Consider the following 72,089-nt stretch of genomic DNA (forward strand, 5'->3'; position numbering starts at 1 on the left):
GGTAATGATTTATGTATCTGATAATAGTCAGAAAAACGATCGAAATAAATAATATATTTTATTATATTAACCAAATGCATTTTTTATTCGGATGAACGAGAACCATACACAAGGGGTTTTCTTAAGGGTGGCGTGTTATCATATCTCAGCAACGAATATTATAGAAACTTGAAGGCACAAAATCAGTTATAAAAAATGTCTTTTAGCCTTCCTTCAAATAAAATTATCACGGTTATATCCGAAGATCTATATGGCCAACTAGGTACAATAAGTATTTTCTTTTAACCAATAGTGCATATTATGTCAGTTAAGTTTACTACAACTAGTTAAACTTGCTTCATCATTCCGCAAAAGCAAACTGGCTATTTTTAATTTCTTTTAGTCAACAATAATAATCAGACCGGCTGCCAAGATCAGTATCTGAAAAAGTCTGGTGTAAGAATAAATGATAGATTCAGCTTAAAATCTCTTTGCAGAAATTCCCCTAAATTACGAAACTCTATACTACAACTTACACCTAAGTCTTAAGCAATCATTCTTCCAAAATTCATAATAATTTTATCTTAATATCTTAAGCAAACATATTTTTATTAGCAATGCAATAGTAAAATGCGACTCACCGACAGTTACCGCCATGCCCAGGGTATCTAAGATTATTGTGGTATCTAAATGCTGATTGAATACTATTTACACCTAATCTGAAAATATTCATTGATGACTAAAATAACAAAATTAATTAAAATAAAAATCAGTTACAGAGATTAAATTAACATTTAATATAATATCGGCTGATTTATACAACTTTACAATCATTATTATATTGCGAAATATTTGCCGTATTCCTTTTTTATGTAGCGATTTTTAATACCAATACCACAAGTATCCAAGTTACAGTTCCAAATAATCGATTCTCTTTAAGAAATTTGCGTGAGCTGTAGCAGAGCAGCAGATAGAGAGCAGTTTAGGACACACGTTTATAGGAAAAAAATGGATTTTCTTGTCCATTTTTATTAGCCAATTTTTTAACTTCGAAAATATATTAACTTCTATCTGGATTGCTCAAATAATGGAACGCACGTTACACAATTTGCATACTTACAGATGATAATTTAAAGATTTATATATTAGCTTTTCATATAACCATGAGTACTTTTGATAATACACCTAAATATTTCAAATTTGGTATTTTTGGCATATTTCATTTAACGCTGACGACAATACTGATGATAGGTCTATTCATTTTCTCTATTACTCCCAGTATTATAAATAAGGCGCAATTGTGTCTTATTTTTAGAACGTCATAAAGCTTATGATTTTTCCATTCCTAAACCCATTAATTTTCGTTTTGTAAGGGAAAATAAATATCGACTGCTAAACGTCTAGTGCTGGTGCGAGAATTAATTACCCGGGAGATTAGAGCCTTAAAAAGCCAGAATATACAGGTTTATAAAAGACTTAAACAAAAACGCTCGCACCCGTCGATTTTTGATTTTAGAAAAATTATTTTTTGTTTAAATTTTTAACCCTACAACTCCTTAGCGCGAGCGATATTCACCCTTATCAAAGTATATAGATTTCAACTGTTAGACTGTGCCCTTATTTTTAAAATTAGAAGGGGTGTGTTTTTGTTGTGAAGAATATCGGGTGTTATTTGTTAGCATTCATGAATGATGCGGCTCCGTAAGTCTTCTAAGGACTCAAGTTCGATGTCATAAATTTTCGATTTCAAATGTCCCCACAAAAAGAAATCAAGAGAAGATAAATCTAAGGATCTTGCGGATCATTCGATAGCACCCCTTCTCCTAATCCATCTACTAGAAAACATTTCATCCAAAAACTGCCGTACTGATAATGCATAATGAGAAGGAGTCCCGTCTTGCTGAAATATCGCATATTCTTCATGGTAGCGTTGGTCGTTTTCCATAATTTTAACCAATGCTGGGTTAACGGCATTCTTAATTCGACAATTATGACGATGGATAGTGCCATTGAGAAAAAATATTCATATAACATTCGTCTAAGAAGCAAACATTTAAAAGATAGTTGGGATTATTTGAATTTAGTTCGGACATTATTTCACAAAAACTGTAAACGGTAGTAAGTCGTTATCAGCTTCATTTAATTAATTAAGAAGTTGAATTTTATATGGGTACGATTTATTATTTTTAGAATTCTCTGTGCAGTGGTCCACGAGACTCTTGTTACATAAGAAAGTTTTCTGGTACTTAATCTAGGGTTCATACAAACTTCATTGAGAACATCGACTTCTACTGCCTCATTTCTCACAGGATTTTTAAAATTCTGTTTTTTATTTGCCACCGAACCAGTTTCCCGAAATTTTGCCACTAACTCTAGGATATAACCATGAGTACGTGTTTATCTACATGTCTCTCAGTAAACAAAGTTACCGTTGGTCATGAGCATTAATTGTTTTTAAAGTATAATTCAATAATTTCCACTCTCTCCGCAATAGAATAAACCATTTTTATCGAATTGAAAGAAGAGCACAAAAATAACTAATTCACATCAACTTGTTAACTGAAGATAAAGTCGGATTGTTGACTGATCTTTGATAGTTTAAAAACAATTTTTTACTCACATACCAAAAATATCAAGTAAAATGTTTAAGAATGCCATTGCTTGGCGACGTGCTATTATAAAAAAAATTGAATGCCCTTTCAAAAGATGTATCACAACATACCCCTTCCAACAAAATCGACGGGTTCGAGCATTTTTTAATTTTTTTTAAGAAAGTGTTTATTAATATATACACTCTTTATATTAATATAACATGTTATAATAATGTAAAAAACATCTTTAGCTATTAAATGTTGTATATGTGTTTAAACGTTAAAATTTTGTATGAAACCCTTTTTGTTAAAACAAATTTAAAACTTTTAAACAGCTATTTGTATTGTAATGATATTAAGGCAAGGCCGCAAACATCAGCTGTGCTTCGTCATTCCGGAATTATCGCTATTACACAAGCGAGCACACAATACGACACCGGTTTCTGGAGACGCGTGGAAGGTTAGCAAATCTTCCGGAACCAGGGTCTGCCGAGTATATAAGGAGCTCTCGCCGCCGGGAGACAAGTTCAAGTCAGAATATCGTCGCGATAAAAATTGATATAAATAGTAGTAAATAAATACAGAGTAAATAAACATTTATCGAAGGTTTAAGTGATGGTGTTTAATAGTATAAATATATACATAAATTAATTGACTATTTTTATACATGAGTATTTTAATTCACACCTACCGAACGGGTGACAACAATATATTGGTGTCAGGTGTGGGATGTGAATTGGGCGACAGCCAGCTGAACATTAGTGAAAAATTATTAATAGTGAACTGAAATAAATTGTGTAAAAATGCCAAAGCTAGTAGATTTAAAAGTTGCTGAGCTGTAAAGGGAGCTGGAGCAAGTAGAGGTGGGCGATTCAAATCTTATTGAGATTCAAATCATACGAATCGTAATAACTTAAAGATTCGTATTATTCGTACTAAACTTAAACCATAGATATATACGCTGTGACATACGTATTGTATAATTGTACAATATGCCTTCACGTACGGAATATTGTACAACATTTGTATAAGTAAATATATTTATATAATATGATGCTAATATTACGAATACGATTAATACGATACATACAAATTGCGATTTCCGATATAAACTAAACGCAATCAGTAGAACTAGGGCTGTTCGGTGCGATACGAATTTATACAAATTCGAAACGGTTTTTACGATTCGTATGAGCCGACAGTACAGTCAGATTCATATCATTGGTATGAATAATACGAATACGACCTATCTCTAGGAGGAAGGGGACTGCAATGGAAAGTAAAGCGGACTTGTGGCAGCGGCTTACTAACGCATTACTTGAGCATGTGACAGAATGACCCGGACAATTTTCTTTTTGCTGATGTAAGCGATATCGGCCAAATGTTGCAAGGTCTAGAAGATAAATTGCTAGAAAATTCTCCAACCTGAAAGTGAAGTTGTAAAAAAATTCTGCCAACTTAGAAAGCGAGAAGAAAATTCTGCCAAACTAGAAAAAAAATCTCTGCGATATTAACTAATTTAAAAAGTAAACTTGGGGAAAAGCTAAGAAAAAATTATGCAAGGTTGGAAGAAAAGATTTTGAAAAATAATGTCAATTAAAAAGTGAGCTTGGGGAGAGGCTATAAGAAAATTCTGTCAGAAAAAATAAAAAAAAAAAACAACAAGGAATAAAAAGAAGAAATGTTTTAATGGAGGATAGAATCCAAGAAGTTCAAAACAAAATCGCATAATTAGACATCAACACTTTCGATGAGCTGCTCTGTAAACCTTTAGCTGTGGATTATAGGAACAAGTTTAAGGCAATATGGAACCTGTTCTGCATCTGTATGGAATCTGCTGACTAATGTTTCATATTTTGTCTCAATTTGATAGTACTAAATTATGGAATATTTATCAGCATCAGTTTGAAGCGGCTGCAAAAGCAAACGGTTAGTCATAGAGGAGAAGGCGACTGCCCTTATGTTGGCCTTGAGAGGAGATGCTATAGCTATCTTACAAGGAATGTCCCCTGAATATCAAGGATCTACGATAACCTGATGAGACATTTAGAGATGCGTTATGGCTAGTCCCACTTGAAATATGTCTACCACACGCAGTTGAAAAATACAGTTGAAGAAGCCAACTTGGGAGGAAGTTGCTATCTATTCTCCTAGTGTCAAGCCTTGTTTCAGAATATTTATAAGACTTGGAATCAAGAAAACGTGGACTACTGCCTTACACCAGCAGTCAGATTGCATGAGGGAATAAATAAATAGAACCCATAATTAGAATTTGGCTAAAGTAATCTCTAGCCAGCAAGAGACTGAGATAGATTTCTTGATTTGTTCCTATTGGTCGATCGATCGGCCATCCATGACATCACAGGAGTGTCTCCGGCTCGAATAGTAATGGACTGACAACTTTGTCTTCTATGCAATCTAAAGTTTGGTCACCCAGTGCCAGGGAGGACTACGTCAGTGAGAGGCGTATGATAATTGATTCCATTCAAATGTAATTCAAAGTACGCATTGCCTTTCAAGATGCTAGCGATCGGATGAAGAACGTATATGATATCAATGAGACCAGAGGTACAACAACGGTGACTTAGTTTGGCTTTATCACCCTAAGAAACGCAAGGGTCTGTTATCAAAACTTCCAACGTCTTAATCTCAGATGGTCTATACAAAGTGCTGGAAGCCATCAACATATTCTCCACCGAAGGGTGAAACTCGAGTCATTCATTTTAACCGACTGGCTTCTTATTACGGAAATCACGAAGACGCTGAGCTGCGCCAAATACAACCTGAGTCGAATTTGATACTCGATGAAATTATGGACTGTTATTTCAATGGACGAATAAGTCGATACGAGGTGATCTGTAAAGTGCAGCAAAAGCAGTTTACTGCTCCAGCTGAGTATACTCTGGCACATTATGTGGCCAAGGATTTACAAATGTCTACAGGGATAACTGAGGTTTTCCGCAAAAAACTCAATATACCTGATGAAAAAAAAGGTAGAAAGATTTTGGAATCATGAGGGTAGTAGTAACCATATTGGCAACGCTACAAACAGCAGCTGTGCATTGACATTCCGGAATTATCACGATGACACAAGCGAGCAAACTGCACGATATCTCTGGATACGCGTGGAAGGTTAGTGAATCCTTTAAAACGATGGTGTTCCGAGTATATAAGTAGCCCGCGCCGCCAGGAAACAATTTTAAGTAAGAATATTGGCGCGATCTTGAAATCCACATAAAAAGTACTAAATAAATACAGTGTAAATAAACATTTCTAGTAGTTTGAAGTGATCGTGTTGAGTAGTATGAGTGCGTAAATAAATCAGTTGACTATTTTTGTGTACCGAAAGTTTTAATTCACACCTAAACTAACACTTGACACACACACAATGAGTAAAAACGCGACAGTATTACTCTTCTTTATAATGCCACGGGGTGACCTTAAATTTAATGGTTATTTGTTTTGAATGTTAAGCTTATCAGTAAAGCTTCTAAATATTTTTTTCACTACTTCAATAGGCTGAAAGGTTTTCTTGTAACCTACGTAAAAAAATATGCATCCCGCTATATGCATTTTAAATATTTGCATAGGTATTAATATATATTTGGCTTAGATCGCAGAGGGTGGCGCAATGTTCACTTAGGACAAGGCCATATGACGATTGCTCTCAGGATATGTAAGAACATACCAATTCTGACATCCAGATGCACTACAGAAAGTGGCAAACTAAGGTTAAAGAAGGGGTTTTAAGTCCAAATCCCGACAAGGGAAGAATGGTCGGCGAACCCAATTAAAGAGCCAAGTGGTTTCCAGGCCTGGTACATAGATGGATCATGGATGAAAAGCACCAATTCAGCCGAAGCCGAAGTGTACAGGATGGAAACGAACACAGGGGAATCCTTCTCGCTAGGGAAACACACCACAGTTTCCCAAGCGAAGATGTTTGCTATACTCGAAGTAGCGAACAAACGAGAGGCATTGGAAGGTGACGGGGGGATTTGCATCTACTCCGATAGTCAAGCTGCCCTCAAGGCGATTCAGAAACCCACGGCCAGCTTAGCGCTAGTCCAGGATTGCAGAGACGCATTGGAAAGGCTTGCAGCACACAAGGAAGTGAAACTGAGGTGGGTCCTAGGACACCAAGGTGTTGAACTGGCAAGACAAGGTTCCGTTAACCCCTTCGTAGGCCTCGAACCTTGTCTCGGTCTTAGCAAAAAACAAATCTCCCAAGCACTCAATAATTGGGCCTGGGAAAAAACAAGGAAGAATTGGAGAAGGACAGAAGCATGTAGACAGGCCAAGGAAATTATACCAGACCATGACGGCTCTAAAGCAAGGCGACTGCTAACAAAAACCCGACAAAGTATCAAAGACTTGGTGGGAATCCCGACCGGGCACAACAGTCTAAACAGGCATCTACACCTTCTTGGTATAAGAGAAAGCCCACTCTGTCCGAATTGCGGTACAGGGATTTCAGGAAACTTCATACCACATACTAGGTATCTGTCATAGGTGGAGTCGCCTGAGAAGGAAAATTTCTGAAGCAACGACACTACAGCGGGAAGATCTTAGAGATCTGGACTGGGACAACGTGCTAGCCTTTATCAAAAGGACTCAGTGGAGACCGCATATTGGAAGTGGAGGCGTAGGGGTGGGTGATTCTGGGGTTGGCGAAAAGGGACTTACTTGCCGAGCTTTAGCTCCCCCACCCTTACTACTACTACTAATTTGATGGCTTATTGATTATTCATGTTATGATATAATATTTATAATGTTTTGGTTAATTATTTTTGCATGCTGTCTACTAACGGAGCCAGAGTAGTGGCTCGCAGTAAAAACGCAGTCAATTGCGTTATTCTCTCAGCCTATGGCATTGATATCGTCTACTTGTCTACTTGACAAATGGGAATTATATCGATCATTTACTGGAAAATACTAATAATTTTTATTTTTAACTTAACTTTTGTAGTTTATTATTTTAGGGTTATTCGTAGCGAGATTTTTGGAGTATACCTTTTTTAAGCAAAACTGTTTACATAATGCATATTTTAAATAAGAAATTAAATTATCCTAAACCCAAAAAAGTTAATTAAAAAAAATAACGAAATGTTACTGGTGACGCATAATTTAAAAAACGGTTAATTTTATTATTTGCCATAAAAAATTTTAAAATATTCTAAATTTTGTTAAAAACGAAAATTTATGGCCAAAATTAAAAAAAAAAATTACATCAAGTTTATCGTCTTAGTTGTCTTGAACTTTCGGACTAGGAAAATTTAACTTAACCTCATTTTTTTAAAAAAATCTACTGGTTATTTGCCATTATTTATGGGAGACTGCATATAGCTATATTAGAAAGCTAGATAGTATTGTGCAAGCCAAAACCTTAAAAAGAAACTTTAAGTTATAATTAAATTGGCGTATAACACAATATAATTTGGTTAGTACTGTTAATTTTTAGGCCCTGATAACAATCAAGCCAAATTACTACTTTTTTAGATCATTCATAAATAAATTATATGAAAAAAATAAATTATGCTACTTTGCCAAGGTAAAACGATCTTGTATCTTTTACTTTTGAATATGCTAATATATATCAAGCAAACTACTGGCCAAATGTATTAAAGAACTTTAAAAAATATCTTCTATCAGTGAATGAAACTGTTAACAACTCTGTTCTGGTAATTTGTTCATGTAAGAAAAGTTAATTCAGATTATCAGTAGAAGGGAAAGGTTAATCGTGAAATGGCGTGCTTTTTGTTGTCCCGATATCGGCTACTAAAAATTCAGCATATTAGTCAAGATAAAGATTTACCCTTTAAAGGAAAAGGCAAATAAGCCTTTTATATCGCTCCGGTAAATCTGCTTCATAATAGTTCGGTAATTATAAAAATATTAATAATAATTTACGATGATAATGTTTCTTAAGATTTTCTTCTTCAATAATGTTTAGACACAAAAAAACATTTTTTATAATATTGTTAGTCCTTTGACATTTTTTATAAGGTCGCACTTGGTAATTTTTTTTTACTTATATATTTATTTTAAATATTTTATTAATATATTTTAAATATATTTGCGTCTACCACAATTGAATCTACAACCTGTGAAAAAAAAAAAACAAATAAATTAGATATTTATTTCAGTTAATAGTTCCAATTTTAATTAAACCTTGAAAACAACACATTGTGGTAACAAGTAAACTCAAAGTAAAGCTATATTATTAGCTCAAGAGACTGATACTAATGAGCTTAGGGGTAAGACTAAGAGAGAACTGCAGTAACTTTGGTTAACAGAACTTTGAAATAACGTTGTGGTAAAAGCAAAACTGCTTTTAAGAACCAGGGTTAATTCCCGTAAAGACTTGTAAAGGGTGTTATTTTTCATATATTACACATTAGGTATACGTTCTTTCATTCTTTGAAATATTTCATAAATGTGTGTCTGTTTTTAACAATATAAGATTTTTTAAGAATACAAGATTTAAATAATGAAATAAATGAAAATGCGTCATCTGGTTAAAGAGTATTAAAAAAATATGTTTGCGAAGTAAATAACTAAAGTTTATTTACCGTTTAAGTATGTATTACTTTTGCCAGGCTTTATTTTTATTTATATTATTTTTAATTTCTGTATCATCTTTGGGTACATTTTCTAGAGATTTCTTCCTTACTCTTACCCGTGTAATTAACCTACTAATCAGTTTCGATTCTTTAAGGCATACATATTCTTTATTCGTAATTTTCATCGTGCTAAATTTAGCAATAATTTGCATTTAAAAATATTTTAAAACTCTTGTGAATATAATATATGAGTATCATATAAAATATACTGTATATGTCTGGTATATATAAAAGGTAAAATAGCTCTAGATCTCACTAGACGCATCAAAGAATTTACTTAACAAAGTATAAAATTCTTAAGTTTTATATATATATAACAAAAGAAAATAAAGTATATAAGTATTTTATTGAGAAAGACTCATTAGGTACAATATTAATTATCGATAACTATAGGCTCCCAATTCTCCTACAATAATGCATTAAAAAATCTACATAAATCATATTAAAATTCATATATTCATATTCATGTATACGTGAACGGTCTCGCAGTGTTCGTCATAATTCTAAGACTGATTTCCCGAGGTAGTGTTTGTGAAAACTGTAAGAATGTTTACCCTGCAATGCGAGTAGGATTAAGATAAGGAATTGGAAGTCAGTTGAATACGGCATAACGAGAGGATAATAAGAGGACAGTTTACATTTTCTGTATTTTATTTATGGCAACTACCCCACGGAGAAAGTAAGTAGATGTTTAGTGAAGAAAGGGCAAATTATATGGGTATTATAATAGCAGACATGGCTACATCTGCATATCTTAGGCTTTTTGCCCAGTCCGCTGTGCCCTAGTTGTAACATGGTGGGGGAACTTGGATAGAATTTTATAGGAAAGTCGAAAGATGGGCTAGGATAGGGAGAGAAACTATGGGTTCTCCCTTCCTGCCTCGAGGGGTACTAAAGGACCTTAACTTGGAAGGCCTGCTCTCCTTCATTAGGGGGACGAGTCGCCACGGACATATTTATGCAAAAATTTCATCAGTATAACTTCAACCGCTTAGCGGGTGCAGCATAGTTTTTCAAATGGGAAGAAGAATTTATTGTAAGTTATTTTTTGAAAGGATATTTAATTTTCTTAAAAATATATTTTTCTTTTTCCAAGTTATTTGCTATTTCCCTTCATACAATAGTAAAGCAACTGTTTAAATGTATTTTGATGGCATTAATTACTAATGCGATTCCGTAAATCTTCAGACTACTAACTATTCAGACTACTTCCAATTCTTATTTTACTTTAACTTAACATAATTTAATATGATTATGCTGCTAATTTTAGGTATTTATTGCTACTTCTAATTCTTCTTTCGAATTGCCTTCAAATTAACTTCATCAGTATTAAAGACCAAAAATATGGAAATAATCTCAACATTATATGACCAGATTGTTCACCAATTTTGTATTGGATCTTTTCTGTATTTTCTACATTATATCTTTTATCAATAATGGACAGGATAAACATTCGGAGTAAAGTCTGAACTTTCACTGAACTTTCACTCTTAAGTGCACTTCAGCCTAAAGACTGTCCTGCACTCACCTGTACCAGTCTTTTGCGGCTTATTTGATTCCTTTTGATCTAGTGTGTCATTCCCTTATATAGGCTTCTATGATACAGTGCCTTATAAGTTCAAATTATCTATTGTCCAGTTTTTAATTTTTTTTTGCGAAGCGATAGGGCAGGTCTCCATTGTACAAACCAATTTTCCTTAATTGATGTTTTCTTTAGAAACCCTATAATTATTCTCAGTTTATCATTTGGATGTTAAAATAATTGTGACAATTTAATTGTTTATTGATGAATTCATAAACATGTCCCTGTTCAACGGTCTTATTTCTCTTAAGTGGATTTGGTGTGAGCCCTGGTCGAATAAAGGGTCGAGCAAATCCTCTTCTAGCAAGTTCATCCGCTTTCTCATTTCTTTGTACCCCGCTGTATCCTAGTACCTACACTAGTTTTACATTGTTACGGTTTTTAAAGTCCTTCCAAAGTTCCAGTAGGCAGTTCCATCCAGCTTCGATGTAACCTTTGAGTTGGTAAGCGCTTTCAAGGTTGCCTGGCTGTCAAATAGAATTGGGATTTTCACATAACATTTAGGGTTGATTGTAGTCGGTCCCTTACTGTTGTAAGATATTTGCTTTAGGCTATCATTTATACATCATCACTATCATCAGCTTATTTATTATTAAGTATCTGGTCCTTGTTGCATCATTGCTGTCATAATGCTGACAGAGCTAGCAGATTTGTAAGACTCAAAGGTTTTTATCGCTTATTTTATTTTTTCAAATTTTGGTTATATCCTAGTTTTTGTAGTGGCCTCTGTGGCAGGGTTATTTCAAGATGGCTTTGTTGAGAGGTTTTTGGTCTATTAAAATGTTCCCATGAAAGGAAACCCGAAACAATTATCATACGTTGGGATAATTCCTCACAGTACTTTCCCCAGGAAGCTCTTTTCACTAAGAGTTTTTTAAATATTTGTCACCTAGCAGATTTTTTTACCTCATTTAAATTAATACCTGACTGTCTTTCTTATCCTTTTAAGTCACTTGCCTAAATGAGTTTCTTGTAATTTCGACACGATTATTTTCATTAAACTCGATTATATTATAGTAAATTGATTGTATTAGTTATTGTTTCCCGGCTATTACTTTTAATGTTCAAACAGATGTATCTACGCTTTAAACAAATGTCCTCCATAGATACATTGCAATTTTTATTACAGCTTGATATAAAGATTCGATGCTGAGCATTCGCATCACATACTGGAATTAGCTCAGTCCCTGAGTTCCTAGTTTTACTATAGTGGCTCCTTACTAGTTAAAGTACACTATTGTTAGTGGCTACTGCTTGGGTGATCCGCAGGTTATCTTGCCCTCCACCTTGAGCCCTCCGCAGTGTCTTTTCTATTTGGTTGTTCTATATGGTTTACGAAGTACCCACGAGTAGGGAACAAGGGTTAGTCCATAGTCGCAGTGCTTCCTTATGGACTTAAGGCTGTATATTCCAGAGTTTCACCATTTCTCTAAAGGCTCCGTAAAAGACCTATTAGTTATCAGCATAACACATTGAGTTTCTTTTTTTTTTTACTATACATGGATAAATTCAATAAAATTTAATTAAAAAAAAAATATTAAAGGATTAATTCAATAAAAAGGGATGTATTTTTTTTAAATCCTCAAATACGTCGTTTTTATTTTTTAATTATGCATATTCTGACATCTGAATGATTTCTTATGGAGACCCATATTTATTTAATTTAACAGTATATAACTCCTAGATAATTATACCTTGACCTCCCCGCTTACCAGATTTAAGCCTTTTGGACTATTACTTGCCCCTAACCTCGCGAAAATCCCTTTATAAAGAGAACATTGCATATAATCCAAAAAACATCCTAATAAAATAATACACTTAACTTATTAAACATTATTAAAGTTCAAGTTTTCTTTAACTTTGCTCGCCAAATTCTAAAATCAAATTGATAAATATTTCAAAAGCAGAGATGGAAAAATCATTTTCAAACGTTATAAATCAATTCTCCAAATATAATATCGAATATCCGAAGCAGGGCTTCGCAGTAGACATCAAAACTACATATTACTGAGCTCGGATTCGGAAATATATTTGTTTTACTCAGCTTTTCTGATAACTTAAATGAAATATGATGTTTTCTTCCGCCTCTGGTGGTTTAAAAATAGGTTTAAATCAGCGATGGGATGCCGAAATTGATGGAATACACTTGATGTAGCTCTGTCGTGGATAACCAATAAATTGCACGGCATTTTCGAGATTGAAAAACACTATGCTTATGAATGACATTTATGTATTTGATACAATTTTTGGATGTTGCTTTCTTAAAACCTCAGTTCAATATACTTTACCAATAAAACATAATTGGGAAGCTTATTAGTGGAATGTAAAATATTAATTCATAAAATATTAGGGTTTATTTTTTTGCATTCGTAAAAAGTGACACGATCTTAAAAGAACATTTATAACTGTCGGAATAATAAAATTTACCTACACCTGCATCCAACTGTATAAATATCACTTAGGCTTGACGGGTCTTTCAACTGAACGTAGTTTACTCAAGCTCATTTTTCATTCTTTAAGAAATATATGTAAATATTTAACTGAAATCCATATACCGTATAAAGACATATTTATTATTAACTCCAAACACTGGTTCGCACCTAATTATATGGTGTATTTTTATTAATAAAAGAAAAGAAAATGTAATACTTTTATAAGACATTTAATATTTATCAGCAAGTTTGTCGAATTTTTTTTATAATTTTTATAACATGCACAAAATTCAAAAATGTATAAAAAAAAGTTATATTACATATGTTAAATGCTTAGCGTATGATTAAAATTAAGACTATGCATTGACTATATTTATAAAACCATTACTACAGACTTTGTAAGCTGATAAATTGAATCGCTTGTCGATGAGCGGCCGCCTCCAGTCGTCTGAAGTATTTGCTGTTTTTATTTTTAACAGAATCACAATAACAATATCAACAGTCTCATTTTGCTGTGTGACTGTATGAAGCACTGTTGAATTTTAAAGCGTTATTTTTTCTTTCAAATTATTATTAACGTTTATACTATTACCAAAGAGTTTACATTAATAAACGTTATTATGTTTCCAAACCTTAAAAGAACCAGTAATTTTAATGATTTTCACTCCTTGAGGTCACATCTTAGCTAAAGATAAACCTTTCTTCTTTAACTACCTATAACTTAATTAATGCAACATTTGTTTCAGGAACCTTCAACAACTTTTAATTTGGCCTAACACAATCATCGCTACATTACACTGCGAACAACTTTATATCAGTTTTTTTTTTTAAATTTACTTTTTACAACCGACTCCTCATCCAGATATTTTATTGCATTTTACATCTGATGGTTGTTCGATGCCAAGTTAAATTGCTTTATCGGTGCAATACAGCCTGTTTTCTTTGAGATGTCAAAGTGATCAGTCGAGTCATGTTGGACTGGAGAATCATAAAACTAAAAGAGATTTCAGGGGTTTCAATTAACAATATTAATCGAGAGTTGAGATCACTTGATGGATTATTTAAATTGGATTAATAAGGAAGGATGAGAGTTGTTATGAATAATTATTGATGTTATGGGTTATGATGTTTATTTTGTTATTTTTGTATTTATTACTAGTCATTAGAAGTATATCTTTGATATTAATGAGAATCGTAGTTATATGTATTATGTTTCTTGTTTTATAGTATGCTACAAAATAATTATATATATTTTATATAAACTTGTGTTTTTGTATAAACAACTGCACACAGAACTTCTCTAGCATTGCAACTAATATGTTTGAACTAATTGATCCGGTAAACTATTCTAATAAAGAATAGTTAAAGTTTAGGATAATTATTATTATTAACATTAGGCTCCCTTTTATTGATAATAAAAAAATCAACATATTGAGCTAAAAGAATGATCTGCTATTATAAGCACGGCTTATACTAGTAATATAATACTACTATCCTTCTTACAAAAATGCCTTAATTTAGACACCCCCTGTATATTTAAAATGAAGTTTAAATAACCATTTAGTAAAGTTCTGTGAAGCAGCTCCTGACCTTGGTATGACCTGGTATGTCAAATAAGAATTCTCCCATCATGTCATTATTATTGCTTCTGCTAATAAGTTTAATTGTTCCTCAGATTTTTGCGAATATTTTGACAAATAAATTCTTTAAAGTAGATAGTAGTAGTAGCAGTAGTGATAGTAGTAAGGGTGGGGGAGCTAGAGTTCGGCAAGTAGGCCTAAACAGTTCCTTTTCGTCAACTCCACTCCCAATGCGCGGTCTTCACTGAGTCGGCCCCTTCCTTTTAATAAAAGCATGCACGTTGTCCCTGTCCAGATCTTTAAGATGTTGGATTGGATTGTCGTTGCTCCGAAAGTTTTCCTTCTTAGGCGACTCCACCTATCACAGATACCTAGTATGTGTTATGAAGTTTCCTCCCCTGTACCGCAACAGGCATCTACACCAGGAAGGTGTAGATGCCTGTTTAGACTGTTGTGCCCAGTCAGGATTCCCACCAAGTCTTTAGTCTTACCAAGATACTCTGTCGGGTCTTTGTTAGCAGTTGCTTTGCTTTAGAGCCGTCATGGTCTGGTATTATTTCCTTGGCCTGTCTACATCCATCTGTCCTTCTCCATCCATTGCCCTCGACACCCTGGTGTCCTAAAACCCACCTCAGTCTCACTTCCCTGTGTACTGCAAGCCTTTCCAATGCGTCTCTGCATTCCTGGACTAGCGCTGAGCTGGCCCTGGGTTTCTAAATCGCCTTGAGGGCAGCTTGACTATCAGTGTAGATGCAAATCCCCCCGTTACCTTCCATTGTCTCTCGTTTGTTTGCTATTTCAAATGTAGCAAACACCTTCGCTTGGAAAACTGTGGTGTGTTTCCCTAGCGGAAAGGATTCCCCTGTGTTCGTTTCCATCCTGTACACTCCGACTCCGGCCGAATTGGTGCTTATCATCCATGGTCTATTTGTGTACCAGGCCTGGAAACCATTTGGCTCTTTAATTTGGTTCGCCGACCATTTTTTTCTTGTCGGGATTTCGACTTGAAACCCCTTCTTTAACCTTAGTTTGCCACTTTCTGTAGTACATCTGGATGTCAGAATTGGTATGCTCTTACCCATCCTGAGAGCAATCGTCATATGGCCTTGTTCTAAGTGAACATTGCGCCAGTCTCCGCTATACTTCATCCTCTTATGCGCCGCCATGGCCTCCGTCTCAATCTAGACTGCGAGGTCCGGGAGCCCAAGAAAAATATTTAGTGGTGCTGCAGGTGTTGTTCTCATGACTCCAGTAATTCTCAAGTAGACCAGTCTTTGCAGTCTGGTCAGCTTTTGGGCGTTGATGACCTTCAATACGGCTGGCCATCATACCATGGATCCGTATGAGATCCTCGGTCGTATGACTGCAGTATAAAGGCACTGGAGAACGTGGGTTTACGGTGCACCTCGTAAAAATTTTATCACTTATACTTAGTCTCATATTTTTAAAATTGCAGTCATCAGCTATTTTTTCAAGCTTAGATAATAATTGCGCTAACGCAAAATCATCATTAATGACAGGCATATTAACATTTACATTTATTTTATTTCTGAAATAGACTAATATTTTTACATAAATGCGTTCGAGCTCGAATTTTAATAAGGGCATTTTTAATATATCATAATTATTTAATGTCTCGTAAATTTTAGGTTCTATTACTGAATTTGGGATTTTAGTTGGATTTTTTGCTGCGTCACTAACTAGTTGTTTTGTTCGTGACCTAGTTAAAACAAAAATTTGTGAGCTTGTTTCTGTAATACTCTTTACATTTTCAAAGTCAATTCTTGACAACGCGTCAGCAGCAACATTTTCACTACCCTTAATATATTCTATCTCAAAGTCAAACTCCTCTAAATCTAAACGCATTCTGGTGAGTTTAGAAGAAGAATCTTTCATTGAGAACAAATAAACCAAGGGTCGATGATCCGATTTAACTAAAAATTTTTGTCCATATAAATAACAATAAAAATATTTAATTACCCAATGGATTGCCGTTAATTCCTTTAAGATAGTTGGTTTATGTGATTCTCCTTTAGTAAACGTACGAGAAGCATATGCAATAGGTAGGTCATTACCATTATTGTTTTGCGAGAGAACTGCTCCACACGCGATATTTGATGCGTCAGTCGTAAGAATAAATTGTTTACTAAAATCGGGATACTGTAAAATTTGGGGACTTATTAAGACATTTTTTAGTAAAGAAAAAGAATTTTGACAATCCATTGACCACACAAATTCGGTACTTTTCCTTGTTAATTTATTTAGAGGATGTGTAATTTCAGCAAAATTTGGTATAAATCTGCGGTAGTAATTGCAAAATGCTATAAATCGTTTTACTTCGTCACCAGATTTCGGAATAGGATAGTTTTTTATGGTATTATATTTAGATTCATCTGGTAAAATGCCTTTGCCTTGTAATTTTATGACCTAGAAAGGTAACTTCTTTCCTAAAAAAATCGCATTTTTGTCGATTTACTTTCAAGTTAAATTTTCTACATGTTTCAAAAACATTTTTTAAATTTCCTAAATGATGTTGTTCTGAACAACCTATAACGATTAAATCATCTATATAGAGAAATGCTTTCTCCGGTGTGATACCCGAAAATGCAAAGGACATCATTCGTTGAAAACTATTAGGGCTGACTGATAACCCATAAGGTAATCTAGTAAATCTAAAAGACCCAATTATATTACATATATTGTTTAATTCACTTCCTAATTAATTATTCAGCAAAATACATAATGTCATTGGACTGGTATATTATAATACATGGAATAATACCTAATGCTTACTAAACTATTTAAGGTTAATGTACCCATGGTAACAATAAAACATATTATTTAGATTGCACCATTTCCTATAACTAGAATATAATATAATTTGCTTATCAAATATTTTGAAGGTTATTGATCCTTTACACTTATTTACTGTCTGCTCTATGTGAGTTTTAAACGTAAGCTTGCTGTCTAAAATAACTCCCAAGTATTTGACCTGCTGCCTCAAAGTTAGGCGAGTCTGATACATAATGAGAGGTTTAAAGCCTGTTAAATTCCGCCTCTTAGTAAAGAGAATAAGCTCGGTCTTTTCTGGGTTGACCGACAGCCTTGTCTCCCGACACCACTGTTCCACTATCCCGCACGCGACTTGCATCCGCTCACAGACTGTGTGTAAACACAATACTTTACACAATACTATAAATTTACCCGTGACCATCAGTAGTCCGTCGTCCGCGTATGCCTGTGCATAGAATCCTTCAACTACTGGCTTCCTGATGAGACTGTCCATCTCCAGGCATGAAAGGTGTGGCAAAAAGCAACTATCTTGCAGGCAGCCGACTTTCACCCTGGTTCCGACACGACAGTCTCCTAGTGTAGCACTGATCTTCCAGTCTTCCAGTGCCCCTGGTCAGGAGGGCTTGGCAAATAGTATCTGTTTTTGCCTTATCAAATGCTCCTTTCACGTCAAAGAAAAGAGCAAGTGCTATTTCCTTGTTCTCAATGGCTTTTTCTGCTTTGCTCACTACAGAGTGAAGTGCCGTTTCCGTCGACTTTCCTTTCATATAGGCATGCTGATTCCTATGTAGTGGCGATTCTGTTAGAATCTCCTCTGTTATATACCTGTCTATAAGCCTTTCTATAGTCTTTAGTAGAAATAAAGTCAGGCTTATTGCCTTAAAGGAGTTTCGTTGATGGCAGTTTTTCTTGTCCGGTTTTGAGATAAAGACCACATTTGCCGCCCTCCATGTTAGTGGAAAATACCCCATTGGACTGCTCACCTCAAAAACTCTCTTTAACTAAGGCAGTGTAATTTCAAGGCCTACCCGCAATATCATGCGTATGATTCCATCAGATTCCGCAGCCTTATATGGAGTAAACTCACCCACTGCCCAAGCTATGGCTTCATTTGTTACTATGTTTTTGGCGAGGTTCCAGTCCAGCTCCGGATCTGGTTCCTCACCCCAAGGTGCAGCGTTTCACTTACCTGGAGAAGAGGAAAGTGAGTTTTAAGGAGAAGCTCGATGACGCTTTTCTTTGTTTGAGGTTTTTAGTTCCCCTTTCTTCAGGCATCCTATCTTGGTTTTCCTGTCAGAGCCCAGTAGCTTTAGAAGACGGACTGTGTCTGAGAGAGACTCCATTTCTCCACAGAACTTGCGCCAGCAATCTCTTTTACATCGTCGGACTTCGTTTTTGAATTTCCTTCTAGCTGTAGTATAAATTCCAGTTCTCTTGAGTTCTTCCCTTAAGAGCGCGAAGGTGCGACCTTCTTCTTACGTCTTTTTTGAGACGTAAGAAGTATCTCTGTATCTAGTTCATCTTTGGAGGATATGGCTCCACCTGGAGTACCCATGGACTGAACAAGGCTCATGGACCTCTTTAAATTGGCTCTAGTCGCTAGCCCTCGGATTTCTCTTGAGGTGCCTTCCTCCTTATCCGAACCGATTTTGAATCGGATCATTCTATGGTTGGACATCGTTATGTTCTATGATACATTCTAGTTTTCAACCCTATCTGCAACTGACCGTGTTACCAGCGTTATATCAATAACCTCTTATCTAATTCGATTGACAAAAGTCGGTTCCGCATTTACGTTTGTTTCCTGAAGGTTTTCCGATACTACATATTCTAGTAATGCTGTACCCCTTGCGTTGGTGTTCGTACTTCCCCATACAATATGTTGCGCGCTTGTGTTACACCCCGCAATTAATGGAAAACCACTCTCCCTACTGTATTTTATTAACATTTTTAGTTCTTCCGTCGGGGGAAGTTGTCCATTATCATACGGAAGATATAAACTGCATATTATTAACTTATATTTTGTTCCACTTACCGTGTACTCCAGCAGAGCTGCCGTTAAACTGGATACATTTTTAGCCCACTTTTTATACCCTAATTGCTTATAAGTCTATTGATTCAATATTTTTGAACGCACATCGTATGTCCTTAATTAACGTATTGTTTTATTAATGTCTTTTTAGAAAGTTACTAAGGGTAGTTTGTTTTGAAACGAAAACACTTTATAGAGACTATGGATAGCTGCGACAACTTAAGACTAAAAACAAAAATACCTCTTTTACAACCAATCTTATCTATATAATCGTAAATAATCTTAGTATCTTAAAATTCATTATTATTCTTGTTATTAAAAAAAAGTATTACATTCTTTAATTAAATAATTTTAATTAAGAAATACTGTTATATAACTTTTTCAATATGATAAAAAAGTTGAGTAACATACGATGGATCTACTGCTAAGAATTTTATTGTTTGGTCCCTGCGATATCAAACGAGTGGTGAAGAACAAGAATTGTGGCATTTAGTAGATTTATGATTTTCCATTTACGAGTCAAATTTAGGCAACCTTAGCTTTGACAGAAAAAAAAAACAGGAAATAATCTTATTGTTAAAACCATCCAAAATGAAGCGTGAAATAAAATAATTGTTAGTTTATGAAGTTTACGCCGTACATATCATTCATATAACTTCTGATATAATCTGTTTATTGCCAAACCTCTAAAATTAAAGATAACCTTTTTTCCTGAATTAAAAGGCCATTTAAACAAAAAAAGTTGATTTTTCGTTATATACGTCATGAAGTACCGAGTGTCCGAGAGCGGCTCGGGTTTGTTCGGATAGGGAAAGTGCTTAGAAGTCACCCACTGGTCTCTGTCAAGTCATTCTCTTGGTGGCATCACCAGAAGCAGAAAGAAAATGTAAATGTAGTAGTAGATTTACTGTTTTTGTTATTTAGTTTGTATTATTTGAGGGTATGTACAATTTTGTTTATTTTATTTTTAAAAGCTCTCTTATATTTTGGATATTTGCCAGTAAATAATTTTAGAAATACTTTTTTCTTTTGACGATTAGTTATGCATGTTCTAATATTTTCAATTAATAGAGTTTAAATTTCTCTATGTTGAAATTTGGGGTTCAAAATAGGGGATTGATTTCAATGGGTTAAGGGCTGCGGTCTTTTATGGTTTCATTTAAAAAAAAACTTTTTTCTATTAAAATTAAGGGGTAAAGTCTAATTTATACTTAATAAGTTATAAGGGGTTGAATATTTGTACTTTAAAAGGGTAAAACTTTTCCAGTGAATTTATTCTCTAAATTTAAATTTACTTAAAAAACCTTTGTGGCATAACATCGAACTATTTGCCTTGATCCATGAATGTGCCAAGAGCTTGTACCTTCTTGATATTGAACTTTCTTTTGTTCTTTTAAGAGTTTATGTTTCAATTGTTTTCAGTTATGGAAGTTTATTCGTTAAACTTAAGTTTAAGTTAAGTAAGTAAAGTTTAATTTAAAGTTTTTTAGTAGATTCCATAAAGGAAATTGTACAGGAGATGTTTAGTCTTTTTGAGATAGTTTACACTAGTTTTAATGCGGGTGATGTGGCTACACTGTCACATATCCAAAATATTTGATTGAGTGCATTACAGAATACTGCTGTCGCAACTGGAGAAAAATGGCTTTCGAGGCTCAACCTTGAAATGGTTCAGATGCTACTTGTTGGGTCGTATTTAGAAGGATAACTTTAATAATTGTTACTCACAGGAAGTGAAAGTTTCCACTGAAGTTTCCGAAGATTCTGTCTTCGGACCACTACTCTTCCAATTATATACAGGGTGTCTCACAATCAATGTCACAGGCTGTAACTTTTTTTATTTTAAATATAAAAATTTTTAAAATTATTAATTTTTTTTTAAAAATTAAAAGAAGATGAATTTGAATAGTTATAGGATCACTGCTCAAAATTACTTTAAAAAGTTAACACTGATAAATTCATCCCCTAAAAACTACCCCAACTTTTTTTTCAAATGACACCACCATTATTTCTTATAATGTTTAGAATGCTTATAAAATTATTTATTCAGGTTCATAAAAAAATCATGTGTTAACATTAACGTAAGGCACAGAATATCTTTTGTTGTTTTTCTTATTAGTTCATTCATGCTTTTGTTAAAAACCTTAGCAAATCTTCAAATTTTTAGTATTTTATTTATGTAATTCAAAAAAGTATTTGCCAATAATGCTCCAAACACTATTAAAACTAGTTAAAATATAGCTTATTTTTGAATCTGTAAACAAATAATTGAATTTGGTCTTTAGTATAAAATATGTAGATATAAGGTATTTATAAATTCGAGAATTTTTTTTTTATGGCCAACATGCATTCTTTAAATTGGCAATATCCGTGTTGGTATTCTGTTATTTTTAATATTCAGTTTTTTTGCCTTTTTGTATACTATACACATTTTAGTTTCATAGTGGACTATTTAGTTTTGTTATTAAGTTTGGCTATTGTCTTGCATAATACCGCAACTTTTTATTCCAAATGAATATGTCAATATGCTTCTTATTTATGGAGATTATATTATTCTCGCAGTATCGCAAGAGAATATTGCAAGAAGTACTATTCAGCGAATTTTTGGACAACATCAACATCGCCCTTTTAAAATCCACCTAGTACAAGGACTTCGCCCTACTGATTACCAACAAAGAGTAGAACCTACTTTTTTTAGGTACTTTTTTACCGTACTTTTATCAGGGTACATTAACTTCAAAGCGGTAAATTTTCTTCAAAATTTAGTGTGTCAGCTATTAGAAGACGTGCCTATTTTAGAGCGTAATATAAAAATTTGGCAACAAGATGGCGCTCCACCACATAATGCCCAAATTATTACAGATTATTTAGACAATAGATTTCCTCATAGGTAGATTGGAAATAGGGATCCTATTAGGTGGCTAGCTCGTTCTCTAGATATGACCCCATGGATTTTTTTATCTGGAGTTATTTAAAGGATATTGTTTATCAACGACCATCCGATAATCTTGAAGAGCTTAATTCGAATTTGTGAAGCCTGTTGAACAATTACTGCTCCCACGCTAACTACATCTGTCACAAAAAAATCTTTCGGCAATATGAAGCTTGTGTGGATGTTGATGGACCTCAATTGATTGACCATTTAATTAAATAATAGATTTAAATTTTGTAAAACAGATAAATATGATGTTAAAATATTGTATAATAAATAAATTGAATTCAAAAAGAAATTTGATTTAATTTTTGCAACACATGATTTTTTTATAGAATTGAATTAATAATTTTACAAGCATTCCATATTAGAAAAAATACAATATACACAATATTAGAAGAAATAATGGTGGTGCCATTTGAACAAAAAAAGTTGGGATACTTTTTAGTGTTGTCAGAGGTAGTTTTTTTTAAGTCATTTTGGGTTGTGGTCCTATAACAATTAAATACATTTTCTTAAAAAAAATATATTTAAAAATAAAAAAGTTACTACTTTTTTATGGCATGACAGGAATTTAACAGATATCAAAATACCTGGGAACACTGATCTTGAAACAATTAAGTAGTGGTAAGACAAATAATCTTGGTTTTAATTCCTAGAAAACAAATGTGGTAAGTTTTAGGTTTTAACTATTCTATGGATAATGTTGTGTTGAACAATGAGGCTACTCTAAGGTACAATTCTAGCAAATTTTTGGGTATAATAATTGATAAAGGGCTTAAGTTTAAAGATCATATATTACCAAAATATATAATCAGGATTATTTTGGTTGCTATGCTTAGAGTAATTTATTATAGTTTAGACTTTAATAGAGTAAATAGTGCTTATCATGCTCTTATAAAGTTTCATCTGAGCTATGGCATGTATTTTAAGGGCTCATGTGCTTAATATAGATTTGACTCACTGTCTATACTTCAAAATAGATCAATTCGCTTTTTGTCTAGAATAGGATATTGTAAGTTTCCTTTTGTAAAATAAAAAATGCTAACAATTTGTTCTTTATTCCATTTGTATACTCAAGAATAACATTCTGTAATTGTAATTTTTGTATTTTATTAGGAATATTTACCTTATAGCAAGGCTTTGTCAACAAATTTGTTTCTTGAAAGAAAGTGTGAGAGTTTAGTCAGGAGTGCTTATTTGTTGATATTTCCTGAAAAATATTGTGTCAGCTCAGATGTTATTTGAAACACCAATTTCTATAAAAGTAAAGAATTTAGATAAAACACAGGGCTAATAAAAATTTTTTTGAATTAAAACGACAATCAAAATGAGTAAAAATATACAGGATATTTCATTTAAAAAAATATAACTATCATTCTTGACAACTTTGTGGGCGACCCTATATATTTTAATTTACCACCGATATGTAGATTTTCAACAGCCTTACATTTTTTATATAAGGCATTTTTTGATAACCCCTATATAATTTGAAATAATCGACTATTCTAGTAATTTTTCCCAACCCTATATACATATAAAAAGAGACAGATATAAATGAACTAGATCGCTAATATTTTCCCCTTAACAAATTAAATGGTTTTTAAAATGTGCACCCAACTTTTTATACTAAGCCAAGCTCCCTTGAAAATAGTACATTTCAAATTACTGCTGTATAAATCCAGCAGACGACGGATTTTGATCATGCAACATTATTCTGACAGGACGTTACAAGTAGCATAAACTTTATTTCCCCAGCGATAAAGAAAGACAAGTTTTCTTTTGCTGAATAAATGAATATTCCTCTGGCTAGTGACAGGCTTATTTTAAATTTTAGCCACGTCGCGTCGTTGCCAACAAGTTTTCAAACGTAATTCAAGAGTACTGACGGTTGATTTATTTTATTGATGCATAGAAAAATTTCCATGAATCAATAGATTCTGAGAAAAGGAGTAAATTGGTATCATCTTTTAATAAACTTAAAAAAAAATCACCCAAGAATAGAAAAATCTCTAATCTAAAAAGTCCTAATGATATGGGCCTCAAAAATTGAAAGTATTTAATAACGATATTTTTGTTAAAAAAAGCTAAAGGAAATATTAATTATTCTGACGTAAAATGGCTTTAATAATAATTTAGATTTTACTTATTAAATGTTTTTTTTTGTTAGGTAGTAACTTCACGAAAAGAATATCTAATTAACAAAAAATGCAGATAGAAGAAAAATAAATTCAAAAATACAATCGGCATTATAAAAAATATTATTAAAGTAAACAAATAGGATTAAAACAGCTCTATGAATAAGAAGAGTGGAGAAAAAACCTTAAATTACCAAAATGAGTTATATAGAAATTAGAAATTTTAAAAATATTAAATTAAGATGAAAAAAATGAATTATAAAAAAACTGCTGAAGAGAATAAGGAAATAGAGAATAGAAGAGACCAACAGCCAAAAAAACAAGCTAATAAATAAATCCTTCTTAAAAAGGACTATTTCACCCCAGGTTTTTTACTAACAAAATTAACATTTGACGGTGACAGTGATGCCATGCTCTAACAAGAGCATGCCGGAGGTATAATATATAAGTTTAAGTTCTGATCGAAAACAATGAAGAACTTTTGTGCATACTAGCCACTGAATTTATACAGGGGACTACAGAGTTTGATAGTACAAGTCCTTTAGCAAGACCTGCAGCCTAGAATAATTTTTTTCGCAATTTTTGTGGACTTTTAATATTACTGTCATTATTTTACCTGATTATATTTTTAACCTTATAACATTCGAACAACTACACTCAATATATACAGTGCGGCTACTGCTATTATCAACATATTATAGCGTTTATACCCGTTCGTTAGGTGTGAATTAAAATACTCGATGTACAAAAATAGTCAACTGATTTATTAACGTATTTACATATTTTTTTATTTTACTTCATAGGACATATGTAGGTATAAATACTAAGAGACCTGTGCACCTGGAATAGATTAGAATTAAAGTTTTTCTTACCACTTATGTTTTTTTTAAGTTTCTTTTTATTTTATGTAAACATCTGCCCTTGAATTAAGTTTTTATTAATATTATAGTTCCAAGATATGTTGTTATTATTATAAGAGACCAACAAATATATACTATGTAAGTGATATAATATGTTTATACTAAAAAGCTGTTTTCATTTTAAAAGAGTTTATTTTGTTTTGTAAATGGATATATTGTTTCTTTCGATAATACTCTGCTATAGAATTTTTAATTAATATTTAAATTATAATTTAATAAATTTTAAAATCTGTTTAATTTTTCTTTAGGAAACAGATACAAGTACATATTAAATAAGGATAATTCATTCTCTATTGAATCTATGTGTTAATAAAATGAGAATATTATTAACCTAATGGGAATGCCTTTAGATGTATTATGAGAAAATAGCACAAATATTTTGACAAGCTTTTCTAATCTGTAAAATTAGGGTAGTTTAGTGCTAACAAAATACTTTTTAACATTTTAAGATTAATTTTAATTTATATTATGTCTGTTATAATAAATTATTATATATTATGTATATCATTTTAAGTAATTTTTCTTTCAGGAAAATGAAATAATAAATGTATTAGAAAAAATATTGTTTTATTTCCATTTGTCCAATTGGCGATATGTCGTACACTATTGTTAGTACACTGTCGTAGATTAGTGCAGTAAATTAACTCATTTAGATATGTAAAATAAAGCTGAAAAGTTTTATTTTTGTTCAGATCAATATCTGATACTTACACCTAATCAAAAAGGCTTTTTTCTCTATGGGTAACCTCTTTGATTAGGCGTTTGCTTTAGATATTACGATTAAATGATAAGATTGTCAGATGAAATTAAATTTGATTTCCCGCCTTAATTTGGCCACGCCTTTCTACCATTTTGATTGGTTCAATTAGGCACGTCAAATTAGTTACAAGAGTTTCCGTTACCCAGCGAGAGGACGCTAGCTGATTTGTCAGAAGAATTTCAGTTTGTATGCAACCACCACTTCTCTATATATTTGTGTTCTGTAATTTTAAGGGTTAGTCGGTAATTTTTTCCAACACGAAATCACAAAACGTTTTGTTTGTAATTAATTTAAGCCGTAGAGTAAGGTAAAAACTGTACCAGATGATTAATAAATGTGTTATTAATCGAACCGGCTCTTTCATTCATCACAACATAAATTATTTCATATGAAGTATGTTTATTCTCTAGTTTATTTTTTAAGTGTAAATAATAAATTCAATTTATTTGATAGTCTTTACATGAGTTTTATTATAGGAGTCTTGATTGGAGGTTGTCTGCGTAAATCAATAACTTCAAATTGCAAAATAGTATGTATTGAACCTCATAAAAAGCACAAAAGACGCCATTAGGGTATCAAGTAAGACACACTTAGTAGGATAAGCAAAGGGTTCTCTGATCCGCCCAATAATATTATACCTAACCTATCTTAAACCAATCCATTTTTTCACGCATTTTTTTCCAACGAATGCTGTTTTCAGTGGTACTATTGAGATCTCTGAAAAAATCGTAGTGTTTGGAGTCGGCCTAGAAATGGTAATAAACTCAGTGCTATTTATTTTATACAACTGGTTTTCGTCATCGACCACAAAAAATTATTCCCTTTCGGATACTTACCTCAAGAGATTGTCTCATAAAAATCTTACTATTTAAATAAAAAAATATGTACAAATTAAGGAAATAGTGTACCAATTAAAATATCCTTATATAATATAAGGATAGTTTATATTATTAGATAAAATAGCCTTATATTAGATGATTTAATAGAGTTGAAGTATCCGCCAAATAACAAAGGATAACACCAATTAAATATTATATATTAAAGGTTGCTTGAGCGTATCCTTTAGTCTTGTACAATTTTGGAATTATAGGGTAGAAGATCAGCTACGAATGTGTGCTAGTATCATGATCATTATCATTATTCAGCGCTCTGTGTCAATTGCTGGACACAAGCCTCTCCCATTTATGCTCAATCCTTGCTGTCTTTAGCTCTTTGCATCTAGTTACCATCTACACGTCCAACGTGTAGGAGGTCTTCATTTGCTTATTTTATCCAAGCGCGTTCTCCAATCGTCGCTCTCCCATCCATCTCCCATCATCTCCGATCATTCGTACTATATGTCCAGCCCATTTTCACTTGGACCAACACAAATTTAGATAACGTAAATCTTCATTTCTTATTAGATTTCGCAATGATAAGCCGAGCATGGACCTTTCCATTTTGCCCTGCGTCACCATAAGTTTCTTAGCTACGGTTAGTGTTGAGGTTTCAGCTGCATAAGTACCGGGCAGGTACAGATTTCAGGCACCGTCAACATTGATCAAACACCTTCCTTTTTAAACATTGTAGAATGTGGCTTTTAAACACTTCCGCAAGCTTTTCATAGGCTGCTTATGATAGTGTAACTCTCTTCATTTTCCACACTTGATCTCTTGAGATTTGGATTTCATGACCACGATAATTATACTTGTTCACCAGAGCTACTTTTTTATCACCAATGAAAGTTTGCTTACTGAGAACTAAATTTGTCATATATTTTGTTTTTGAGATATTGATTTTTTGACCTTCGTCACAACTTGTCTTTTATAGTTCTTGTAGCATAAGGCATAGCACGTATTTAAGGTTATCTGATAACAAAACGTAGATTTGTTAAGTATCGACTATTCAGCCTTTATTTTTGCAACTGAGTTTTCTAAAAGCATATTTCAATTAAGCTTTATTTAATCTATCGTGAGGTATGGTAGTTCTTCTGAACCTTGATTTACAATCTCTTTTTTGGCTGTCAATACCTCACCAGAGTAAAAGTACATACCTATCTAATAAAAAGAATTGTTATGAAAATTTAATATTTTATATTTATTATAGATTTCTTAGTAAGTTCTTTATTTAGGTTTATTTCTATAATCCCCTATCCTACGTTTATGATGACGGTTTTCCCTTGAAGTAATGTTATTACAGTGTCGATATTTACTTGTAAAAGGATCGGTTTTAATTGCCTTTTTTCCATGCACAAGTTTTTACCATCGTAACAGTTCGCAAAAACGCTCAAATGAGACCCTTTTTCTTTTTTAACCAAACACTAAAGAAAAAACACAGAATTTCACAAATGCCGATGTAAACACAAAGCTGTTTGACAAGATACATTTCACAAGATGACATCAGCTTTGGCTTGCGGTGTTTCAAAAGTGCCATTCCAAATTTTTTAGAAGCCGTTTAAGGAATAAGAATGTTAATAAATGTTTTTTGCTTTGAAGATGTTATTTTTGCGCTTAGAATAAGATACAGCTATTTCTCCATTTTATGTTTAATCCAAAATCTAACACCAATTAGTAAAATTAATATTATTATATGTGTTAATGTATAACTGAAAATTTCCTCTTTTGAAAATGTGTGTAAGCTTGACAACAGGGAATCGATTAATATGTTTGTAAGCAAAACATCCTCCTTGCCCCTAAGCACATGTTAAACTGAAACAATTTGTTATTCACTAATTCTAGTCTTTCAATGTTCTAAGGATTAGTCAATTTGTAATCTCTGATAAAAAATGTTGCGTGCTCAAAATTTTAAATTACAAAGGAACAATGACTTCTTTATTATAAGCTGGTTTTCAATTCCTAAAAAAAAAGAAAAAAAAATCGGGTTTGGTCGAGTTTTAAAGGACCAACAAACAAACAACGTTGAAGAAATATTGAAAGATTTACGAAAAGATGATATAGGTATCACTGAGAATAGTGATCTAGCCTTTTAAACTTTTTATTGTATTTTAATGTATGTAAAAGCTAGATGGATGACTGCGCTGATTCTGGTTAGGACTCATCAATCTGGATGGTGTGTTGATTGGAGTGCAGAGTGGGTTTGAGTAAGTTTTAACGCTTGGTGGAGTTAAGTACGTTCCAAGGCGAAGGGCACTTGTGTAGGATCAAATAATGGATTTAATATTTGCACTTGTATAACTGTGGTTGCTTGAATCTGTAGAACCATTGTAAACTGCATTTCGAGATGGAAAACGAAGTAACGGTGTCAGTTGCTTTTGAGCTGGTGTATTTTTTATTCGTATTCTCCTATTTCTACTAAAGAATAACATTGAGTAAGTGCTGCACAGCTTGTGCATACAGAGTACTTTTTAATGCTACTAGTTCACCAAATATGTCTAAATCGTTGGGTTGTACAGATAGTCCTTGCTGATTTTTTCCATATACTTCTTGTACGATTACATAAACTTCTGGATATTCCTTCTCACTAGTAGATAAAGCTCTTTTATTTGTTTGTCATAAATTTTGCTTGTAAGCTTCAGATGTTTTTCAGTGATTTGTGAATCATTCATAATTTTATTTTGAGCCTGCGAACCTTTGTCTTTTTCTTGTACATCTTCCAAATTGTTTTTACTCTGGCTTACTCTGGCTAACGAGGGAAAGCACATTGTACTCGAGGCAAAACATTCAGTGAATTTTTTAACTATTTAAAGGAACTTTTAGAGTAGCTCGTTTTGCTATTGTTGATGCAAATTATAATTTTTTTGTCACGAATGTTGGTTGTCAAGGACGAATTTTCGACAGAAGTGTTTTTAAAAATACGCTATTTTATAAAATATTGGCTGAAGGAAAACTAAATTTGTCAAAAAAAAACGTATATTCTTTTTGGAAGAAAAAAAGGCAAATTCTTATGTTCTAGTCGTGTACGATACGTTCTCCATTTAACCATGTATTATGAAACCATATAGTGGCCATCAAGATAAGGGATCTAGAACGTGTCTTCAATTACCGAATTTCACGTGTTCGGAGAATACTAGAAAATGTATTTGGCATCTCAGCGTCTGTGTTTCGAGTGCTTCGCAAAGTGACTTTGGCGTACATTTGTTTGCATAACTATCTAAGCTGTGTCTTGTCGAAAAATACAGGATGTTACAAAATTCAATGCAAATATTTTAAGAGTGTTATATTGGAGTCAAAATAGGACTTTTTTCCTATAAGCATTTGTTCTATAATGCTTCCCCTCAAAGCTACAGTTCGTGCAAATTGCTTGAAGAAAATCGATTATTTGGAACCGTGACTATAGTTATGCTTCAAATTTCCTGAAAATTTGCAAATCTCCGTCTTTTGAGTGCAGTTTTTATTTTCCGTCACAAAGTAATGTTCAGGGGTGCTTACCCTTCTGATGGCCCCTATCTTATGTTTGGTAAGTATCATGTTGGTAAGCCCCCCTGATTTGTTTCCTGAAATTGCGTTTTCATCATTTTTGGAATGGAAAATGTCAAGAGCACTCAAAAAAACGGGGACTAGCAAATTTTTAATAATAATAAAGATTTAATGCATAAATGTAGTCAGTGCTCTAAAAGGAGTACTGATAAATAATCATTTGTACTGATTCACTGATAAATACTGTGTCATTGTGTCACTGATAAATAAAAATAATCATTTGTAGTAGCTATAGAAATAATATTTTGTGTCTGAGCTTCATGACAAGGTCAAGTTTCATGACAGTTGAAATAATAAATAATTAAGAAAAAAGAATAAAATGTATAATCTATTATACATTTTATGATATATATGTGCATCACTAATTACATATAAAAAATGAATCTACCTGTGTGTTCGTTAATCTGCTTATATTACCACTAAGTTTGTTTTTGTCTTTTAAAAAACCTAATAGTAAATATCCAAACCACTTTGAAGCGAAAGTTTTGCTTGCTCCGGATTTCCTTAATAACTGGTAATTTTTATATTCTCTTTGGTACTGGCTGTTGATGTTTTTTATCTTTCTGTCTACTTTCTTCAAAGAAACATCACATATTATTCCGATTTCCTTTTGTTTTTATGATTTTTATAATCTGGGTATGGAGCGTCCAATTATTATTACATACAATTATTCAACATATTCAATAGTTATTTTGCAGTTAATTTGCATGTATTATCGACATTCCAATTTATTGTTTTTCCCGACAACCATTTACATTAAGACCAACTGAGCCATTAATTTTTTTTTGTATACCTCAACAAAACTAAATTGTTGCTTAAATGTTTCCATTTTGTTAGCCAATTATTAAGAAACATAAAGTTGTTTGGTTTTTACTTTGTAAACCCGGCATTGAACTGCACACGATTATAAAAGTCAATCTTTTAAAGTTCGAAAAGTTCTGTTATTTATCTTGGAAACAATCCAAAAAGAGACAGTGAAGGTTTTGGAAGATAAAGTTAGAAAAAAATAATGTGCTTCTGGCATAAAAATATGTTTCTGACTTTCTTATGTTTCTGATAGGAATCGCTACTATATACTAGTATTTTAATATTTCTTTAACTTGTTATTTTTATCGTTATAAGCCAGTCGTTTTAGGATAAGGTTTTTTTAACTTTTTAAAGCTTTTAAATAATTTTAAACTTTTGTCCTATAATTTTAGGTCTAATGATATCTTTTGAAAGTTCTTACATGTTTAATTATTATTAAGAAAATTCTATTTTTTTGAATAATGAAAACATTTTTGTATTTGTAAGTAATTAGGGTTGACAGTATTATACGTAAACTTATTAGGAACGGATATGCAGCCGATATGCTTTTTGATCGGTATCCATAAGATTGACGGCATCCACCTTTTATTATCTTATTACTTAGGATAAGAACATTTGGGAGCTGCGTACAAAAATGAAATATGGTTCATTATATTATTACATAAACTTGTAATATAGATAGTAGAAATTGTTAAATTAAAAATCAAAAAATTATCAATCAAATACTTTATTATTAAATTTTTAAATTTGTTCTGAATGCAGACATCAATTTATCGGAGCAGGAAATTATCTTTTACATTAATAGTGGTAAATTGTAATTTATGAACATAAGTATGTAATAAACAATATGAAAATAATTTTTTGCACATTTCCTACAGCCTAAGTTTTAAGCGTAAAGTACACTTTTATCATTAGATATTAAGGTTTTACTTCGAAGTCAGATAAATTCTTTATGCTTTACCTTTATACTTTTTATAATGATATCCAGTAGCAGAGCAAAGGGCAATTTTCGCTAAAACCCCATAAATTCTTAAAAGCAGCCGCAAGTGAAGCCAGAAAGCACCTTATCTTTATATTAAATTTTCAGATGTCGTATACCACCGAGCCCGTATTATTTCCCTTACTTTACCTTTTCTCACAAAGATGACTTTTTCTTCTAATAAGCAATTACCAGAGAGTAAAACGGACATAAAAGCGAACAACAAATTAATAATAATACTTTTTACATTTTAAAGGCATTAGAAAGCATTTGTTTGTTTCTTTCAAATATACAAAAAAGTCAACTAATTAATTAAGCCAAGCATATGGATAAACAAAGATTAATTTTGTACAATAAGCTTTATATTTACTTTCATATAGAAATGGATAAACATTTTCTTGATTAAAGTAGAACTTAATTATGTACAGTATTCCTAATAATAGGTTTCTTATTGGTAATTCTTCCATTTTGAAGCAGTAGTAGAATATTTTGAAGTAACTCCCTAAGTTCTTTCTGGTAGTATCTGGCGGTAAATCTCGTGTTGTAACTGTTGTAACAAACTACCTTATTCTTGGAGGCCATCCTTACAATTGCTAGAACCCAAAAAAGTGCACTCTATCTACACTAGGGCAGTGTTACTCTTCATAACGTAGTAGTCTGAAACTCAGATAACAGCAAAATAGAAGTTTGCAGAAGTAGAATTCAGAGACTATATAGTTAGATTTCGTTATCTCTCTCGCGGCACCGTAACTTGGTCAGTGTCAGGCAGTGACTGCCGCGGCGACGGACGTCGTTTTTGTTTGTCCCGCTTCTTTCGGCGCGCATGCGTGAGCGACCCAATAAATATACAAAAGAGCGCCAAATTTAAATATTTGAAAAAGGAATCTAACACGGCCAAACTGACATCATTTCGCTCTCGGAATGCTCTAAGTAGGATAATAAGAACCCTAAATATATTTTTATATTCAAACAGTATTTTTTTTTCTTTCTTTTTCTTTTGTTTCAAAATAAGCAAATAAGAATACACACTTTAATATCTAAAATACATATGAAGTACTTCATTATCATAATAATGTAATAAGTAGTAATTAGGTACTATCTAATTAATTAATAGTAAACAGAAAATTGACCCGTTTTTTCCTCTCAGGCTTGCACTGTACAAAGTATTACAGACGGTATATCAAGTATGGATCATGTTTCAGAGGCCGTGACCGTGGCCGTAGTTTCAGCAGGCTGGCCTAATTCACTGGTATTTGCTGAAATAAGCAAAAGCAAAGTGTTACCCAGACTAGTTACGTTATTTCTCTTTTGTAAAAACAATTTATGGAATGACGCAATGGGAATACTGCAGATTGCACGTATTCACGATTCACGGGTCATGGTATACATATGTATTTTACAACAATCTATGACACGATGGAAATATTGCAGTATGCAGATATTTACGATGGGTTATGATATAGATCTGTATTTTACAACAATCTAACACGGCATAAAAATATAACCATTTAGACTACTTACAATTATTTATCTCTATCAAATTCTGAAAATCTTCAGGAGTCCAATCAATTGGCCACTGGCGCAACTGATCCTTGGAACATTTAAGTGTTGTTTGCGAGCCCAAGTTCCGGATTGAATATCGGTCATTGGCTAACAGTTGCTTAATAACGTAGGAACCAACAAATTCACATGAAAATTTCTCTGCTCTTTGACCTCGGCTTAGCAAGACAGCATCACCAACTTTGAAAGACTGGTTATTCCTACGTTTTTTGTTAAGGGATGTAACTTGTGTTTCAGCATTTTTCATCATTTTACGAATAACAGCAGCAGAATCCGGCGGATTTTTAGTGGCTTCAGGGATGGGTAAATCTGTCAAAACTGTACGAATTTGTGGGGTTTGTCCTTCTTGCCCAAATACTAATTTAAACGGAGAACAACCTGTTGTTTTTTGTGTAGTCGTATTTATCACTAGTTGGATTTTTCATAATTTGTTCGGCCAATCTGATGAATTTTTTGATTTGATTCTCAGTAAGTTTGTTACGGTTCGCATGTACCGTTCTATTTGACCGTTGGAGCGATGTACACCAGGAGTTGTTACGTGCACTTCAATGCCAAAGTATTCGGTAAATGTTTTAAATATTCGGGCTGTAAAATTAGTACCGGCATCATGAATTAGTTTTCTTGGGGTTCCAAATATACTGATGAAGTTGGCAAAATTTTGCTTAGTTTCGTCGAAAGTAACAGTAGATTGGGGGTATAGAAGACAGAATTTTGAAAAAGCATCCACCAGAACAAATATGTACTTGTAATTGCTTGGGTTTCCAGGTAAAGGGCCAAGGCAATCTCCATGGATAGTGTGAAATGGTTCATTAGGTTTTGGGATAGAGGAAAGGAAACCTTGCTTTGGACCAGATCTATTTTTTCGTACTGCACATAGCAAACAGTGATTAATATATTTTTTTTACATGCCGAGTCATATGGGGAAACCAAAAGTAAAGTTTGATTGACGCAAGAGTTTTTTCCCAACCTACATGGCACTGGTCGTCGTGAAATATTTTTAAAAGATCATACCTGTTATTAGATGGTACAAATGGCAATAATTCCATAGGTTTATTATCCTCAGATGAGATAATTCGAAACAAAGTGCCTCTTTCAAACTTATATTTTCCTCTGGCATCTCCCTCGTTTTTATTTAAAGATTTAATAATTTGCTTGCATTCCTCGTCTCGATTTTGTGCAAAAGTGAGCCAGTTTTTATAATCATTAGATGTTAAATTAACTAGGACTGCAGTTTCCGTTGGATTTCTGCTAAGAAAGTCAACATGCGATATTTCTGAGCCCTTTCGGTAAATAATTTGAAAGTCAAAATCTTGCATATATGCACACCAGCGCGCAATGCGTGGTTTTAATTCTTTCTTACCAGCTGAGAGTTTAAGAGAGTTGCAGTCTGTAACCAACGTAAATTTTAGACCAAGCAAATATACCCGAAAGTTTTTTAGAGCCCTAACAACGGCTAGAGTCTCTAGCTCGAATGAATGATAAACGGCTTCTTCTGGAGATGTTTTTTGACTGAAATATTCAACTGGCCGGAAAGTATCCCCATGCTTCTGTAATAAGATACCACCAAAGCCAACACTGCTAGCATCTGTATGTAGCTGAGTTTCCAAAGAAGAATCGAATATGGACAGTAAAGGTTTTTCTGTTAGAACATCGATTATGTACTGCCTTGCCTTTTCGCATTCGGGCGTCCAAACAAAGCTTACATTATTTTTAGTTAAATTCAAATATATATTATACAAGCAACTTTAGCAGAAAAACTAGATATAAATTTTCGGAAGTAGCTAGCCAATCCAATAAATTGGCGAACCTGCTTTACGTTGGTAGGAGCTAAACTTTCCCTAATTGCTTTAGTTTTCTTGGGATCAGGCTGAATGCCATCAGCTGAGATAAACCGACCTAGATAGATAATATTTTTCATAAAAAAACGACATTTAGTAAGGTTTATTGAAAATCCGGCTTTAAGCAATGCATCAAAAACTAATCTTAACCTCAACATTCCTGCAGCCACTGTAACAGAGGGAATAATAATGTCATCCATGTAAACAATAGCAATGTCATATTTAAGTTTACCTAGAGCTTTGTTAATAGCTCTCTGGAATACAGCTGGGGCATTGGCCAGCCCAAATGTCATCCTAAGATACTCATACTGGCCATCTGGTGTCACGAAGGCAGTTTTGGAGATTGACTCAGGATGAATGGGGCTGTGGTGAAATCCCGAAGCCATATCAAGTGATGTGAAGTATGTATTTTTGCCCAATCGATCCAACTGGTCATCAATCCGGGGAAGAGGATAGCGATCTTTAAGGGTGATTTTGTTAAGCGAACGGAAATCCACACAAAGACGATTACTACCATTTTTTTTTCTTAGTCAGAATTATTGGACTTGCAAACGAAGAGTTACTTTCACGAATGATTTCGTTTTGAAGAAGATCAGGGACGATTTCACGCACACTTTGACGTTCAGATTCTGACATACGATAAGGATGATGGTAAACGGTTTTATTTTCAGTTAATGTAATAGTTAGTTCACCAGTATTTACAATATTAAACAACTTGCCGGAAAGAGTTAACAATTCAGAATATTTTTTAAGCAACCCAAGTAGCTCTGCTTTACTATTGAAATCCAAATCGGTTATTACCTCTGAGCCCGGACTATCATGAGTTGCATTAAAACTTGCAGGTATTGAAACGATTTGTTGGTTATTCTTATGTTTGATTAAAGCTACATAATTTTCATAAACATTCTCGCCTATAACAACATCGTACGCAGAATGATTCTGTGGTACTACAACAAAATCAAGTTTCAATTTTATGTCTGCAAATTCTACTAAGGCATTCGTGACGAAATAAGAATTAATAGTGGTACCTTGAAACCACTGTAATACTGTGACACGCGGAATTTTATCAAGCTTTAATTTTTCCACAAGCTCCTCGCTAATTAACGAACATGTTGAGCCAGTATCAACTAAGCAATTTGTGTAATAACCAGATATAATAATAGGCAACGTCTTTAAGCAATTTTTAAACTTAAATTCAATAAAATTAAGCAATAATTGCTCGCCTTTAAATTTTTTATCTGCCGATTGAAACCCGGGTTCTATTACGCCGTCTCTAGAACGTTTGTTTTGGCGACGAAAACAGTTCGTTATTTCATGGCCCGGCTTTTTGCAGTATCGGCAGAACGCTTTATCGCCGCCGCCGGTACTACTTTGAGCTGATAAATTATTACTTCTGCACTCTCGAGAAATATGACCAATTTTGCCACAAGAATAACAATTTATTTGTTTGGGAATTTTATGTGTAAGTTGGTCCTGATTCTTAAAACTTTTTACCATTTTATCAGATGATGGAACTTTTATGTAATTGGCGTGGAATGCAATCAAATCACTTACAGACGATGCGCCACAATTAAAAGCCGCAGTTCTTACAACTGCATCATCTATGGAATGTGCAATAATCTTTATTAAATCTGAATCCACCCATTTAGCTCAAGTGCGTTTTAATTTTTTCAGCTTGATTCTTGCATATTCGACATAACTAAAGGCTTCTGAGCTACGGTAGCTTACTGCATCCCCCAAAAGCTTACCCAAATTTTTTTGTTTGGGAAATGATACAGAAAAATCAGTTTTAAAATTTTCCCATGTTTCTTCAGTGGGTTGCCATGCAGAAAACCAACCTTGCGCAGATTTTAATAAAAAAGGTCCAATTCTACTTACAGTTTCCCTATCTGACCACCCAAATTCAGTTTTATACCCCTCTATTTTTTGTAACCATATTTGACTATCAGTGCTGCCTGGGTCAAAGCTAGGCAAGGCTAGAGAAACAGGAGTATTTTAGACAGGAGCCGAGTCTTGTGATTCGTTCCCATCCACACGCTTTTGCAGATTTTCCAAAATCGATGCGATTGCTCCTAGGGACTTTGCCAAGTCCTCCGCCATAATGTCTTTTCACTCGAAACAAATGTCACAATATCGAATAATTGCCAAAAATGCACGTATACCCCACACCTGAAGTTAGATTTCGTTATCTCTCTGGCGGCACCGTAACCTGGTCAGTGTCAGGCAGTGACTGCCGCGGCGACGGACGTCGTTTTTGTTTATCCCGCTTCTTTCGGCGCACATACGTGAGCGACCCAATAAATATACAAAAGAGCGCCAAATTTAAATATTTGAAAAAGGAATCTAAAAATACGATTTGTCTCTTAATAATAGAATCTCTGAAATCTACTATAAATACGACTCATACAAAATACGACTTTCTGACTGGGATCTCCAATATTTAACAGAGAATTCCAATTGAGAATAAAATAGATATGTTCAGTATAGTCACCAAAAAGAGGACAATGTTTGATCAAAATTTCAATATTTCCTACATTTGTAATTATAGGAACACTAGACAAGATATCGGACTACATGACTTTTAGATAACACTTTTCGAAGGTAGATTTTCAAATAGGAAGAAGTGGAGGTACAGCGACCGAACAGCTGGAAAAGGTGATCTGGTATACAGATGAACCAAAAACCTGAAAAGGCACGGGTACTAGATTATTTATCAAACGATCAATTTTTAAAGAAACTTTCATTAAATTTTAAGATCTTTTTTGATGTAATGAATTTTAAGTGATTTTTTTTTAATGAATCCTAAAAAAAACATTTTAACACATATATCGTCGGCCTCAAATAAAAATTGCTTAAGTCTACTTTAACACTGATGAATTTAAATGGCGACTTTTTACCCATTTCGAACTTCTTAAAAACCGCCAAAAATATTTCTAAAGCTATTTATTAATAGATGGTCTCAAAAAATTAAATGTTGGACAAGTTCGAGGTTCTCCGCATCAACGTGAATTTTGGACATCTTATACACCTGACCGAAGTTTCATCTTGTTTTTATCAGATGTTATGTTGAAGATAGAATAAAGAGACCAATTTTGACTTAATTGTCTTTGTTTTTAGTTTTCAGTGGCAAAAAATAACATTTCTATTTAATACTTATCTAGTAGGTGCTGCTTATCATACTAGAACTTCTGCGCTTAGCTTGTAAATGCTATTTCATAGTGTCAGTCGTGGGCGTACTAGGGATATTGGGTCTAGCTATTTCGTATGTATAAATCAACCTAATTTTGTTTTCAGAGTGAATAAAAATTCAAAAATTTTTAAAATCCTATGTAAGACAAAGTTTCAAACTGAAGATACAAATGGTGTTGCAAAATAGCTATAAAAATAAGCTTACGATTACTGTGGTACATCAATATTTATTGATTACATCTACAGGTTGGTGAATCGATCATTCATCACGCATAAATAGCTGGTGCCTAAAGGTAAAATATGGCAAAGCGCATGTATGTATGTATATGTGCATGTATATCCGGTACTCGTCTAGTACGTCGTTAATTTCCAGTGAAACGTTAGTAACTGTCTGACTTTGATAGAGATAAGTATCTTATCTGCAATACAATTTTGCAAATGTTACGCGACAGTTCATCATTGCAATTCTAAAATATTTTTCTGATGCAGGCTTTACATACACAAGTGTACATCCCAACGATTATGCCGAATCTCAAAATATTTATTATGCGATGCATTGCTAGTGAACGTTAAAGCGTTTTTATAACAAAAATAAAATATATAAATAAAAAATAAGAATATAACCATTTAAATACTATACAAAATTAAAATTCGTTTTTTTTTAAAGTTCTTAAAAATAAACTAAACATAAATTATTTCTTTAAATCAAATGCTCAAACATACCTTTGGCCAAAGAGTAAGTTAATCTATTATAAAAGCCATTTCGTACTTCCAATAGAGTTTCTGGTGAAATGGAATTGGAACATTCAACAATTTTCTCTCGCAACTCCTTTAAATTTGTTAATCTACTAAATTCGTAATGGTCTTCTTAAGATAACCCTAGATACAAACTTAGGGATAAATCTAGGAGACCATTAAAATTGCCAGTTCCACTAATAAGATGGTCCGGAAAAGCATTTGTTACAAACTCTTTCACCATAACCGCATTATGAGCAGGACAGCCGTCTTGTTGAAGATTTATTAGGAAGGCTTATCGTTTATATGCGTAGCACCCTGTAAATAAAAATATTTTTTTTAAAGATATTTGGGAAAGTGCAGGTAATAATTGTAAAAAGCAGTGGAAAGCTATTAATTATTTTCTAAAAATCAGTTCTAACGACAACAATATAACAGAACTCAATATAGAAGACTAGCTGACTTCTAATAAACAAAAAATAGCACAGGGTCTTAATCAATAATCAAACTGTTGGTACGAATATAATAAGGGATTTGCACTTGGAGAAATCCAATATCGAAAACCTACCAATACTACAACTTGTCCACATAGTTTTTTAACACCGACAGACGAAAACGATGAGTAAAGTAAAGAATGTCTTACTTCACATAAAAAATAGTGCGGCCCAGTTCATGATGATATAACGGTTTTGGACCTCAAAAATGTACAAAATTATATTCTCAGAATATTAGTTAAATTAATTGTTAATGTACTGTTTAGTGGTATATTTCCAGAGGAACTGAAATTAGTCAACGCATGCCCCATTTATAAATCTGGTGACAGAACATATGGTTTTTTTAAAAATAGTAGTACTCTAAGCACAAATCTAGACTTAACGAATCTTAAAGATTACAAATAGGGGAAGTCTTTATCTCCAAGAAAAATGCATGTAGGTCACTTAGGTAAATGTATTATGCATTTCGGCTGTGTAAACAGCCATCATCAGATACTAAAATAAAATACAGGTAATTCAGGACAATTTTAAAAAAGAGCTTATTCGCTATAACAATATAGATTTAGAACTTACCAGAACATTACAAAAAACATATACGTTCACCAAATAAAACAAAAATTACCCGTTATCGGGAAAAAAAATTAAAATATAAAAAATTTAAATATGGGCCTAAAGTTCAACTTACCACATTTTGATTCAAATTATGTTTCTGAACAACTTATAATTGAAGCTGAAAGAATTCTAAAAACCAATGAACTTTACAAACCAGAGTGTGTGAGAGGGCAAATATCCTTTAAAATCAACAAAGATTTGAAAGATAACAACATTGATCATCTTTATAATAAGAAAAATAAGATAGTTTTAAAACAATTAAAAAATAAGATGGCCAAAGATAGTTTAGTTTTAACAAAAGCCGACAAGGGAAACTGTATTGTTATAATGAACAAACCAGATTATTTATTACTCAATTCCTAAATTCCAATAATTTTTGCAACCTAATTAACAACCATGAACAAGTTTATAGCCCTATTAAAGTTTACTCTTAAACAAAGCCAGTTGACTCTTGATTATTTTTCCATCTCCGAAAGAAAACTCATTCCCATGAATCCCTTCATTCCTCTCCTAAGTTGTAGTATATGTATAGCATATTTCTTTTTTTAATCTGACACTTTTCTGATATTTTTTTTTAATATAGTAAAATCAAAAGTTTACGGTGGGCTGATTTGTATGCGCATAAGTGTATATCCTAAAATCTGTATTATTACGAAAATTGTAGGTATGCGCAGTCACATGAAAAAAATATACTGTATAATGTGTTTACAGTCTCAGTATACTTGATTTTGCATGCTTCTTTTTTCTTAAGAATGCAAGGAAATGAAACTTAGTGCATGATGTAAAATAAACAGCAGTGTAAAATAATGAAGCAAGCTTGTAGCAGTAATATCTTAACTAAATAAATAATTAAATTAATTAAATGAAAAACCTCTATTATTTTCCAAATAACTTAAAAAATGTGCTATGAAACATAGTCGTTGATACAAGATGCCTTTAAATGACGAATTAAATAATGTTTTCTATGAAAAAAGTATGTTTATTTAAATATATTTTAAAAATTCATAATAAATTAATACAATTCACAAAAAAAATAATATATTAATATTCACAATAAACAAGTTATAAGTCACCTATAATAATTCTCGCAATTACGTTTCTCTAACTATCTGCTAAACGATCGATTTTCATTCGAGTTGTTCGCTATAATTTACTAAACTTTTGTAACTTTTAGAATTTATGAAACTTTAGGCCAACTAATTTTCAGTAACGGTCTTAGAATTAGCTGCAAAAGAATTTTAGTTAATGATTAGCCATTAAGATAAAGAAGTTAAAAAGCAATAAATCATTTACTTAGCAATATTGATTATCGTTTATGACATAAAAATAAATTTTGTATTTAAATAGAAAGAAATGGAAAAGATAAAGTCTCATTTCAGCTTATATTTTCGAATTTTTGTTAATCATTTTTAAATTGTATACTTTATGTACTATATACTATATACAAATACAAAACAACAAAACTTTAGTTTATAGATAATTTGGATTAAAAATAAAAAAAGAAAATCATACGTAAATTTGTTATTTTCGATGGGAAAATAAACGACCTTATTATCAGAGAGGAGCTATTAAGATTTGCTTGGAGACCATTTTGGCTCACACATCTTGTACTTATAATATTAAATGGTTTAAGCTACGAGGGACTAATATCAGGATAATATAAATATAATATACTAATATACGGACCTATTTACATCTGTGCTAATAGTACTAAAGAGTAATACTTATGTTCATTTTGTGGGCGAGTCTATTAAATTGCTATTGTGACTCAATCCATCAAAGGTACACAGAAGAAAACAAATTAAATTAGCTCTAATAAATACAAACATTTCAATTCCGAGTGAGTAAATCTTGGATTTTGTTATCGAAAGAGCAATCTCAAAAAGATAAATAAAATACAGTCTAGTTAGACAAATAATTCGTAAGATGGTGTATATTTTTTAATATTTAAGTATTAATGGTCAAATAAAATTAAACAAAAAAAAGGTTGGATTTCTTTTATTTGTTAGTTTTCTTTGCAAATTTTGAAGCTCTCATTTTTTTTTGTGGATATAAAGCAATTTTAGTAATTTTTATATTTAAATAAGTTAAAAAATAAAAGGAAATAAGAAAAAATCTCTTAATAAGCATACTTATAATTATTGCCTGATTCAAAAAAGCACGAAATAATAGAGAGTCATCCAAACTTGAAATTGAAAATTGAACAAATTACAATACATTTTATTCCTAATAAATGAAACTAAAAAATCAATAAGAGATCTTTGTTAATATTGTTTTAAATTGATTATGAAATAGTCAATATTTGGAGTGTAGCAATACATACTTAGCAGAGGAGTGGAACTATTGGTAACGAAAGGTTACGCAAGGTTGTAGCCGACAATAAAATGTAACAACTAACTTTATGGCGTTAAAATATCATCAATACAGTAATTATTCAATATAAGTAATTAACCTTCTTCACCCACTTAACTCTTTTTAACCCACCGCTTTTTTTTGAAAACTTCCTTTATTTATAATAAACTTTACAAACTATCTTATCTAAAGTTATGTAACTAAACTTAACTAACAATCAAACTACTTTCCTTACAATATCTTTAGATATAACTAAAACTACATGTTTACTTTTTTCAGATACTTTATTGAATGCTTTTCACTGACCTGTCCTCGATTGTTTAAGCTTATATTTGTTCCTACAGCCACCCCATAAAAATTTTCTTGAGATTTTGTATTCATGAATGGTCCTGAATAATTTGACTTAGTAATATTTACATTCAATTTCTGTGATGTATATACGTAAGATTTTGTAAATTAGCTTGTTCTAATTTAAATATTACATCAAATTTTGGTATCTTTAGTTTTCCACATAAAATCTCAAAAAAAAAAAATTAATTAATTTAAACATCATTTTCAAGATTTTATTGTGCATTACTTGAATTTTATCAAAAATTGATTTTCCTTTTCATCCTTTTTTTGTAATGCTCAATTTTCATAAATAAAAAGAGGGGAATTTACACAAGTTACAAAAGTTTTTCTACTACAGAAAAAAACATCAAGAATATTAAATTACTTTTTAAGTACTAGTGGGTAAGATGGGAAAATTAAAATTTCAATAAATGCGGCAAAATATCAAAACATTTTGAACACCTGGCTCCTATAAATAACGTATTAGTGTGCAAATCAAAAAACATTTCAAAACCGTGAAGCTTGTTTGATTTCGATAAAAGTTCACTAAAAATATGTGTAAAATCAACGTCACATTGAAGATTTCTTTGTTACACTAACCGATAGTATAATTGCTTAAATATTATATCAGAAACCTATTCTGTTAGGAAAGTGTTCCTATATTGGAACAAGTGGCTAAATGTGCCAAGCACAAGGACAAAAACAAAAAAAAAAAAGATTTCTTGGTTTTGCTTGCACAAAATCTTTGTTCCTATCTAATGTATGTTGTATTCTGCTATTCCTGATCTCAAATCCTCGCCTGTTTCGGTCTGTGGTCTTCGGTACTAAATCTCATATGGTTCTTTGAAGTAAAGGCAGTCTTGAGGTTGAATTTTCTGGTCATCCTCCTAATTTTCTTCGAAGTTCCCTTTCCAAATCCTCCAGCTGCTGTAGCTCTTTCCTTGCTATTCTCCTGTGTGTGTCGGTTTGCCATATACTGTTGTTCCTAGACATTCGTTGTTTTTTTTACCGGATCATCTAACAAGAGCAGTGCTAACTCAGTTTCCAACTCCATCGTGAACTTAATGGTTGGCTTAATGTTATTAATGTGCTTCTGAAAGTTTGCTAACTCTGTACCGCTATTGTGCCAAATAAAAAATGTATCTTTCACATATCGAAGCCACACCGTGAATTTGGATTGAGATGTCCCCATAGCGAACTCCTCGAATTACTCCATGTATATCTTGGAAATTACTAGAGATCTAAATTCTGAGCCCATTGAAAGTTTTTCGTGCTGGGCGTAAAATTTATCTTTGAATTAAAAGTAGGAATTAAGAAGAAAACCTCCACAAGGAGCATCACTTCCTCCAGTGGTCCAGGGCCTTAAGCAAATGTTAGGTCTAAGTCCCGTATATCGGTTTAAAAAGTATCAAAATAAATTCCTTTTTTAATTTTACATAAAAAATTTAAAATAATATTTATTTACTACTTTATGTAAATCGCATCTTTGGCAGTGGCCACAAGAAGTTGGAGACAAGCGCTTGTAATGTCATCATGTCAATCATGTCAAACTTTTTGAATGTCATATAAAACTTTTAAAACGAGTAAAAAAGTTTTTCTCTTAAGTTTAAGTAATGCCTAGGCATAATTTGGTTCTCGAAATCGGTTGGAGATGGAAATATTTCCAGATAGACAATAACCAAACCATAAATAATTCCAAAGAATTTATAGCCAACTAGAAGAAACTAGATCATTTCAGCCAAAAATGCCTGTTTTGGGCCGCCAAAAAGTATTTCTCAAGAACAGGAAGAAGAAATTTTAGTCCGCGTAGCAGAAAATCCCGGGTTAAGTACTAGGCGAATAGCGGCAGCTACGGGTAGAATCAAATCATGTGTTGGTAAAGTACTTCAGAAAGAAGATATTTATCCCACCCGATTTGCCAGCCAGAATGCAGTTTTGTCGTCAGTTTAAAAATATGCAAAACGCAGATCCAATGCTTATTAGCTTTGGATCTGCTCACTATGATCACTATGAGTGTTATTCACAGACGAGGGATTTTTATTCACAGATTTCGGGATATTTGAAATCAGTTGTTTATGATAGTCCTATAAATAATCTAAATGAACTAAATGTAAAAATTGTAAATTCTGTAAATATCTTAAAAAATATTGAGGATCTTCTTTTTAAAATACGGCAGTCCTTTGTTAAACGTATTTCAAAATGCATTGAAGTTAATGGAGGGCATTTTAAACAGTTGTTATAGTAGGGTTATTTGTAATTTTCTTCGTTTATTATTGTTTTTGGTATATTTGTTTGAAAATAAAATATAAAAAAATAAATAAATATCATTTACTTTGGTTATAATATAAGAATTAACAAAAAATATTTTTTTTATTTACTAACTATTCTAATTTTACATATATATAACAATAATCTTAGGTATTAATTTTATTTTATTTAGGATTGCATTGCTAAAAATCTAGTAAATTTATGTCATTGACATATTATGAAAACGTAAAAGTGAGATTATTTCGAAAATGATTGCTCCTAGCGACTTTAATAAGGTATACATTTTTTATGTAATATTAAAAAAGGAAATTATTTTGTTACTTTTTAAACCAATATACAGAGCTGCAAAAAAACTAGGGGATTTAAAAAAGTAAAAACTAATGCAATGAGCCTCCTATACCTAAAACACGATAACTGTATCCGATATGTAATTTTTATTTTTAAAAGACTCGTATATTCTAAATTTCATGTTAGTATGTCATTTGGTTCAGGACCTATGAGAAAAAAACGATAAATCAAATAATACTTTAACACCCTCTATTTCAGTTACTATTAAAGTTAGGATAAGGCAAGTTGTCCTCAATCACATTATTTTGACGTAAGGAATCTACTGTTGTTCTATGTCCCATTACTTTTGGGATACCTTGTATATATTGTGATATAATATAAGAGTATCATACATTGAGCGGATTAGAAATCGGGACCTTTTACATGCAAATCGGGTCCATAACAACTACGTTAGGGCAACTGACAAACAAATTTTAAGAACAGTATTTCTTCAATTTTATAAAACCTAAAGAGTGTGTACTTTATGTATTTTGGTTAAAAAGGGCGATAGTTTCATATATTATAAATTTTTGGAACCTTTTGTATAACTTCTATTTATGTTTAAAATATCTCTTCATCAATAAAACACCCTGTAAAGTAATTAATAAAACTTTTAAATACTGGGTGTCCATTTATAAACTGACACATTTTAACTATTTATAAGTCGAAAACGAAAAATGACAACAATGTGCGGTTTTCACAGAACTTCATCAATATTTTTAAAGTTTTTTTTTGACAGTGTTGTCAACTTTCAAAATTTACCTGAAATAGGAGGAAAAAAATTGATGATTTTCAAAGGTCGATTTCTCAAAAATGTTAAATATAACACCCTGTGCTTTTTAATTTCACATGAAAGCCTGTTAAATCCCCTTTCCGAAAATGTATAAATTGTCTTAACTTCATTATTTTTTTTTACAGAGCCAATTTTAGTAAATGACACCTTTTTGAAAAATTTCCTACAATAAATACCTATTAAATATAAATAACATTCTCGGTATCAAGTGACAACAATAACAATTGTAGCTTGTCAAGGAGGCTGTGAGTTGCACAATTAGTTTTGTGGGCTTCAACTACTGTCAAATCTTTTTAACGTCATTCGTTGGGCACTCACAATTTGATTTCCACCCGGGAAAAGGCACGTTGCGTATTATTATTTTAGTGAATGCAAGTCAGTTACGCAGACGAGAAGAAGATTTAGGCTAATTTTTGAAAGGGCTCCACCTTCTCGCAATTCTATACTTCATTGGGTACGCCAATTTTCCCAGGCGGGAACAGTTAAAAGAAAAGTTAGAACAAACCTAAATGCACAAGATAATCTGTTGGATGATATTTTGCTAATAAAAGAAGTGTTGTCCTTAAACAATAACCAAATATCTATTAGGAAGATAGCTCAAACGACAAATATGTACATAAAATTCTAAAAATAATTAAGTTTAAACCCTACAAAATTCAAATTTTCCAAAAAATAGAAAATTGCGCCCTTGAAAAAAGATATTTAATGTGCAAAACACTACTATATCTTTTTAGAAATGAGCCGGATACCAATTTAATAATGTCTGATGAGGCAACATTTCACATCGGTGGTCGAGTAAATAAGCATAACTGGCGAATTTGGGGAGATGAAAATCCTCGAGTGTATAACGAATTTGAAACCGATTCTCCTAAGCTGAACGTTTGGTGTGCAGTATCGAAATCTAAAATTTATGAGCCATTTTTTTTTAAGAAGCAACACTGAATGGAAATAATTACACCGATATGCTGGAAACATTTTTATCCTCAACTACAGCAAAACGGTGCACCACCACACTTCTCCAGGGTCGCAAGGGATTTCTTAGATATTATTTTTGGAAAGAGATAGATAGGGCGTACAGGTCCAATCGAGTGGACACCTTATTCTCCCGATCTAACCATTCCAGATTTTTGTATATGGGGATACTAGCTGAATGCCCGCGGCGTTGCTCGTGTAAAAATAAAAGAAAAGTCGAAGAAGGCCTTCAATAATAGTAAATGCAACCCACAATACACAAAAATAAAATCCGAAGCCTCGCCTCATTGATAGTACATGTACATGTGGGTTGTGTATGTACACAATTCGCGGGTGCATGGGAAAAAAGTTGTATGTCAAAAATAGCGAATTTGAGTAATTCGCACTTGAAGTGTTATTTTGGGCTGTGACTAAAATTTTAAACATATATTTTTTTTTTGCTTAGAATCAAGTAGGAGAGAATCAAAAGGAGCATTTTTATTGTAAAGTAATTAAACTTTTCTAGTGTTTGGTATAAAATAGTATTTACATTTTTTTTGACTTACAACATTTAGATTTCTTAAAATTTTAACATAACTCTTTTTACACAATAAAAAAAACCAAGGATTGAAAATATTATTTTAATTAACTAATGTACCAACAAAAGCATTTAAGGTAAGTAAAACTATTTAAGTCGTCCTCCAATATTTAATAAATTTAGAAAAATTTATATATATTCTCTACATGTTTCGAGAATGTAAACTCTCATCTTCAGTTTCTATTTTTGGAACCAATAAAACTGGAGAATTCCATTCACTTTGTGCCCTTTCAACTATACCTACTTGGCACACATTTTAGTTACTTTTTTATGTATTTCATCTTTTTGTGAAAAAGATAATCGATATGGTTTAACATAAGAAGGTGTGGCATTATTGCGAAAATGTCAGTGCAAGGGTAAGTTTCCATCATTTTGCGTTTGTACTTAGTTTAAGACCATTACTTTTGTAGTTATTCTCCTGAAGATGAGAGTTTACACTCTCGAAACATGTAGAGAATATATATAAATTTTTCTAAATTTATTAAATATTGGAAGACGACTTAAAGAGTTTTACTTACCTTAACTTTAAACTCCAATTCAAGCAATGGACTATTTCTTCAACTTAAAAGCATTTAATTTTAAAACAAAGAACATATTCAAATTATTTTAAGAGGAATAAAATATTACTCATCACTTGATTCATCTGAACTTGCATCAGAATATGTATCAGCATTTTTGTCTTTGGTAGTGGTCAAATTTTTATAAAAATCCGCAAAAGTGTTGCTAATGTATGGCAGCAGATATATAAGATTACTTTTCTTTTCCCTAGATATAGGAACTGGAACAGGAATAAGCCATATGTTTGTTTTAAATCCATTTTCACGCGTGATTGAAAAAAAACTAAAATGCATTTGTAGTATGTCTGACATAGAGCATTTTACACGATAAAAGTGTAACTTATCTCGTTAGACACATTGAAAATAATGGACTTACGCGTGTGTAATGACTTAGTTCGTTATTCCCATACATAAAGGAGGGTTTTTAAATTCGGCTTCTGACATAAACCAGTTTTGACAAAAAAAAGACATAACACCTTTTTCACATGCACCCGCGAATTGCCACGCCGTTTTTCTTGAGGTCAAGGGGCGCGATTAATATAATATAATTATTATAAAACCAAGACACAAATAATCTTAAAAATGATTAGTTAGATGCATAGCGAGCGGTAAGACTGAGTCGAGCATAGATAAACAGTTTATAGGGGTTGGAGTCGAGTCACCTCTCGGGTATCAGTCTCGCATGGACCCGCCTTGTTGTTATGTCTACCAAAATATAAATAATACAGAGGCACTTTTTCAATCGTATTTATTAATCAGTTTTATGCCGCTATGCGATAATAATCATATCGCTAACACCCCTTATCGGTGGAATTTCGAAAAATCCGTTCTTATCCGATGCCTACATTATAAAAGGAACCCGTTGGCAAAATTTCACGTTTCTAGCTATTGTAGTTTAGGCTCTGCGATGATGAGTCAGTCAGTCAGGACAAACTCTTTTATATATATATATATAGATGTAAAAGACCGTTGCTACAATTCAACCCCAAGAAATTTGGATGCAACAACATTGTAAACCTTTTCAACCAAATTACACCGCGAATGCTACAAAACGCCTTCGGCAACTTATTTCTCCGTCTACGTTTGTGCTCCGAGCAAAATGGGGGTCATATTCAGCAGCTAATTTATTAGTTATAAATTAAAATTAATTTCTTCAATTGTTTGTTATTAAAATTATTGTAAATAGTTGTAATAAAATACATAAAATAAATACTTTTTATAGACATGGCAATAGCGCAAATTATTTAATTATGATCATGCTAAAACGATACATAGGCAATTACCAGAAAATGTTGATCAATCACCGAATATGTATTCTAGGAAAATTTTCAAAAAGTTGTCATTTCCTAAAATTGGCTCTGTAAAAAAAAAATAATGAATTTAAGACAATTTATACTATTATTTTCGGAAAGGGGATTTAACAGGTTTTCATGTGAAATTAAAAAGTACAGGGTGTTACATTTAAAATTTTTGAGAAATCGGCCTTTGAAATCATCAATTTTTTTCCTCCTATTTCAGGTAAATTTTGAAACTTGACAACACTGTCAAAAAAAACTTTGAAAATATTGATGAAGTTCTGTGAAAACCGCACATTGTTGTCATTGTTCGTTCTCGACTTATAAGCAGTTAAAATGTGTCAGTTTATAAATGGACACCCGGTATAATATTTAACAGAACCTGCGAAACTACATAAAACAATTGGAGCGTAATACTTATAAATCCCTACTCGGAACATTAATTATCCTACCTCAACCATAATCTCTTTCTCTTTGAAAAGTACAAATCTCTAAATAAAGCGCTAAATTTATTTTAGGCACACCTGTTTCTATTTTATTACCAAATGTGCTCTTATGAATAGTTGTTTATTAACTACTTAGCAAAATTCATAGAGGATAATAAATAGTGGCTGTAGTGTTTTAGTCTAGTTGTAAATAATGTTCGAATTATGCAAGACTTATTAACTGGTATATTTTAAAACAGTTTTATCATTGATAAACAGATGTTGAATTCGACACTTGTCAAGAAGATTTAAACTATATTTAGCAAGTTATTCATTAAAATAAATTGTCCATCTTGCTTAAAAACACTGTTGCAGGTTCTAGTGTAATAAAAACTTTATGTATTTGAGAAATTTTAGTGTCAAGAAAAGTATCAACAGGTATTTTAAGTGATTGGACAATGTTCTTTTATTTAAATAATATTTTTTATAGGTAGATATTTTGTAAACTATATATACTAAACTCTTATAAATTAATAAAATAGTTATTTATCTAACAAGTGTAAAATTTGATTCTTTTTTTATGAATGGAAAATTGCCAATTGCCAAAAAATGATAATTTTTATGAATTTTTTTTTATAAGTGAAGAAAACAAAACGTACAAAAAATCAAAAATACTAAATTGCTTGCCACACTAGTGCCTAAAAAAATTACTATAGGTACTAGTGCGTAAAAAGTAAAACTTCATAAACCCTGGAAAGTGTGTAAAGTGAGTATTTTACGCACGGTAGTAGAAAAAAGCCATTTAAAACTTAAAAGTAAATCTATAGAATTTATTAATATAATTTTTATATAATAACCTGTAAAGCTAGATAACAAAAACTTCCAAGAACTCTATATTAATTCGAAATAAACGCTTACACCAGTAATATAAAATAATATAACAGATGACCATGTAGAAAAACCACTATTTAATAAAATAATATCATAGGAAAATAAATATTATAATATTTAGAAATACAAAACTATCTATTTTTATTCAATATAAGAATAATTATTTTATATAGACCCAACTCACAGACAGAATTAATCTATCCCGGAAAACACTTTAATCTCTTTAATTATTTGAAACAACATCAATTTGAATACTTCGAATGCAAATTTCTCTGAAACTAAAAAATTTAGAAAAGCGCAATTCGGTACAAATGTTATACAGGTATCGGGAACAATACCCATCATATTTTGTTTATAGGGTGAGTCATCCCTTGGGCACGATGCATCCCAACCCCAAAATTTTAAATGGCACCATCCGTTTTGTGATATCTTAAATAAAGGTCTTTTGGAGTAGTATTCACCTGCATAAGAATTTTTTCTAAATTTTATTCCAACGCGTGAGTGGAGCACAGGATCGGCGTTAATGTTTCCATACTCCGTAACCAGAGCATGTTCTGGGAGAATTTGTAGAAGAGCAATGTGGCTCAGTGCCGATAAGTAAGCCTATCCTTACTTGTGTTTATTGTTTCTAATATAGTACGCATAGCTTGGTTGAATTCGGCTTCTGTTACAGCGTTGATTGAAAGGGGAAAAGATGCGCAAATACTGTATAAAATTTCGTGACCGCGGCAGCCAGCCGTTCTTTGCTTTATCTAGCAACTTAGAAGCTAAAAGGTGGCGCCCCTATACGTAGGAATGATGAAACTCGCTTGGCAGGCTCGGTATTAAAAATGACGAGACATAATATCGCAGAGAAATGGGAGTTTTCGCATTGCGCTATTTCTGTTTGAGGACATATTCGCATATTCCATAGTATAAATTTTGGAGAAAATATTGCAAGGTTTAGTTTCATATTTTTTAAAAATTTTTAAGTATAAAATCTAATAAGTAATATAAGTAACATAATTTTGCTTATTTTTAAAAGTACAGTATATTATAGAGCTGGCCTTCATTTCGGCAGAACCAGAGGCTATTATTTTTTATACAAGGTGCAAAAATATACATATAGTAAAGTGTTTTAAGCTTTTGGGCCTACAGCTTATAAATTAAAAAAACATACCTTGAAAAAAATTAAACTTAAAAACATATATATGTTATACACCTTTAGATTGACTTTTGTTTCATAGGGTAAGTCTTTAGTTGAAGACTTTAAAATGTATTTTTTTAAATCTAAAAATGTCTATTGTAGATTTTATAAAGGTCAAGAATATGAAAAAGACCGAAACGTTATTAAAATTAAATTTTTATTTAAGATAAATTTTATGTTTTAACAATTACCAATACCCAAGAAAATAATTGATTTCAAAAATACATAAGCAGCATACATAACCCAAAAACAATCCAACCCTATATATCCAACCAACGAAAATGGTAGGTTTGGATTGTTTTTGGGTTAATATTCTGATTTGATAAATAGCATCATATTTCTTAAATTGCCCGGGCATTGGGCATTATGAATAATCGCCTTATAATTACATTGTTCATAACATACGAGCCCCGTCGCACTTCAGTAGGCCCAATTAAAAATTCTTAATAATTTCTATTTAAACCACCAAAAATAGATAAATTTTATAGTGTTATATAGTTTTAAACAAATAATAAGCTTTACTTATTCTATAAACACAACAAAATGGGAAAGTGAACACATTTATATTGAACATATTTTTATTTTTTAAAACAACCGCAATTCTTTTCAGGCATGGTGTTTATTAAGTTTTGGTACTACCCCTGATTAAAACTATCCCAAATTTCTTGCTAGTGGATTTCAGACCTTATGAATAGAACCCTTGTATATGCCTAAAGAGTTAAAATAAAATAAAAAATAGAAACAAGAAATTTATTTCTACTATTTTAAATATGATTAAAAAATGTACCAATCAATCAAAATCTAATTTTAGAGATAACACATAATGTTTATATGAGATACTTTTTGGTATTGTAATATTTTGGAATAAAGATTCGATAAAAGAATAATAAATTCGTTTTTTACTAAGTGGGCCAACTGAAATGAGACGGGGCTCGTATACATTTTTAGCAGAAAATTTTACTTAACGAAATAATCATAAATAAATGGTAGTAAAAGTATTTTGCATATATCTGCATCACATTTATGTAAATTCAGTTACTTCTTTGTAATAATAGAATAGCTAAAAGTAGACCAGTATTGCCTTTAGCAACAAGGTTTCAAAGTAGCAATTCTCTATCCTTTCCTAAAATAAATTTTACTTTTACTAAAAGATCGTTAATTTATACAGCTCCAAAAATTTACAATATGATGCCTCTTGATTTGAGAGATAACCCTTATGCCAGGATAGAATAGAATATAGAATATAAACTTGGTTCATTCATATTAATATTGAGCAATTGTTTGGTTAATGTTAATTGTTGCTAGCTTGTAATCACTATAATGTTCAAATAATATTAGATTTTATTTGGTCTGAGCTTGATATATCTATATAAGTATTTTGCATGGGAACACGCACCAACTTAGTAGTTAATTGTGTTTCCAATTGTATTCATGGTTACTTTGTATTATTATTTTTTCGAAATAAACATTATTATTATTATTATTATTATTATTATTATTATTATTATTATTATTATTATTTACATATAAAGGTTATTTAAACAATCTTTATCAATATATTTTATTTTATTTGTTTAAACATTGACTGAAGAGGCAAGATTTAATTTTCAGTCATTGATTAGATAGAATACGTATTTTTCTATGCGGCTTCTTAGAAGATTGTTTTTCTCTCGTTTGCTGGTATTTTTCAGTTTCATATTTTAATTGCTTATATAACATTGTCTTAATAAATAGTTTTATGAAAACTTCAATATGTTGCGGGCATAAATTAATGGACTGTATATCTATTTCATTTAACAAAATGTTAAACGTTGACTTAAAAACATTACCGGTTAACTTTAAATGATTAACAAAAACTACATTAAATTTATTCATGAAATGTTGGGTTAAAATTTAAAAATTTTTCAATGGAATTTTTAAACTTGAAATATAATTTAAGTTTGCATAATCTTTATTTAATAAAAATATTTCTTTTTCGTCATTAATTTTGAAGTAAAAAATCTTCACAGTTATTTTCACACTTAAACCTCTCTAAAATAGTATATGCAAAATAACCAGCAACGTATACATTGGAACAAGTTTCTAAAGTAATCTTATTACAAATAGTATTATTTATCTCAGTATGATTGCTTCCTTAAGCATTATTTGTGGCACCAAGTTCTTTAATATTGTAAGAAGAAACAGGGTTTTTCTCCATATCTATAAGGATTTGTTTTTCACATGACTTATCAAGATTTGGCTTTGACTCATCGACATTTAAAAATTCTTGTAGATCTTTGCAATTTCCCGTTTCTAATGAATTTAGTAGCCTTATATTTATTGTACTGTAAAGACACTCTAAATTGTTGAACAGAGGGAGTTGGATTATATCCACATCTATTTCTAGCAATTGAGAATAAATTTTCCAAAGGATCTTGATTGAGATGACTTGTAAAAAGAAATTTGTATTTAAATTAAGATAATAAATATTCCCAAAGCCTTAGAATAGATGTAAGAGTCCAAATAAATCCGCTAATACAATAGATGTTATTTCTTTTATTTCCACCTTCAGTTACTTGAATTGTCTTGAAATATTCAAGACCAAATTGAAGGTTTTTCAATGACATTGAATTAGTTATAGATAAAGGTTTTTTATTTGGATTGGAATCTGACAATATATTGCTATTAAGAGAATAACAATTAAATTTAAACGTTTTTTAAGAAATCGGATGTATTATGAGCAGTTGTGCTTTTAAACGCCTGTAATTGACCAGCTGACTTAACAGCAGCGGCAACTGAGTTTGAAAAGATTTGGTCAGCATATTTTACTCTCATTTTTTGAAAAGTATTTGGTTTTAAGTGAGTGTCGGTTAACTTTGGTAATGTTCTTGTAGTTTTGCTTTTTTTGTCCATTTCATATGTTTTAAAATATCAAACCATGATACCGAATGCCCATCAACTATAAATTTTAATTTCGTATTCATAAAATTATTTCTTAAAGATTTAAGTAAATGGGGAACATCAAAAATGGTAAATATTTTTAGGTTTAAGGGTCTTTCTTCTGAAGCACCTAAATTTTTAAAAGCTTTTCGATTATTTGTTCCCTGGTCACACGTTAATGTCACTGGAATAAGCCCTAGTTTTTTTAAAATTTTTATAACATATTTTATTATTTCTGTTAATATCGCCCTTAACCGGACCTTGAGAGTAAAATAACACAAGGGAATCTTCCAGTTTCCAAAAATACCTCTTGCGTAAAAAACTAGAGCTGTATTTTCAATAGAATCATAACGACCAAGAAATGCCATATCTTCAAAACCCTCAATATAATCATGTGCCTTATTGTAGTCTAATTTAGGTTTTAATGCAATCTCATCAAAAAAGAACTGCACACACTCGTTCTGAGTTTTCCACAGATTTTACTTTTGTAAAAAGTTTTTTTGTTAACGTGTTTTCAAGTCCAGTCTTTAGGTTAATTACTTTTAACCACGACTGAATAGTGCATACTGAAGGTAGAGAGAATAATAACTCATTCCTTAAAAATTTATAACAGCTTGGAGATTTATAGTAAATTGAAAGAGCAAACCTGCACATTTACAATAGTTTGAATGGTGGTTAATAGCAGGTTTTTTGACAGGTGACAAATATAGACTATGTGTGATGGCAACAATAAAAAAAATAAATCAATTATAATCTTAAGATCTATTTAAATAAATGTTTATCTTACCTTTCCATGAAGCGGGAACTGCATTTTTTAATAAAGTGTTCCTTTTGCCGGCGTTGTACACAATGTATTTTTTATCAAAATGTTTCTCACAAACAACTCTGTTTTTTAACATGCTTTCGTCCATAATAAATATTTCAGCGTTCCCGGTGTTTTGTATCCGCTCATTAAGTGTCACTGGCTTAAGATCGAAAATTTAAAAAAAAATAAGAGAATTGTTTTTTCTCTTCCTAGTATTAGTACATCCCCAATAAGCACACTCGTTAATTTTGCTTGAATTTGACATAATTCAAAACAATAATAATACAAAATAATACGCCAAACATGCAAAAACTCCCTTAGACGATGCTGGCGAGCTCCGCTAAACAATAATGAGCAAGAAACGGCAAAAAGATTTCCGCGCGCGTTTGAGTGTGGCGCCATCTATCCGCCGCGCGCTTTTTGGGTCACGTTTTTGCCCGTAAATATGCATATCCTCTCGCCTCTTCAATCAACGGTTACAGTTTTTTTTTGGTTAGTCAATTGAGGGTAATTTTTCCTTTATAAATGGGCACATAGTTTATTTGAAGCTGTCACTATAATATAAATATTTATTGAATTTTTGAGGTTTTTTTTCTGTTAGGGCAAAAATATCTTTAAAGTCAAAATTAATTAATTAAATTTCACTTAGGGAAACGTATTGACAATATTCAAGTAACTCTCATATCACAGCAAACTAGCTCACCGATAAATGGATATTAGATTAGATTTTTAGTATAGCACTTTTCATAAAATTGAAGCTGCTCTAGCACTTGTTCATTTTCTCGAGTTTAAGAACTGAAACAAGGAAAAATAAGGGTTAACATAATAGAAAATAATGGTTGTACAAAGAATATAGATAGAGATAACTACTTTACCATTCTTTTATCCAGGGGTGTTATTTGTCTTATTGATCAGCTCTGATGTAGTTTACCTGGGAAATTATATTAAGAATATTATGTACCTTGTGATATTAAAAGGTTTTAAATGAGTTATTTGCCATTGGTTTTAAGTTTAATTTATTCTTCATTTTATTTCTAATCTTCCTTTTTTTTGAAGAAAATTGGTTAAAATAAGTAGTTTTCTCCCGTGTAATATCATGTTTTGTAAAATTTCCCAAGGTTTTTATTTTTTAAATATTTCTTGGGTGCCTTATCCCTTAAACGCTATTTATGTATCAAGGGCATTGTAAGGACGATAATGCCCGGAAGGTGGAAATAGTAGCTAGGCTAGGTTTCTGCCTGATGGGCATTAGAGTCTAACAATGCCCGTGGTGCATACAATGCGTTATGTTTTACCTAAAAATTGATTTTTATGAAAAAAAAATTTAATATTAATTAAAAAATAGGGTCTACCTGTACAGATACGTACATACCTACCTACAGAAATTTATCAAGTGACTTGCAGTGATTATTTAAGTTTGGCTACTTTGATGTTTCTGTCAGTTAGTCAGTTGGCATTTTTTGTTTTAATATTTGCTTAAAATGGAAGAAATTCCACAAAATATAAGAGAAAAGGCCATAAAAGCGACCGAAAATCTTTTGCCAGTTAAATCAAGGCAACAGTTTGACCGGAAGTATGGCATATTTGGTATTTGGAAAGATGCCAACGCAATTGTTCAAATAACCGAAACCGTTCTAATGGCATATTTTCAGGAACTGGTAAGTTATTGATTTTATTTTAATAGGTACATATGTTTAACAAATTTTAATATTTTTAGTCGGAAAAATACAGTCCGAACTCTCTCTGGACCAAGTATTCTACCCTAAGGTCTAGGTTAATGGTCTATAAAAATATAGACATCTCGCAATACCATCGTCTCTTATCTTTTTTAAAAGTTAAGTCGAAAGGATATGTCTCGAAGAAGTCTAAAGTTTTGGAAGGAGAACAAATAATAAAATTTATTAAGAAGGCTCCTGATGATATCTACCTGGTACACAAAGTCATATTGGTAATGGGTGTTTTTGGAGGTTTAAGATGAGATGAGTTGATCAAAATGACCATTGATGATATTGAAGATAGAGGAACGGTCTTGGTTATAAAGGTACCAGAAACTAAAACTTCAACTTCAAAAAGTTTTACTATCATTGAAGAAGATTTAGGCGCTTTAAATTTAATAAAAAAGTCCGCAGCATTAAGACCAGCTGGAATAAAGGAGCGAAGATTCTTTCTTACCTAGAAATAGTCGATATAATATAAAAAGTCGCTGTACAGTACAACCTGTTGGAAAAAATACCATAGGAAGCATCCCAACATTGATCGCAAAATTTTTAAAACTGGATAATGCAGAAGCTTATACCGGCCACTGTTTACGTCCCACATCGTTAACTTTACTTGTTGATGCAGGTGCTTTGTTTGAAATGCTAAAACAACATGGGAAATGGAAAAGCTCTTCAGTAACTGAAGGATATATAGAAGATTCAATTCAGAAAGAGCCAATTCAGTTAATTCCAAGGTTAATTCTGTATCGACTATTGAAAATTCTTTAATGGACAATTTACAAACTATACAAAATAGCGTTAGTGCTGCCACCTCTACCATCACAAAAAACACCGACCATTCTATACTGGGCTCAGCTACATTTTCCGGAACATTTCAAAATTGTAATTTTTATTTTGGAAATAAAGTTTAATTTTTAGTATTTAAAGAAACAATATTTTTTGTATAAAATGGATGTTTATTCTTTATTATGAGAGAAATAAAATTGGATAAGCAATAAAATTTCCGGGCATTATCATAATGCCCACTTATAATGCCCTAGGTGTGATAGCAGGTATTATTGCTACCATGACATATTCCGTTTCTAAGGTATCATAAATCAATAATAGATAGGTAAAACATAAAAAGTTTTATGTTATCAGTTATCCAAGGCATAAAATTTTTCTCTTTAACTAATTTTTTTGAAGTGACGTGTTTATTTATTAAATTTAATATATTTTGACTAAAAATATCCAATTTGGTAACAATATTGTTTGTGAAGTAAATTCCGTTCCACTCTATTTGCTCAGCATCTCTGCAAAAATCCTCAGAACTAATGTTTTTATAATTAGGACATTTTAAATGTTTTGTATTTTTGGAAAAGTTAATATGGCGTATACTAAATTATGGTCGGTTAGGCTTCTTGACACAGGTGTAGAAATGGCTTTTATCACTTTCACATAAGTTCTTGACTTCAAATAATCACATCAATAAGATTTGACCTATTTGTCAATTAATTATGGTGTGTAGGTTCGGTTATTAATTGTTTTAAGTTGAAGATATTTAAAACATTTTTAAGATTTCTTGTATTCGCATTTTCATTCAGTAAATGAATATTTATATCACAAAGTAACAAAATATAATCGCAAAGCGTCATTGTTTGCGTCAGTACATTTTCTAACGTATCAAAAAAGTGACGGTATTTCCAGAAGGTGTTCTATATATAGTATGGGCCAAAACCCGCTTACCACGCGCTTCAAACCCAGGACTCATATGTTCCAAATCTGGAGAATACACGATATTATAGCCCGGTATATTATAAAAATTACTATCACAATTTGAAGACAACCAAGTTTCCGAAAGGCCTAGAATATCAAATGCATAAGAAACTACATAATTTTAAATTCATCAAGGCCTGTGTTTAAGGACCTTAGGTTCAAATGAGCAGCAACAAAATTATTTATTCCGATAAAATTATTATTAACCAGGGTGCCTACGCATGTCGTCATCCCTCAAAAAATCGCGTAATAATCGCGAGATAATTATGAAATTTAAGAATTTACGTAGCTCCTATTCTCAAGAATTACAAAAAAATCAACAAAGTATTAAGTCTGGATTTTCTTTCAATGATGTTTACATCCCTAAAGTGAGGTGGTTTAAGTTAATTGATTCTTTCCACAGACCGCATGTAATAGGAAGGGAAACCCAGTCAAAATTGGTAAGATTTTATTTGCGTTTATAACTACATCATAGTAATTATAAATTTAAAAAAAATCACTGTTAAGACTTTTTATTATTTAGTTTTCAATCATTTTCCATTGCCAATTGATTGGCCCTGCATTGTTAAAGTAGTCGCAATATTTTTCTCTTTTGGTTAATGCTAATCTACTCGGATTCCTGTCATGAGTTTTAAGACTCAATTTTGTTAAAGCTGAATTTCTCACATCTTGTCTCCACGTTCCCAAAATTACATTGTAATTTTTATCCTCACAATCAATTAAACTAGGTGGCCCGTAACAATTGCCAGTTTTTTGTAATAAATTATGTAATGAACAACGGGTTTTGACAATTTTATTAACTTTTTTTAAATTTACAGCAATTGGCTTTTTAAATATTCTAAATTTTGATACAAGTATACCAAAAGCATTTTTAGAAATTCTCCTAGCACTTGACAGCCTATAGTTCACTTACTGTAACCCTAAATTAAAAATGTTGTTAACAGAAATGCATCATCTGCGATAATAACTGCACCTGAGGGAATATTGAGCACATCTGCCTATAAAGCTTCGTTGAAACTACAGTTTCGCCACACCATCTGATGCTCTCCCTTTCTCCCCTACATCAATATATATGTGAAACAATAGTCATGGTCAACTAAAGCCATTAAAATTATACTGAAGGATTATTTATAATTAAAATAATCAGATCGAATCTTAAAGGGCACTATAATACCGATATGCTTGTCATCTAAGGCTCCAATGAATTTTGGAAAGTTCCATTTCATTTCAAATCCATTTATTATCTCCAAGCATTGATTTTCTTCAGTTGGCATCCGAAACAAAATTACTTTATTTTGTCCAGTTTTATAAAAGAAATTTACCAATTCACATTAAGTATGGCATTTTTTTTCTATATTGCAGGAAGATCCGAATCTCGTAAATAAACCTAATGCAAAAAATATTGAGTCCGAATATAAGGAGCCGCTTTCACTGGAAAGAATGGGGAAAGAATTATTATTACTTTAGCATTTGGCAAAAAGAAAGTCATGTTTGACACCTATTGGAAATGATATTACTTCTGTGATATAGATATTTCCAGGCGTGCTGCTAATATTTCTGCACTGGCACCGACAGAAGATTATTTCAATCATTTTGGGAGGTACGTAATGTCTCTCTTGCGATTTTGACCACAAGGTCGATCATTTCCACTGCAAGCATCTATAATTACTATAATTTTGAAACCATAGTCGTTATCGATTTGCCACATAAACATCGAGCCGCATTCTCTAAACTCGAATTACAGTAGTGACTCCAAAATTACTCGGTATGGGCCCCCATCGGTTGAGATAAGACATCGACCCAAGATTCTGTTTTTTCACAGACAAATATGGATGAAGATTTTATCGCTGAGTTGTCTTCGGCAATAAGAAATTAATAATTAACGATATGCCATGAAATTATGATATTTAGAAAAATATATACTTATTTTGCAAACTAGACTACTTTAATTAAAGTTGTATTTTTTAACTTACCTTAATAAATTTCTTTAAATAATCACACACTGCATCCATAACCTCTTCTATGAATTTACTTATCGATGATTTGAGGACCCTAAATAAATATTGCAAGCTTTTAAAAGAATCCCCAGTAGCTAAACACAGCTACTTACAACTTGGCTGGTAGAGCTTCTCTCATATTTATGTAATTTTCTTATTAATTTTATGTAAAACTCGGAGATGTCGTTACCCAAAGAGATACCTTTGCAAAATCCATCTTCTTGTCCACCATCGTCTATGTTTTTTCTTTTTGGCTGAATGGGCTTTTGAAATTCTACCAGATATCACACCATACATTGCTTGACACGCGTCTGCTGTCAAGCACTGCATTTTGGCAAATAACTACTCATTGTGTATACCTTTCTCAAGTTAGCATATCATGGAACTAGTTGAATCGTGAAACAACGACTGTAGCTCACGATAGTGATACTCTACTAATGGCAACGCGGCTTAATGCTAAGCAACAACCATGATAGCGCCTGCGGGATCCTGTTTCACACAAGTCTCTTTGATACTTACGTAGTTTTAATTTAACTCACTAGAAATATACTTCTGAACTTTTCAGGAGCAAATCGAATTAATTTTACTAACTGCGAAATAATTTTTATATAGCAAATTTCACTGCCTCTCAGTCCTAATTAAGTCATACTTATATTAATTTTATCATTGTTTTTCACTATTAGCACTTAGAGTAAAAAGTCGAAAAACGAAGCTTTTATCTAATTATGTATATTTAAATAAGCAAGTTATATTTTGTATTAATTTGAAATATTCTAAATATTTATCCCTTTGTAACAGTTTTGATATTGTTACCAACGCACTGCGACGCGACGCGACGTCTAGGGTCGGAGACGTGGAGTGTATTTTGGCGTAACTCATTGTTCTTGCAACAAAAGCATGAAATGACTATCCGGGCCGTTAATAATGAACTTCTTTTAGCTTTTTAATTGCCATGTCACAGCATTTTAATTTTTCCCCGGGGCTCATTTATAGTAATCCTATTATGTAGGCCCGTAAAATGATTTATTAATAAGGAACGGAGTGGCTGAGAGAGTATTAGTATCAAGGTAGACATTTTACGATATTTTTTTTGTTAAATATAATACTTTTTTGTTTAAATTGCAAAATCAGTTTCTAGATTACGTATTATCGACATTACTTAATCATGTTTACGTTAATTAATGTTACTCAAGGATATTTACAATACTCAATAAGTAAATCATTTACATTAAAAAAATTTATATTTTTTAACCACTGCCTATTTTCTGATATCTCTTATTTAATAACTGTCATATTAACACTTTATCTACGGAAAGAAAAGTACTAATTTATAACTAAAACAATTTGTAATTAAAACAAATATTTAAAATCTAAAAATGGCTAAAAAAACTAAATTATACAATGTAGGCTCGATCATCGCTTATTTCACTAATTATTTAACTCTAATCACGAACTTGTAGGTAAAGCTTCGCAAAAAGATTAAGGTTTGATTTAGTTCATCTCCACGCATACTCGCAGAGATTTAAAACCCTTCTACATCAATAAATATATTCATCCTAGATACTATCAGAGTTTTAGAAGTTAGAGTCATACTCATATTTTTGCAACCGAAATATGCTGCGTTTTGAATTGGTGGCAACCGATCGGACGGCAGCTTCACACAAGTTTTTAGTAGATTTCCTTTAAAACCAATTTCACGGCTTTGAAGTAGCTTTTAATTATCATACTAATACCTTTCCAATAGAAACTATCATTGAGGCATAAATAAATGCATAAAAAGTAATTGTGTCTAATACATATTAACGACCCTTTCTGGAGAGTTTGAAATATTTTGACAGTGAATTTGCCTACGGTTTATACGATAAATCCCCCAAACATAAAGTTATTTGATAATGAATATTGAAATGAATATAAAGCTATAAAAAAAAGAATTTAGCACGGAAAGTTACATGATAACAACGATAGGTTTATCACTATGTCAAGATATCTCATGAGTCAGGAAGCAGGTAATAAAGAAGGCATAGATAGTGTAGCATTTTTCCTGTTCGTTAGATGTGCTTTAAAATAATCGGAAAATAGTCAACTAATTTATTTACACACTTCATTATGAAAAGACGATCACTCATGACTATTAGAGATATTTATTTTTACTGTATTTATTTACACCTATTTAAATCTTGCGCCAATATTTCGAAGTTTACTTCACTGAGCTGACAAGTTTTGGCGATGCGGCTCCTTACATATTCAGCTGAACGCTGTTCTGGACGATTCTCGCCTTCTAGACGTAGATTTACTTGTTATTCCGAAATGACAGAGAATTAGGTGGTTTCTCGGTGTTTATAATATCGTTTCAATACGAACGTACGAATCACAAACAAGAATGAAAACAAGTATGTCGACACTTCAAAAAAATGATCTTTTTTGAACATATGCCATTAATAAATTTAAAAGACCTTTTTAGTAATATTAATATTAAGACTATTCTTAATCCTTTCAGTAAGAATCACAGCATCCTACTTTAAACTAGCATAATATAGGATCCTACTTGGGTGTTCCAATTGTCTTCATATCCAACTTTGACATTTATTATGCGCTAGTGCGTAAAGTAATTTAGTATGTGAGTAATTTAGTGTAGAATGACCTTTTTTAACGTTTTATTAGGTAGTAGGGAATATCTCATATATTGCGTGCGTAAAATTCTCTTATTAATTCATCCACTATACAAGACCGAAGTTTTATACTTTTTACTTTCTCGTATTATTCTTGGTAAAATGAATATCTATGCATAAAATAAAAATTACCCAAACAAAAAATCTTAAAAAATTTCGATTCCAGATAAATTTAAAAGCCAAGCCCAGAATCCCTATACTTAAAAACTTTTATGAGAAGTAAAGTTTGGCATTTTCATAAGTAATGACCTAAAACTCAATTGCCGATATAAGAGATTTTCCCATCCATCTTGGTTTTATTAAATTTTTGCTGGAAAGACGCAAAGTGCTAACGAAGTTTTTTTCCGAGACTTTGGGGACGGGAAAGACTTACATAAAGGTATATGAAGCTGTAATTTTTTCATATGTATAGTAGAAAATATTTAATGGTTATTGAAGTTAGATATGCTGATACATGTTATATTCTATTATTAATTGCGAGTTTTACGCTATGTACTGTAACAATTTAAAGACTTCCGATGGCTATATCTACGCAACTGAAAAAAAAAATCGCTTAACTTTATAATTCTTAATAGCACTTGCATGCGCAAAGGTCTTAAAAAAGGCCTTTTAATATTGCCCGGAAAAGCTACCTTCGACGTAATAGTTATCTTGTTCATTAAATAAACATTACTTAATTAGATTAAGATTGTATTTTTCATTATCAATTCAATCATTGTTTAAAACATTCTTATTATTGTTATAGTAGCATTATTTTTGAAGCTCTTTAATGTTTAACGTCTTTAATATTTTTGTTTATTCGTACCCGAAAAACTGATAAACTATTGGTTTTTACTCGAACATAGCAGAAGATAGTGCAGGTGATATACTAAGAAAAATAGGTTAACTAAACACATTAGTTAATAATTAAGAAGCAATAACTCCAAGTATGGTTGCGATCTGTATCTTTGTCCTGTCATTGAACCAGTTAGAAATTAAGAGTTTCTGTTAGATACCACAACACCCTTAATTAGCTCGATTTCTATTTTACACAAAAATATTCAAAAATTTAAAAATACATTTCAGAACGTATTAAGAAGATAGATAAAAAATTACTTAAATATTATCTAAAAACTTAATTGCCACAACTTGTTTTAGTCAAATAACTGCTTAGTTAGCTTTCATGCACCTTCACCACAACATCCCGTCGGTATTCAACCAAAAACAAAATAGCAATGTCACGACGCCTTCCAAATTAACTGCCTATTTTTCTGTAGTTGCTATTAAATGCAGCTGCGGGCAGTCATTCGGTACTCGATCGGTTTGTTACGATAAATATTACGATAATCGGGAAGTTTTGTAGTAAAATATATTTATTGCTTAACTCTTAATGATCATGGCATATTTACATTTTGCAATTAAATTGAATATTTTTATCACACTAATTATACCTAATTTCGTTAGGAATTATGTGACAGAATAGTAAGAATATCAAAAATAGACTAGAAATACTGCTTGATTTTTCTTGTAAATGTTTTGTGTGCCTTATCCTTTATGTTGTTTTTCTTTAGACCTGTTTATAGTTTTCACATAGTTTTTATAAATTCCTGTAGAGCATTAGACTTTCCACTTTACTCTAACTATGTCTAAATGGTTATCTACGTCAAAGAGGTGATTTGTCTAGCTTTGTTTTCCTCGGTGTTAAAAATTATTTTGGGAGAAAAAATGGTTATATCTGCTTATTTTGTCATCTTCCTCTTTAAACGTTTACTATCTATGATAGCCTAATAAATAGTGTGAAGATATCATCTTTAAGATTGTGTACAGTTGTTCATCTCTAGTCCTTGAAAAATGAACTGTCTAGAAATCAATCCTTTCTTCATTGATTTCTAGACAAGGCAGTCATTTTGTAAAACATCAACCAGAGGCCTGGTATTTAATTTGTAATGATCTTAACCACCGCGAATGTACGAGCTGTATTCCGGCATTCGAGGCGGGCAAACCGCGAATCTTCCGGAACAATTGTCTAGCTAATTAGAAGGAGCTCTCGCCGCTAGAAAGCCCGTTTAAGTCCCAATATTGACGCAACTTTTAAATCGATATAAATACAGAGTAAATAAATGTTATAATAAAATGCCATAAGTGTGTAAAATCAGTTTAAGTAAAACCCTATAACTCCTTCTGATGCGATTATACAGCTAATACATCGGTTTCCTTTAAAAGCGCAGTTATAGGATGGACTGAGATGGACTTATATCACTAAATTCTTATTTATATATGATTATTTTGATAGAATTTTGTCTATTTGCTTTTTTTTATTAATTGACTTCATAATTTCATGCGAGTTTTCGCCAGCATTTAGAGAATTGCGATTCTAGTTTGTTCTTGTTTGACTAAAAATTCTAATTGTAACCATGCAAGTCTTTAGAATTTTAAAAAAATGTTGGATTGGACCCTTTTGAATTTTTACCACTGTCAGCTACGTTTCTCCGATTTTGACATATTAGGGCGTTAGAACTACTAGAACTACCTGTACAATACTGGGATGCATTAATAATACATCTTATTTTTACAAAACTAGATCACAAAACTAGAAGGGATTGGAAACACTCACTTACAAAATCGAATACAGGTAATTTACCTACCTATGAAGATTTTAAAACTTTCCTAAAAGAAAAGTGCAGACTACTTGAGTGGTTAGACTTTAATGATGACAAATCTCGTTTTATAATTCAGCCTAATTCATTTTCACATAACAATCAAAAAACTTCGAAATCGCTTATCGCAAGTACTTAAACTCATCATTGTTTATTATGTTCAAAGAAACATTTAGCCTTTTCATGCCCAGAATTTATTAAAATCACTCCTAATGATAGCTTAAGTGAAACGAAACGCTTAAAATTATGCATATCTTATGCTTGAAATTGTTTACATCCTGGTCACTTTACAAGAGATTGTCGTTCAATACATTGTAGAAACTGTAATAAACGTCATCAAACTCTTTTTCATTTGAAAAACATCCATCAAGCAAATACAAAAGCTCTTATTGAAGGAACCACTCAAATTAGCACAAATGATACAAACACTACAGTAACAATGCTCGTAAATTATTCTTCTATACATATGCTCTCGAATAATGACTTGACTAACTTGAAATAATTTTATTTTGATTTTTTTGTGTTTAGGTAATTCCTAGAATAACATCAAATAATCTAACTTCTAATTTTAATTCTTAATTAATTTCTATATCTACAAACATATCATTAGCTTTCAATTTCATTCAATCAAAGCTTACCCATAGATTTGTTGATTGGTGTTTAATTTTTTTTTTATTTACTTTCGGTGGGACAAACTAAATTAAATAAGGATTGTTCTATACTACAAAAAACTAAGAAAGATTGTATTGTGTCAGATCCTGTACCCACAATTAACAGTAATCTTCACTAAATTTTCCTATGTTATCTATCGGTAAATGATTCATTAGAGAAATTTGACTACTAGAGGAGTGTAAATATAAAAGATTTCTTTCGGAGGAAGAAGAACTTTGTGACACCTATTTTAAGCAAAACCCCAAATTAACTGCTGATGGTCGATTTATTGTTAAAATAAAAGATGATCATCACTCTATGCTTGATGACTCGCATACTTCTGCAACCGATCGATTCTATTCACTTCAGAAAAAGCTTAATGCAAATTCAGATTTAAAACAGCAATACACCCATTTTATTGATAAATACTTATCCTTAAACTACATGGCTCTCTTAGATCAATAAAAAAATACTTCTTGATTTTATCTACCCCATCATTGCGTGATAAAGAGTTTTCGATGGCTTAGCTAAGTCCACATCTGGTTTTGCGATAAATGGTAATCGGACCCACTGTTCAAGATGATTTAATTTAGATTATTTTAATATTTAGATTTTATTTTAATATAACCTATCCTATTGTTTTAAAAGCTGACATTGAGAAAATGTATCGTCAAATTCTTGTTTCTCCTGAACAAAGATGCTTACAAAAGATTCTCTGAAGGTCAAATCTTTCTGAGTCTTTTAAAATATTCGAATTGAACATAATTACTTATGGTACGATATCTTCAGCAAACTTGACGACTAGATGTTTATAGGAAATTGGTTTTATGCACAAAGAAACTGACCCTATAATAAGTAATATCATCCTACATGATTTTTATGTTTACTACTTACTAACAGGTGATAGTACTATCAACGAGGTCAAATCATTAAAAATTGAAATTTTTGATATTTTAAGTTCACAGTTACACTTAGAAAATTGTATTCCAATGTTCCAGACTTTTTGACTCAGAACACTCTAGCAAAACTCTTAATCTTCTTTGGGACTCATCTTCAGACACTCTACAATACAAAATTGTGAAAAAATCCAAATTTACACATAGCCAAACGACATATTTTTTGTCAACAATAGCCCAAATCTTCGACCCATTAGGTCTGATCTCCCCAGTAACTGTAACAGCAAAAATTATTTTGCAACGCCTCTTGAAATTAGCATGTGATGAAAGTCTTTCTATGGAACTTTATAATTTGTGGACTAATTATTGCACTCAATTGGTAGATCTTAATAAAATATACTTTTCTTGCAACATCTTCGGCGACAATAATTGTGTTTTTAATTTGCATGGTTTTTAAATTCTTCCACCACAGCATATGGAGCTTGTGTATACATTACTTTTCTTGATTCAAACAACGAATACCAATTACATCTGCTTTGTGCTAAAACAAGAGTAGCACCACATCTGAACATCTGAATTCCTAGACTAGAATTATGCGCTGCTTTATTATTTATTTTATTACTCTCCATATTAATTAACAAGGTTAAATTATCTCGTAACATGTCATTTAAAAATACATACTACTGGTGTGACTCAACCATTGTTATCGCTTGGATAAATACATTAACCAACCTTTTGAAACAATTTGTCGCTAATAGAATTAAACAAATTCAATCAGTCTCACCCCAATCATCTTGGAATTATGTTAAAACTTCTGAGAATCCTGCAGGCATTCTTACTCAAGGACTACAACCTGCAAACCTCTTTTAATTGTAACTTATGGTTTAACGGTCCTGCTTGGCTAATTTTACCTGAAGATCAATGGCCTAGTACTTCAACTTCAAAAGATCTTAGTGAACTACCACAACTAAAATAATGAACAAATGTCTTTAATTTCGACACACAATGATTTATTAGATGTTATACAACATTTCTCATCTTTAATAAAACTATTTACGTATCTACGTATTTTTACATACATTCTTCGTTCTGAAAATAACTGAGAAGTTTCAAACTATTTAAGAATAATAGGTCCACTTACTTGTAATGAACTTGAATAATCTAAAGGGTGTTTTTTTGAGAGTATACAAATTTGAAGTGAAATAAAACTAAAAAAAAATTATTGACATGGTATTGGTTTTATTTAAAAGATATTGTTATGCCATTAGTGCTTAAAGATGATTTCGGGCATATGAGCGCCACGGCTGCTTCGAATGTAGCGTAATCGGGAAGTCCAATTTTCGACCACTTTTTCAAGCATCTAGGACCGTATCTCGGCAATAACGCGGCGAATGTTTGCTTCCAAGTGATCCAACGTCTGTGGTTTATCTTTGAAGACATGTGACTTCACATATCCCCAAAGAAAGTAATCCAGGGGTGTGAGATCACACGATCGTGGAGGCCAGTTCACAGGTCCATTGCGTGAAATTATGCGATCATGGAATGTTTCCCGCAATAAATTGATACACACAGAAAAATCCCGATGGATTTTTTCACATTTTGTTGTGTAAAAAAAATGTTTAATTTTAATACACAATTGTTAGATAATATCTCACAGTCCTGTATAAAAATTCTCAGGCATTTTGTATATGTTTTAATGTGTATATTTTATACAATTATTGCATATTAAATTAATACACCATAAGTGGATATTAATTATTAAGATAATGTGTATAAATATTCGACATTTTTTTTTAAAATCCAATGCAGTTTGGTAAAAAATCTAATAACCAAGTATATTTTTACTACAATTTTTAATAATTTTTTTATTGTGGCTTGTGTTGATTTTATTTACAATTGTGTAGAATAAAAAAGATTCTTGCTAATAGCCCTTCACAATTATAGAATTTTAAAACATGTATTGTGTAGTTATAATACACAATTGTGTAAAAAGGGAGACGCGCCCGACGCCCTTGCCTTTGCCGCTAGAACTTCGTTGTTAGCGTCAATGTTGCCAGATTCAATATTAAACAGTTGTAAAGGTATGCATCAAAATTCGCAGTCGATTTAAAGTTGTTGATTGAAAATGATTTAATAGGATATTTAAAAATAAGCCCAATCAGCATAAGTTCTAATTTTATTTATTTAAATAATATCGTGATAATAACACACGTAAGGAAAAAGGAAACGTAACTTTTTTAATTGGCGGTGTAATCTTTAAGATACATTTGATGGCAGCATTGCTATAATTGCCACAGGTGTTCAACTGTTCATTCTTCAGTCCTTCAATCAATCGGCCGGCATTAATTTGTTTCAAGGTTTTTTCGTTTCGTTAAATGTTAAAATTGCATAAGAAAAAATGGATATATTTGTTGAAGATAAACTTAAGGAGTGGGGTTTATTGGACCAACTCCAGGAGCAGTTTGTAGGTAGGTAATTAGGTAAGCACCATATTTTTTTTTGCATTTATTGTATACTTTGGAATTTACTGAATATTTTGATGTTTAGACAGGTAGCTGGTACCTATTTAGTTTTTCAGTGATAACTGATAACTTTATAGTAGAATAGATAAGTAGGTATACTTACTTTTTTTACATCTTTTTTATCTTTGTACCTATCCAATTTTAATGTAGAGGTCGGTTAAATTTGTAACCTTTATTGCATTTGTATTTCAATTTGTATTACAAAATGGTATCTACTTAATCATAGCACTGTCTGACAGTCCTGTACCGTCCTTTTCAAGTCCTGCAGTAGTATTATAAGGAAATTTGAACTTCTATACCTACATATACCTACTCGCTGTGGGCAGCCACTAGCTCTCACACTCTCGTCCTTTGGTTAACTTGGTTTAGAAAAACCAAATATTGTCATTGCATTGAAATGCTTTATGTAAGTCTTTATAAATGTGGTTTGTTTAAAGTTAAATCAAACTTTTCATAAAAGTGAACCGCAGTTCACAGATACTAAATCTAGCAAGTATAACTTTCACAACTATAGGTCGGTAGATATATACCTACTAAAGTTCCTACTAAATTATTAA

This window comes from Anthonomus grandis, chromosome 3 (assembly GCF_022605725.1).
Source record: "Anthonomus grandis grandis chromosome 3, icAntGran1.3, whole genome shotgun sequence".
NCBI lineage: Eukaryota > Metazoa > Arthropoda > Insecta > Coleoptera > Curculionidae > Anthonomus > Anthonomus grandis.